The sequence below is a fragment of the Copadichromis virginalis genome, linkage group LG9, assembly GCF_057382275.1.
Source record: "Copadichromis virginalis isolate Kocher_CV1m ecotype Utaka linkage group LG9, C_Virginalis_male_GT1.1, whole genome shotgun sequence".
In the NCBI taxonomy this organism is placed as follows: domain Eukaryota; kingdom Metazoa; phylum Chordata; class Actinopteri; order Cichliformes; family Cichlidae; genus Copadichromis; species Copadichromis virginalis.
The window spans coordinates 11888261-11960349 of NC_140626.1; the positions used below are offsets into that span (position 1 = coordinate 11888261).

The 72089-nt window shown below is 40.0% G+C and overlaps 1 protein-coding gene across 1 annotated transcript; it reads left to right on the forward strand.

Annotated features, from left to right (window-relative positions):
- Positions 1-13518: 13518 nt before the first annotated feature.
- Positions 13519-41118, forward strand: olfm3a (olfactomedin 3a). The gene is made up of 6 exons (XM_085467758.1): positions 13519-13778; positions 32456-32599; positions 32994-33149; positions 33971-34190; positions 39482-39588; positions 39853-41118. The coding sequence occupies exons 1-6, from the start codon at positions 13659-13661 to the stop codon at positions 40528-40530; spliced, it is 1425 nt and encodes a 474-aa protein (XP_085323884.1). The 5' UTR covers positions 13519-13658; the 3' UTR covers positions 40531-41118.
- The last annotated feature ends 30971 nt before the right edge of the window (positions 41119-72089 follow it).

The window sequence follows — 72089 nt, forward strand, 5'->3', positions numbered from 1 at the left end:
CTGGGTCGCTCGTGATTAAAACAGTGTAGGAGTTCTCTTAGATAATGATGTTTAAGATGAACCTGGAGCTTTCTGGATTTCCACAAATGCTCCACTTTTTGTCAGCTACACTTGAAACAGTCAATACTTTCATTCATCCAGGGTAAGGATTTAGCAGAAGGGCCATTTCTGGTTTTAAAAGGAGCTGCTTCGTTTAAAACAGATAACCTGTAATCATTAAATGACTGGACCATGAAATTTGCATAATTGTTCAGGAAAACAAAAAAGGATAATTGAGGTTAAATACAGCAGAAAATGTATCTACTTAAAGATGATGCGAGAGATAAATAGATGGTAGGATGAGTCAGATCTGAGGAGGAATTAAAAAGAATACATGTGTGTTCAGATATAAAAATAGTCTGTGTTCAGGCCCAGAGAAAAACATGCTCTAAAACATGTTCCTTGTTATGAGTGTGGCCTGCTGCTTGCTGAGTCAGATTAAAAGATTCCATCGAATTAACGATTTTTGCTGTAGATTTATCTGTAGCATCAAATATGTGGGAACTGAGGAGGTCAGGACAGAGGTAAAGCAATGAGTGTTTATAGGTGCCTGTAAGACACAGTGGTGGTGTTGGGGATTTTGTCAAAATGGACTGGGAATGCATAAAAAAGTGTGGTCAGATTTTAGTCCAGCATGCAGTGTTATCTGGAACGTCTTTTTCTGTATGTCAATTATCCCAAACACACTGCCAATGCAGTAAAATCACACCTGGTTAGAAAAACACAATATGGATCAGTAACAGGCATGGACTGACATCCCCAGACCCCGCACCTCAACATTATCAAAGAAGTGTTGATTACCTCGACAGAGAACCGAACCAAAGGCAGTCAACATCCAAAGCAAATCTCTGGATGTATTTGAAGAAGCTGGGAAAAACTATTCCTGAAGACTGCTTAAAGAAATACAAGAAAGCTTGACTAAGAGAGTTCAGGCTGTGTTGAAGAATAAAGATGACTTGGTTTTTTCCCTATATGCTGCATTTACATTTTTGTTTGTGCATGTTTGAATAAATCAATAAAGAAATGAGAGACACAGCAAAACTGAATAACTTACTGTCTGTGTCATAATGAGCAAAGTGCTTACTCTAATTTTATTGTGCATTACTACTCTATAAGTACCACACAGTATACCTTTCTATAATGTCAAATGCGTACATAGTAACCTTTAACCTCAGCATCTGTGGGAAATCCAGACAGAGAATCCTGCATTTCTTTCCCTAAATGCACAGCTATTGGTAAATTAGCTTTAAGTATAATGGAGAAATATATATTCCCTAATAAAATTGGTTTTCAGCTAATCGAACTAATCCTTTGGCTAAATTAGCATAATCTTGTAAATACCAGATACAGGGGCAGAATGCATTACACTCTTAAGTTTGATCTTAACTGTCTTAAATATCAAATCTGACTAACAAGCGAAAACCTATTTTATTATCGTGAGTAATAAAGAGATCTTTATTTGGCTCAAACAAAGGAGGAGTCATACTCAAGAGGCCACTCAACTTCCAGCATTCAAGAGCCAATTATCCAAGTATAAGCTAATTGGCACACTATACATTGTAATTAGCTATGCGCAGTAGGATCAGTGTGTTACTGAAGGTTCTTGAGCTTCATTTGAATAGAAAACACCATTTCAATGAGTCTATTTTATCTCTCACCATGAGAATTTATCAAAACTTCCTTTCATAAAGCCAAGAATGCTAATCAGAGCAGAGAAGAGGTCAAATAAAACATGTTTGAACTTTATTCTCACATAGTGGGTTAACATTAATCTGCAAAATAATGAGCTTTTGATTTTCAAAAAAATAATAAATAAAATATGACAACTATTTCCTATTAATGACATCATCTGAAGCAAAATTAATGACTCACAGTGATAAGGTACACTAATACAGTCCTAGCTTTGCAGCTAAATGCTATTCACTGAGCAGTTATTTCTGCAAATGGACTTTTTTCAGCCTGACATATGAAAGTGGAAGTTTTGTTAATAAAGTCAAACTGCATTAACAAGTAAAAGACTAGCATAGCTATAGCAATGCCACACATCTGTTTTTGATTTGATTTTGATTACAGGAGTGGATTTATTTTTAAGACTGTATGCACGCACAGTGTATGACAGAGCAGTCTACAGGATACACCTTGCTATCCAAGCTAGGCAGCATTTTCGGCTGACGTTGCACTCTTGTCCAAGTATCATCACCTCTTGCTGCTATAAAACAATAGTTTCATACTGTTGTTTTCAAATGATGTCACATAATTAAGGGAAAATACAGCTGAAAGGCAAAATGAGCTCCTATTTGTGCTTTCTAGCTTTTTTATCAGGACTGTCTAGCCAAAATGCTAACAACTGACCACTCAGTCTTTGCACAACAGCTAGGAAAACATAGGGTAAGCCTCTAAATGTGAACACACTGCTAATGCTGTCATGCAAATGCTGTGGCCAAATTCCACAATCCCTCCTCCATAGTATAACAGCCAAGGCTGTTAGTATGTCATTTATTCGTGTTTTGACTAGGTTCATGTCATACAGGGAGTGCAGAATTATTAGGCAAATGAGTATTTTGTCCACATCATCCTCTTCATGCATGTTGTCTTACTCCAAGCTGTATAGGCTCGAAAGCCTACTACCAATTAAGCATATTAGGTGATGTGCATCTCTGTAATGAGAAGGGGTGTGGTCTAATGACATCAACACCCTATATCAGGTGTGCATAATTATTAGGCAACGTCCTTCCCTTTGTCAAAATGGGTCAAAAGAAGGACTTGACAGGCTCAGAAAAGTCAAAAATAGTGAGATATCTTGCAGAGGGATGCAGCAGTCTCAAAATTGCAAAGCTTCTGAAGCGTGATCATCGAACAATCAAGCGTTTCATTCAAAATAGTCAACAGGGTCGCAAGAAGCGGGTGGAAAAACCAAGGCGCAAAATAACTGCCCATGAACTGAGAAAAGTCAAGCGTGCAGCTGACTTTTCTCAGTTGATGCCACTTGCCACCACTTTGGCCATATTTCAGAGCTGCAACATCACTGGAGTGCCCAAAAGCACAAGGAGTGCAATACTCAGAGACATGGCCAAGGTAAGAAAGGCTGAAAGACGACCACCACTGAACAAGACACACAAGCTGAAACGTCAAGACTGGGCCAAGAAATATCTCAAGACTGGTTTTTCTAAGGTTTTATGGACTGATGAAATGAGAGTGAGTCTTGATGGGCCAGATGGATGGGCCCGTGGCTGGATTGGTAAAGGGCAGAGAGCTCCAGTCCGACTCAGACGCCAGCAAGGTGGAGGTGGAGTACTGGTTTGGGCTGGTATCATCAAAGATGAGCTTGTGGGGCCTTTTCGGGTTGAGGATGGAGTCAAGCTCAACTCCCAGTCCTACTGCCAGTTTCTGGAAGACACCTTCTTCAAGCAGTGGTACAGGAAGAAGTCTGCATCCTTCAAGAAAAACATGATTTTCATGCAGGACAATGCTCCATCACACGCGTCCAAGTACTCCACAGCGTGGCTGGCAAGAAAGGGTATAAAAGAAGAAAAACTAATGACATGGCCACCTTGTTCACCTGATCTGAACCCCATTGAGAACCTGTGGTCCATCATCAAATGTGAGATTTACAAGGAGGGAAAACAGTACACCTCTCTGAACAGTGTCTGGGAGGCTGTGGTTGCTGCTGCACGCAATGTTGATGGTGAACAGATCAAAACACTGACAGAATCCATGGATGGCAGGCTTTTGAGTGTCCTTGCAAAGAAAGGTGGCTATATTGGTCGCTGATTTGTTTTTGTTTTGTTTTTGAATGTCAGAAATGTATATTTGTGAATGTGGAGATGTTATATTGGTTTCACTGGTAAAAATAAATAATTGAAATGGGTATACATTTGTTTTTTGTTAAGTTGCCTAATAATTATGCACAGTAATAGTCACCTGCACACACAGATATCCCCCTAAAATAGCTAAAACTAAAAACAAACTAAAAACTACTTCCAAAAACATTCAGCTTTGATATTAATGAGTTTTTTGGGTTCATTGAGAACATGGTTGTTGTTCAATAATAAAATTATTCCTCACAAATACAACTTGCCTAATAATTCTGCACTCCCTGTATAACCTTCTCATTTGTCATTATTGCCCCAGAATTCTGAGTAATTTTGATGTTAGTCCTGAGAACTAATCCTGATAATGCTGAACTGTTTATTAACTTACATTAGCTAGTTAACTGGCAACTTTGGCCTGAAAATGAAGAAATTCCTCATCCACGTTACTGACACATCCTGATGTGATACATATAACTGCATATACTTTTGTACACTTTGATGACAGAGTAACCGGAGAGACTTTAAAAGATGTGGCATATATAAACATCGCCAAAGTGGAAATCTGGCAGGCATGTCACTGTTTTTAGTGGTTAAAATACTGCAACAGTCCCAGAGGTGAATTTACAAGTGAATATTGTCAGTGTGCAATTAATAAACTCTATAAAGAATTTGCAGTTTGTTCTCACATATGTGTTGGAACAGTGGATTGCCCACCAGGGCTCCGCACTGGAACTGCAGTTGTGACTTTAAAATAACCTTGTATGATGTCACAGTGGCTTCATCCACCACTTTAATACTATACTCATATTCACAGCCTTCACTGTATCCATTGTATATGTATACATATATTGGCAGATCACTGGTAAAGTTATTGTCTCATCAAGAATGTGGTTTTGGCATCATCCCATAAAACCCAGTATTGTACGGTGGATAACTGCCACAAACTGGTGCTGTAGTAATGTGCACTCCTGTATTAACAGTGTGCTTGTCACTCATTGCACATCAGAAGAAAGGTTATACTTAAATGTACACATCAAATAAATAAATTCAATATTTATTTCATTTTCTAAGTTTTGAAATAATAACTAGCAAAATGTTTAATCGCTAAAAGACAGCCTCGGTATAACTCCACTCAAAGTTATTTGCTTTTTGGACCCTGCAGCTCTGCAAAATGAAAAAAGACCCCTCACAATGAACTGCTGTTTCTGCCTCACTATTTTTTCCTGTACCAACAAATACCACTTGATGTTGCTGAGCAACTAATGCCAGAAAAGAGGAAGCAAGCATATGAAAAAGGAATAGCACAGCAGAGGGAATGACAGTAAAAGGATAGCAAAGCAATGGCATATAAGGTTTTTAGATGAGCACAGCAAAAGGAATGCAATTCCTGCAAAATGGTAGGGTGAGAACAGAAGAAAGGGGAAATAGAGGAAGGAGTAAAAGAACAATTTGGGGAAAAAAAGGATATTGGTCTATTAAGCTTTGGCATGAAAAACACAATTCACATGCATACTCACTTTTTGTAGCTTTCAGAGCTATGGATGGTGCACTAATGTCTGCCTGTGTGATGTTTCTGGTAAGAAAAGAAGAGAGTCTTGACAAACTGAAGAGGATGTAAGAAGCATTGTAAGTTTTAATGCTTTTCTCAATTAGGGTATAGAGCACCAAATGCTAAACATGCAGTGCTGAGCAAGTCTTGAGCTAACCTATTTTCTTTATATTTTTATAGAGTTTGCATGTTTTATAATGAGCTTGAAAGTCAACTTTCTTCTTCAACACATCCTGGATTCTCCTAGGCAAGCTTTCTTGTACTCTCTTTAAGTAGTCTTCAGGAATAGCTCTCCAACATAGAAGGACAACCGAACCTCTTTTGTGCCTTTTGTTCTATTCTCTGTCGAGATTATCCCACATTGCTTCAACAATTACAAGATCCAGGCTCAAGTTTTCAGGTTATGGGTCTTCAGGAATTACCTTGTTGGCGAAAAACTGCTATTTTATGCCTGTTAACTGTGTTAGTTTTGATATATTTCATATATATCTAACATATATTAGTATTAACTGTACACACACTTAAGTAGCATCTTTATTGTGGAAAGTTATTTAAAGAAAATCAGTTTATTCCTTATTTCCTCTGATTGGAGATAAACACCTTTAATCAGCTTACAGTGTTTATGCTTGTGTGACATCAATCATGTTACAGAAAAGAACTTCAGCAATTCAAGTGTAAAACTAAAACTAAAGTGTAAAACAGAGTGCCCCCTGGTGACTCAGATGTCCCCCTGATTTGCACAAGTGCTGCTCTTGTGTTACCTTTCACTAAAAGAACACAAGACCCCTATAGATAGAGTTGGATGTCTCGAGACCGGTCTTGGTCTCGGTCTTGGTCTCGTCTCGACTTGGTCTTGGTGTTGTCTTGGTCTCGATACCCTCTGGTCTTGGTCTTGTCTTGGTCTCGATACCCTCTGGTCTTGGTCTTGTCTTGGTCTCGGATTAGGCGGTCTTGACTACAAGTCTACCTATAGCTCTATGAGATATCTCGAAACATTTTTATTTTTCATTAATGTGAACAAACACTTTTTTCTGACAGACACTTGTCATGGACAGGCTGTCTACGTCTTTTAAACCAGACTGGAGAAATCCATGGAGGCACATTGTTTTTATGGTATAAATTGGATGCAAAGCACTTTTTTTCAAATATTATGTCACTGTTGCCACTATGATGACAACAAGTTAAAATGTTGCATTGCACAGTGGAACTCTATAACTCCTTTGCATGAAGCAGCACATCATGCTTCGTGGTATGCTTCATCTCTCATGGGTGACTCAGTTTAACAACCACTCATTGATTTCTTGAAAACACATTCACAGGTTCACAGGTGATGAATCCTACAGCCTTTACTGCTCTGCTGACCTTTCCTTTGGCTTCACCATGAGCTTTATGTTATCAGTGGATTAAAGTTACTTATTTCAATTATTAGTCATGTTCATATGGAATCCACACATCGCTTTTGGTGCTTTTTTCAAACTTTTTGTATAAACTGTAATGAAACTTGCCTTGATGAGTAACGAACCTATCTCAAACATATCTTTCACAATTCTTTCACTACAGTAGAGATCTGGTGCCATGAAATATCAGACACAAAGGATCTATAAAACTGCGGCTCTTATTGTCTGTGTACCATTATATACTTTACATGCCCCGATCATACCGCTGTGCCCTGCTTTGGAGTGTCTGATTTTTGGAAGTGAGACTGGCAGCTTCAGCTTGAACAAGGTAAGTACTAAACAGTTAAAAACACCGTCGACATCAGTGTTTATCTAACAGCCATGCTGCTACTTCAAATATCTGGAGGCTTTACAGATACCTAGTACCTCAGAAAAAACAGTCCATACTGGAGTGAAAACGTGCCCATACTAAGATGTGTCCATGTGAAGTGCTCACACTTCCTTTGGACTTGGTGTGTTCTTATCATCCACGGCTTAACTATCTTTAAAAGTCGGCCCTTCCATGCTGAGCTAAAGCTCAAGAGTCCCCTTCTGAACAAAACCACTGGGAAAACAAAACAAAAAAACCCACTGTGGCTGCTGGTAAATCTTGTTTACTGAGACTCTGACTGGCCAGCTCCCCAGACTACTTATTAGATGCCCTACAAAGAAAACTAATGTAGATGAACATACACACACACACACACACACGCATTCACACACAAACATTTATCCCTCAGTGATGCATTAACCTTTAACCTCAGCTTACATCTGGTAAGCACACAGACATATGTGCAAACATTTCAGCTAATGTGAAATAACACTAATGGTGTCTCATACACCAGCTAAACGGCTGATACATTATGGACGTCTGTACTTCTGTGTTTTGCTGATGACCTTTGATAAGTCCAAAATAGAACTGAAGACCACAGGGAGATGAGAAGCAAAGAGAGTGTGAGACTGAGCTGTTTCAAGGTGTAAAAAACAGCGATCGGATGGAAGCTTTAAATTAGCAAAACAAATAGCACTATTCAGAGATGGAGCAATGAATGACGCAAAAGCATTGTACATAGATGTGTGTTAACAGCTTTGCACATGACAAACAGCAGAGCCTGGAGTTCCCAAACACAATCTTCTTAAAGAATATAGAAATAAGCCCATTGCTCTCCGAGCAGTAGCAGGTCTGTTTAATTTTAATTACTCGAACTTAACCGTCTGAACCGGCTCTGTTCTTGCTCCATTAAGACTCCATTATACTGGTGGGAACAGGCATCGCATCACTTCTGGTATTTCTTTTCTGTTCAACTACAGATTTAATTCCTTTAATTGTCCCAGGAAAAAAAAACTAGAGGTCGCATTTAATTAAGATGCAAACACGGATGCAAGCTGCTTTTCCTTTCACTGTCAGTGTTTCTTCATTTAAAAAAGAAGGGCTGAGAAAGTCTTTGTGGGGCTCATTGGTAAGCAGTGTTTATGGTGGTGTAGAGAAAACTGCTTCACTCCCCATTGCTGTAAAACTATGACCAACATTTCTGTCTGCTACTGAAGAAACACTGTGCTGCAGTCTGAATACAGCAAACCACCGGGAACAGCAGACTGCTGAAAAACATCCTTTAAGGAACTCTAAGGAATTAGAAGTAAAATATGAGGGGGTGAATAAGCAAAGGCCACAAAGCACAATGCTAATCTGATCTCACCTGGTGTAATCTAATTGGTTTGGTGGGGAAAACATGATCCAGACTTGTTCATGGTAAAGGTTTTACACATTTATTCTAAGAGCATTTGGGGGCATCACGAGTGAACCAGACACAAGCTTAGTGTCCACCTATGGTGTGTCCTAACTGTTTTGTTTTAAAAGCTTTATAAAGAGTCAATTAATATTTAACCTTTCATATTCCCGATGTTTGCACTTGATGAAGGTGGTTTCAGTTAGTATGGACTTCTCACTTCTTTGAACTACCTTCAAACTACCCTCAAATTACTATATTCCCCTGGAGATCTCAATGCTTTATTGCCTTTTTACCTTTTTTGGGTGCTATCTGTTTAAGTTGTCCTGTTGCTTTTGTCTGCTCAGTGTGTTTTATAAAGGTTTTTCTTTCTTTCTTTCTTTCAGGTAAAACTTCTGAAAACTAGAGTTTAATTTTAATGACACTGCCTCAGAGTATAAAAATGTAATATTTACAGCTTAAAATTAGATTTTTTGTTTTGTCTTGTCTTTTAAGCACGTTTAATAATATAATTCAGAAGTAAAACTATTTTTTCTGGTATTTTTGAAATCTCACTTTGGCATGAGGATAAGGAAACTAAAGTGTGTCTTATTCAGAGAGCTCAAGATTTTGCTTGAATGTTACTGTTGACTAAATCTGGGGGTGTTTTTTCCAGGTGAAAATAACAATAATAACTTTTTTAAGGCTTAGAGCTTGGGAAGTGAATGAAGAATGTTTTCTTCTTTTTATAGACCTCCTTCTATATATGTAAATACATATTAAGATGGGTGAAAGAAAGATAAGGTTGAATTGCATGTCTGTTTGATCTGTGTAGCAAATGAATCAAAATGACCTTATTTTAATCATCATGTACATTAGCCATAATCCTCTGCACAATTCTACTTAGCTACCCCGTAATTTGTAGCAGCATGAATAATAATAACACGATATTGGATGTGGCTTATTTGAATGAATTTCAGAATTAAACATTTCATCAGCTACACCAGCATCTACTGAACTGCATTCTGAGTAGGACAAACTGGAGATTTAAGTTAATTTTTTAAGGATTGACTGACCTTGTACGGATGAAGAGGAAAGGTGACCAATCAAAGTTGGCTGGGATCAACATTTCTAGCACAGAAATAATGTTGAGGCATCAACCAATCATAAGTCCCTGTGTTTACACAGTGTAACACTGCGCATCATTGCACAGTGGCAACAGTGTCACTGGTGACACTTTGTCTTTACTGTATGTCACTTTTTCTATTGTGCTTTCATCCTGGCGGCTCTTTGATGCTCAAAGCGAGCATGTCAGCATGCTTATGTTACATCATCTCTAATTTATATAGATAGCTATAAGATTATATCCCATTATATTTATCATCCCACTTTCGAGTGTTAGCACACCAAGAGGAGTCAATTACCTCTAATTACATAGTGATGTGAATGCCATTTTTATGCCATAAAACTGTGATGCTGCTAATAATTATACATGGCTGAAGTTATTACAATTTTTCTAGAGGCAATATGCAAATTCTGTGTGAATGCAATGTAATGCTTTTCTAGTCTTACTCTCTACTCAAATTGTTTTAGATCACAAGTCTAGACGCTATACACTAGGACTTTATCCACCTCTCATCCATTACCTAACAGGAGTCACTGTTTACCCTTTCCGTGTCTTTGGACTGTAGGAGGAAACCCATATAAACAACTAGAAACAGGTAGAAAATGCTGACTACACACAGAGAGGACAATTGAAACTGGAAGCTCATTGCTATGAGGTCAAAGTGCTAACCACTGCACCACCGTTACAATGCCCAGAAGTCTGTAATACTTTGTCTAATCTAAAGATAACATGGACGTGAAGGTTAAACCAAAGCAAACGCCAGGCTATCACTAAAGTATTTAGCATTCATCACATGTGGACCATGAATGTTTGTGCAAGATTTCATGGAAATCCATCCACGAAATACGTATTAAGATCGGTCTAAGAAAGATAAGGTTGAATTGCATGTCTGTTTGATCTGTGTTGCAGCTGAATCAAAATAACCTTATTTTAATCATCATGTGCATGTACATTAGCCATAATCCTCCTTATTTAAAGGTTAAAGTTTGTACAAGTTCAAGTACAAATGTATTAAAGCATCGAACTGATGACCCTGTGAAGAACATTTTACTGATTTATGCTTTTAGTTTGCTTCAAAGTATGCTTCGGCATTCTCACCATGATCTCCAATTCATAAAATAGCAAGGATGAACTTTTCACTTTTAGTGCTTTGCTTTTTGAAATATTTATCTTAACGTGGGGAGCTGCAAACGTAGAAAGTGAGTGTGTGTAGCTGCTTCAATAAAAAAATAAGAAATTTAGAAATTTGAGAACAGAGCTCAAAAGCTTTCAAACATCCTGAAGAATAAAGGATGCTCGTAACAACCGGCTTGTTGTCTAGAAACATAGATCAGTGTAAGACAGTGAAGAGCGAGAGAAGCAGTCTGGATAGACTGAGACTGACAGAACTCAACGAGAACCCCCAACACAGTGTCACAAACCAGATGACCAGATCATCAACAGCCCTGCTGACTACCACTGCCAGCATGGCATTATATTGCTGCTTTCCTCTCATCACTGTACCCTGCACCAGCATCTCATCTCCCTACTGCTGCTTCAGTTATGAATATCTCAGACATGATATATTCGTGAAACTATATGAATGTAACCACAGAGCTGTGCAGTAACCAACTTTGTAAATAAAAATCTCTCAGCCCAGGTTTTAAATAAGAGTCATAAAGAAACAGAGGCCCTCATCTTCTCAAGAAAATGTAAGGAACCACAGTCTATTCTCAATGATGGCTTTTTATTATTACAAAGCCTGTTTTGCATCTGCTATTTCCTCCCCTAAAGTTTAGTATATCATATAAATGCATGAGGTGGGAGAAAAACACCTTCTTAGGCCGGAAAAGCTATTTTGCATCAAGTAGATATACTCTTTTAGCAAAGTCTGAGCCACAGTCTTACAGCCAACACAATACATATCTATTCCAGCATGATTTTTTATACATATATTTTAAGTGTGTGAGTCCCAGCTCTCAAGTATGATACCTGAACCAAAAGAACAGAAGTAGACAGTATGGACCAATACTAAGCTTCTCTTTATATATAAAAATAATTTGCATTATTATTTGTCCTGATGGCATTTAGGTAACCAGTATGGAGACATACTGGTGATACTGGTTAGTACTCATAAACAAATTCTCTGATGTTAGGTAAAATGAGTGTTTCAAAAAACTGTTTCTCTTTCTTTTTTTTTTCTTTTTTTCTCAAAAAAAAAACTGTTTCTCTTAAAACACTGTTTCAAGTCAAATTAAATGGGTATTTTCTCATTGAAATCGCTCTTGCTCAAGAGCTATTTTCTAGTAAATCTCCCATTTTACTTTTCTAGTAAAGTGGGAATTTGTTATTTGAACATACAGTTATGTGAAAAAGAAAGTTTTCACAGGAGTTTTATGCATTATTGTGAAAAAGTAAATGCACCCTTGCTCTTTCCATAGTAATTAAAAGTCGCATCAAGTTGCAACCAGGTTCTGTTAATTAAATGCATTTGATTATTTGATCATCAGCAAGTGTGAGCACCTTTTGTTCGTTGGTCTGGAGCATGGAGTGTGTTAAAACAACACCACAATGTTCCCAGGAGTGGACATGCCAACAATTCTAGCCCAAAGTCAGACCGTGTAGTGTTCTAAATTCAAGAGCTACAGCTCAGATGCTACAGGTATCAGTTAGCATGTTAAACATTAAAGATCATGACAAAAATATTAGAAAAAGACTGAATGGCTTGCTTAGGAGGGTTTCCATGTGAAAGCTTCTTCTTTCTAACAAGAGGATTGTAGGTTTGCAAAGTTACATCTGAACAACCCACAAAAGAATGACCTTTGGACAGACCAGACCAAAGCAGAGATGTTTAGCCGTAATGCATAGCACCATAATTACATATTACACAAACACCCAGCACCAAGTGCCACACACCAGGTAAAGGGTTGATCATTTGGGTGTGTTTTTGCAGCTGCAGGACCCAGGTACTCTGCAGCCATTGAGTTGACCAGAAACTTATTTTTATGTCAAAGTATTCTAGTGTCAAATGTGAAGCCATCTGTCCAACAGCTAAAGCTTAGCCCAAATTGGGTCATGCTACAGGAAAATGATTCCAAGCACAGTATCTACACAAAAATGGCTGCAAAGGAGAACTGAGGTGCTGCAATGTCCCAATGCTCAATAATGTTGTAAAGAACAGTGGACCAAAATTCCCCCACAATGATGATATAGACAATGATTACTTAAAGCTGTTGTTACTATGAGTGATTCTAAATCATGGGGTGTACTTAGATTCTCACAGGACTTCACGGAGTCCAGTAAAAACTTTCTTTTTCACTCATAATCCTCCATCCACTATATCCACAGATCTCTAGCTGAACCACATGTGTACAGATTCAGTGCACTGTACCTGAAATATTTAGATATTCAACATGGACAGATTTCTCCATTTACTGTTAAAGCTTCTCTCTCTGTCTCATCAGTTCAGTCGTGCATCTGCACTGCTTTCCTCAGCTTTTTATTTTTATTTAATTTCGCGTTTTTCCTTTCAACAAGTGCGCTGTGCACCACAACTGCATTTCCATATATATTTCCTACTGAACAATCATTCCCCCATCATTACTAAACTGATAAACCATTACCTCTTCAGCATTCGGATAATGATGTCACACCTGAAGCCCCCTGTCCCATAATGGCCTCATTAGCCATTTAAGACATTATCTGCGTGAAGGTTGTGTAAATGAAAAATGTGGTCGCTTTTCACAAGGCATTCAGCACAGGCAGATAGATAGAAGTGCAGTCACATGGTTGGAGCGCCTCCCCTGCAGCTTGCTGGAACTGAAATATTTGAATATTTCCCCCTGTCTCAAAACTTTTTTTTCCTCGGCACTGCCCTCAGTCGGAGCGCTGTGTGTGATGCCGCTGAACGCGTGGTTGCAGTGCCGCGGTCGGAGCGCTCTCTCTGCGGTTCCACAGCAATAAAAAAAAAGAAAGAAAAACGCGTGAGGTGAACAAAAGGACAGGAGCTCCATGATAAAGGACTGTATCTTGGAGAAAAGTGGCTGGCCGGAGCCCGTCAGCATGCGGGTCCTGTTGAGCGTCCTGTACCCGGTCCTTTCCCTCACCATCTTCGGATTGTATCCCTCTATGGTGAGTTTGATTTTTTGACACTTGTTCCGTTACAGAGCGAGGATGTCGTTTTCCGCGCACTAGCCTGCTAAGGGGTGAGGATGCACAACCTGTAGTTTCTCCACAGTAACCCTCGCACTGATAGATGCCACAGTTTGTTCTACGATGGTATGCCCAACTTCGCTCTAAAGTCGCAGTGCTTTAACGGGATTTAATGAGGTTCACGAATGTGCAGGAAGTACAGCACGTCGGTTTGGGTTTGGTGCGCATAGCTGCCCTTATTTCCATGAAAACTTTGAATAAATATAATGCCTGGAGCCATTCTCTAAAATGTAAACTGAAGCCGTCCCACATTTTTTCTAAATGCAGTGCTAGTTAGTAGAAAATGCGTATGGCTTATTACCAAATACACCGTGCGTTCTTTTCTTTCTTTTTTTAAATTCACCTGGGTCTGTTTTCCCAATAAGCCAAAAAACGGCCACGTAGTTAATTTGTTCAATTTCTTTATGAAAATAAAAGGAAATCATTCTTTTGTGAATAATACATTTTGGTTCGTCACCCATCTTGGCCACTTGTGGATGTCATTTCGTTTGAAAGCTGAACAGGTTGTAATGCAGTTGTGAGAGAAGGTGCACAGCATTTCACCGTAAGCTATGGGCTGTTTCCTGTCTAATAGATGTGAAGCTTCAGCCCTAAGCCACCATCCGTGCCCTATATGGTGAATACTTCAGCAGCAAAATCTTCCACAAAGGAGCGTCTCGCTCTTTTGTCAGTGACGCTGTTTCTGTCAGGATTTGTTGGTTTGTCTTTGCGTTTAACCTTCAGAAAATTGGAGGAAAGTAGAATTTCAAGTGTAGTTTTTTTGCTCAAAAATTCAAGTCTGAAGCTCAGTTTATCGAGCTCAAGGTTTTCTGTGGAGCTGTCCACTCTGTGGTGCTGAAACTGTGGTTCTTCCCAACTGGAAAACCAGAAAATCGACTTCATCCAACATTTGTATGCAGTTTCCAAAAGCGCAATAAGAACACTCTATGCTTTATTCATAGGGGTGAGTTCCTTGATCCTTTACTAGTCTTGGAACAATTAGGTGATTAATCAATTAGCGCACAGACAGAAAATGAATAGGTGGCAGTTTTTTTAATGAGTTCATTCTTTATGTCATCAAGATGACAGTGTCTCCTGCATATACGTCCTCAAAATACTGCCTCATTTTTCTCCTTCACATGATTTCATGATTCCTCTGTTCTTCATCTCTAACTTTTATCTGTATACTTTATAAGTTAATCAGTTGATTAGCTCATCCCTGCTATATACTGCATATGTTTTCATTATTTCATCACTAGTGAACTCTGTAAATCTGCTCGTTGGTATTCTCTCTATATTTTAGATGTTTTTTCTGCAAAGGCAGTTGTGGTTTCCTCTGACTATCATTCAGTTCGCTCTCTATCTTTTATCTCTTTGTGATTAAATCGATGAATACACCGTTGCCATTGAGGAGATATTGTGCTTGATCAAGAGCTGCATGCAAATTGCTTGCATGGCCCCAAAGGCCTTTCAGCTTCAGTGTTTAAAAATGATCTGGAAAGGGAAACCTTTTATGGTATTACACTAAGCTGGAAATTATTAAGCTGTCACTCACATGCTTTCAGACCTTATACATAATGCTTTCTTCAGTGTAGTAAGTGGTGGCAGCTGTTACTTCTTGGCATTTAAGTTTATTTGTTCATTCTGCCTTCATTACCCCTCAAATGTTCAGTTGGGCAACTTGAAAATAACCTTTTACAAACCAGACCTTGGACAAAGAGGCTAGAACTAAGGCTAATGGTATGAATTTTCCTTTGTTGCGGAGTGGCACAATCTGGTTTGGCAGATATTACCTCTGCAGTGTAGACAATGGATCCCTAAAGAGCTTTTGTGAGAAAATGAAATATTTGCATAGTGTAGTTTTCCCTTATGGTCTGTGCCAGCCGGGTAATTACACAGTGGCTGCTAACGGCACAGTGTTACTCTCATTATGATCAAAATGATGACTGGGATTTGTGTTTTATGATTACACGTGATAGTCTGCACCCAGAGGACGTATCGATTGAAGAAGAACGAGAGACGTAATTGACCTGAAGAGTCTGACATCAGTCCTGATGCCAAAAATTAAACTGCCCACTTCAAATTCAACACCCATATCTTTCCTCATAGTCCAAGCTAATAGCAGCAATTTTGTCTATAAATAATCACACAGTGCTTTTATGTAAGGTGTTACGTGTTAACATGTTTTAGCGAGTGCTTAACACGATAGGCTTTTTTTTTTCATGGCGAGGCTTAAAGTAATCAATGACTGACATGTCTTTTGCGACAAAAGGGGCAATGCTGTTTCCTGTGGAAAGTTTTTTCTTGGTGAGACAAAAACAGCAAATCCCTGTCAGTTTCCTTAGAATAATTAATTCTTCTTTGGATATAAATGACAAATGATGTGCACGACTGCACAAAACATAACTGGTGTGAATAATGTGAATTTTTCTGGGGATTTTGTTACAACACCAGTGGGATGGAGCTTTGTGTAGGCACTTGCCCTCTCTGGTAGCCATTGTGAGTAGGTGGCAGGCAGGAGTACACAACCTGCAGGAACACACACACACACACACACACACACACACACACACACACACACACACACACACACACACACACACACACACACAGAGTCCAAATAGTCCCTTTTATTAATATAAATGCCAGGTTTGTCAGTTTACAGAGATGCTGTTTTCAGCCTCAGTTTTGGCTGAAATGTTTCAGGTCACTTAATCAGGTTTTGATCACATATGAATAATATGAAATGAAAAATGATCATGGGTGCATGGGAGAGCATACTGTGACTGATCCAACACTGATCATTAATCATCTTAAACACAGAAAGGCATTTATGTAGCTATTGTTTTGCGGGGCTGAAGGAGGCTATCTGTCAGGAACTGATGTTGTCTCTTGCTTGTTTGAAATCAGTTTTTCAGCTTGGATTAGCATTTATATGGATGATACACTCCGGGAAATTTGTTGAGCACAGATGCCATATCAAAAGATGAGAGGTGCCATAGGCACACACCTACTCATATCCACACAGTGGTTAAACAATGGAGGTTTTACACTTCACATGACTATTTCCACCAGGAGCTAAATTAAAAATGACATCTTCTAACTATGTGTCAACATAAACCAACCAAACTGTTAGCCACAAGTCGGCACGCAAAGTCATTAGTCTGATGCTGCTTGTTTCATGATGGAAGCAGGAAGGAGGTTGTCAGGGCTCTTGGACTGGAAATAAAGAAAGCAAGTCACCGATGATGGATGGGGACAGTTTGTGCAAACAGCAGGATAAATATGAGGCACTTTTTGGACTAAGAGATGTTAGACCTTTCGAGTCACTGAGAGGTTGTAATGACTTTTCTGTCAGTTTTTAAAAAAAAAAAAAATAGTTTTGTACCTGTCTGTTGAGAAGTATGTGGCAGGCTGACGGAAGAATTCAGTTGACCTTGTGTTTGTAGCGGTTGAATTCATCCTTTTGTTTAGCAGCACGGTGTCTAAATACAGACAACTATAGACACCCACAAACAAGCCCTGAAGAAGTTTTTACTTTTGCACCTTTGCTTCTCCCTTTTCTGGCGACTGGCCATCATATTCACTCAAAAACAGATACTTACCAAGAGATTGCAGTTATGTGGGCAATTATCAATCGCTTAAAGTTTCCATCTTTTTTTATATAGGTGATGATTATAACTCTTGAAGTGACATTTCCTCGTTTTATTTTACTTGTAGTTTTTTTCCCCTCTCATCTGAGTGACTGCAGCTTAGTTAATAATAAGTCTAAGCATAATTACAGGAGTTGAAACATGATGTTGAAACTACCAGGGGCATAGTTACAGCCCTCTCCCTGTTCCCCTTTTGATTACTATAATTACAGCCCAAGCGGTCTGTATATCAGCTGCATATTACTGGATAAGAGCTGAAAGGCTTAACATGAGAGGACTGGAAGACCTTTTTAGCCTGGAAAAATGGATCTTATACTTTCAGAGGTATTTAGAGCCAGATAAAGACAATAATTCCTGATGTCTTACTTAGATGCAGACAAACTGGAGCAGAGTTGAGTTTTTAGACTGATGTCAATAATTTAAATAGTCATTAGAGTCAAAGTAAACATGCATCAGAATGCATGAATTTCTTTCTAAGCGGTGTTTACCAGATGTGTTTCTAAAATGGGCCAATAATAGGATTGTTCTTAGTAGAGATAGGCATGTCTCCAAAAAGAACATTTTTGAAAGAGCAGGTTTGAAAGGTTGCCTCTGAACAAACCACAAGATATTTCAAAAGACATTTGGAACAACATCCTTGGGCAGAAAAGAGCAAAGTGGAGATGTTTTAATGTGCACCACCTCATACCAGCTGTCAAGCACCGTGGTGGAGGCGTAATGATTTGATGAGAATCTGGGCATATTGCAGTCGGTGACTAAGCCTTGAACTCCTCTGTATACCAGAATACCAATGCTACAGCCAACTGTGAGGCCATCTGTGACAGTTAAGGTGTGATCTAGAGTGGGTCTTGGAGGAAGACAGTGATCCCAAGCACAGCAGCAAAAATCCAACAGCATGGCTGAAAAAGAGAAGAATCAAAGTGTTGCAATGACCCAGTCAAAGTCCAAACCTCAACCAAACTGAAATGCTATGGTGGGACCTCGAGAGAGCTATGTGCAAACAAAAGCCCTTAAACCTCAATGAACTCAAGCATCCATCCATTCGCTTCCGCTTATCCTTTTCAGGATCGCAGAGGATGCTGGAGCCTATCCCAGCTGTCATAGGGCGAGAGGTGGGGTACACCCTGGACAGGTCGCCAGTCTGTCGCAGGGCCAACACACAGAGACAGACAACCATTCGCTCTCACATTCACTTCCACTTTCACACCTATGGGCAATTTAGGTTGATCAATTAACCTAACCCCACTAATTGCATGTCTTTGGACTGTGGGAGGAAGCCAGACTCAAGCACTCAAGCAATGCTGTAAAAAAAAAAACAGTCACAACAATCACTTTTAGTTTTTGCTGTTACGTTTAACAGGGTTCTACTAGCTTTTGAGTCAGGGCTTTATTTGGCTTAATATGTTTTCATATGACTGTTGCCTGCTACAACACAGCTGAAACTTTCATGGACCTCAAATGTGCATCATTATAAAGCCACTCATGTGCTTTACTGTCAGTGTTTATTTAATACACTTGTTCACAAGCGTTTTGCCCAGTACATAGGCACTGGAGCAGGAGGAATAAATGTGCCGTGAAATTGGTCTTTATATTTTTGGAACTTGAACTTGAACGGGTGCTAATGTTGGAATCCAACTGGGGACCTTTTGCTTTTTAGGTAGAGATGTAAACTACCTTACAGCCTTTTGTTCAAAGTGCAAAAGAGCTGCAAGATCAGTAACATTACAACAATGAATCTGTACATTCTTTAGTACTGAACAGAAAAGATAACAATCGTTTAAAAGGTATTTCCCCATTCATCAGGTATACGAGTTTGCTCTTGGTGCAGATGCTGTAACATCTAGAATCCAGAATGATGACTCCTTATGCACGAATGGGTCACACAGCAGGTTTCTGTAGTTGCTGTGGTGGTTTGAGTGCAGTTCCAGCTCCAGCATCAAAGATGGAGAAGTGAGGGTCACCGTTGAAGCCTCTAGGTGCCACCTTGTCTTCTGTGTATCAGAGGATTCCTTTCATGGGTTCCTCAGCAGCAGCCTCAGCAGCATTCTTAATGTTGCTGTACTTAGCGGGCTTTTCCAGATAGTGTGGTTGATGACAGACCCTTTGGGAAAAGATACATGGGAATTCATATCAGTCAGTTAACATTCAGCTTGTAGATAACCTTGCCAACAGCTTTGGTGGCTTCAGTGGAGGTGGGAATGATTTTATCGGAGACCGTCTCTCTGTATTTTACCAGATGAAGTTAAATTCCAAGCCTGATTAAGCATGTTTGTTATAGTCTGCAACCAATGTTGTGCATGTAACTGATAACAGATGTTGTAGAGCGCATTACAGCAGACAGGCACACAATCAGTGTTACATGCTTGCTCTTATAATATAATTCCAGAAACTCTTCAATATCAGTGACTGATCTTAGTACAGTTCAGTGTACTCATTTTTAACATGCAACAAAATACAGAGTTTAACAGGTTACGCTATAATAGGACAAAGATTGTTTAGGGTTAAGGTTAAGCAAAGAGTCATTTGAATTAATTGTGTACAAAATAGATCAGTACAAGTCCAAAGTCTGAAGTTTAACCATCAGGTATTGCTTTTTTTCTTCAAAATCATTTCTTTCTTCTTCCACTCGTCAGCACACACACCCAGCTTTCATAAGAGAGAATCTCACCAATTCCTTCATTGGCAGTGGCCTCAGACAACCTTAAAGAGTTTAAAAAGTATTTACCAACCTACATACTGCTATACACTGGCAGTACTGTCCATATCTATATATGCTGCTTTATTGGAGCCAACTAGTATAAGCATATTCCCAAAAAGTTGTTAAGAGACATTTTAAGGAACTCATTAACTGAAGTAGAAATGTTGGAGTTCAGTTTAAGGAAAGTAGTTAGAGCAAATAAATTGCAACACAACTTCAAAGAACCGCCTGAAATGCACTGAACATACTAATATGATGGTTTTTGTGGGTAAAAGGCAGTTTTTAGACTTCGTGCTCTCTTGCTTTTACATCAGGATTTGGACCAGAGGCGGACATTTCTCTTCCCAAGGGGTCACATGAGAAACTGGGAGTGTTATGATGGGCTGCATCAATAAGCTGAACTCAGTTCTGCTCAATGTTAATTTTATCTCTTTATAAACAGTTACTGGTGAGAGTAGATGTTACAATAAGCAAATAAAAATATGAACTAAGCAAAATGTTCAAAATTTTGAAGACTTTTAACTTTATCCAGTGTGCTATTGCTATAGTTCTTGTAGTTTAATTACTTCATCTGCTGTTTTTCAGTTCCCTTTCCTTTGTTACTGAGTAAAATACAGTCTTTTTTGGGACTGAAAAGTTCATTGTCTGAACAATATCTGCCTTCCATTCTGCATCTGAGAGCTCTGGAAATCCATAATTTCTTTCTCACAAAACTGAGGTCCTATGCTCTTTTTAGTACTTTGCCCATCCTGAGCTACCTGACAGATATGTGGTGGCCTATGTTACCATGTTCAATCTCGTAGTGCAACAAAGTATTTGTGATTCTCTTGCCCTGATTAAGTTAATTTGTTAACATCAGCGACATGCACGACACATCCTGGTGTATAATAGAATTAAACAATACCAATTTCAGGGTTCACTTCAGTCCTTTTATCTTCTATTGTATCTGCTTCAAAAGTCCTACATTTTCCAGTCAGATTCAGACACCCAGCAGTTGTAAAACCTACTAGTTTGTCCCATTTCAGCCCAAGCCTGTCCATGCATGCAGTTGAACAAATTACTCCCTGTCCTATTCTCTTTCACTGATCACACTGCTGCTAGCTCTTCCTAAAATCAAATGTTTTATTCTCCTATGTACGAAGATGAGTAACTGGGTTGTGTAATGGACACTACATCACAGCTTTCATCCAGAGACGAGAAGAAAAAGACAACATTTTCAGCTAAAGCTCCTTGGACCACCTTGTTACGCTTTGCCTGGAGAGGCAAATACATTAGAAATTCTTCTTTTTTTTCTATTAGCACATCAGAGTCCACCAAATACTCTTTGATAAATTGACCGCTACATCCCTGCAGTGCAAAGCTTGGTAAAAAAAAAAAAAATAGTGCTTGCTGCTTTTACAGTTTTGCTAGCAAAGATTCAGATCTCTATTTTTGCTCTACATTATTGGTCAACTTATTCTGCTTCTCTGTCTTTAGTCTTGTAATGGAGATCCAGATTGTAAAATCCTTAAACACACAATCACACAGCGTTACCTCTTGCTTCTTTGAGTGAGTACTTAGGCCAGTGTTTCTCAACCACTATCACATAGGTGTGCCATAAGAAATGATCAGGTGTGCCGATGAAGATTGTCTGGTTCCAGCGGTTAGTACTCTAAGCGACCAGTGTGGGTAGCGGGAGAACAATTACATTCTCTACCACTAGAGGGCAGTACAACTACCTGCTCTAATTCAAGGGGATGCCAACTGCCACTAAAACAGAAGAAGAAGAAGAAGACGATATTACATAATTGTCATCCTGTGAGTGAGAAAATACATTATAGCAATAGATAAATATTTGAGAAGAAAAATTAGTCAATATGACCTGGATGACCTGGAAGAAAATTCCGACCCAGATGAAGGCCCGAGCTTGAGTAGTGGTCAGCAGAAAGCAAAAAAGGTACACTGGGGACAAACCGAGCCAATTCCGCTATGCCTGGTGCACGTGGTTTATCAGTATGCTTTTTGTGACATTTTTGTTTGGTGGTGTGTTTTACAAAAAAAGCAGAAAAAAATAGTAAAGCATGTTATTGTTTTGATAAATATGCAAAATTACAGTTATTTGCTTGCATTCCTGATCAGAACCATTTGGGTTAGTGGTTGAATATTAAGCTTGATTAATTTCTGACTTTTTACAGGAATCCAGTGTGGCTGCTCAAATGTTGGTATGAAAACGTAGTTCAGTGAATTCACTTTTTTGTACGTTTTAAATATATTTCAAAATGATTTGAAATCATATAAATTTCTAAAGCACAGTATGGCGAGCTCTCACCTTCAAAATAAAAGCAACATAACCATATTGTGATTGGGATTTTCCACAAAACTGCAAATAACAGTATAGGCATTCTCTGATGGGGAGTTTTTAAAAGAGTGTTTGTTGACTGAAATGGGACAAACTGCTTGATGTATACTTATTTACATTTTAATCCTAATTTTCCTGACTACACACCGACTGGTTATGGAGAATCAGAAGACCAGATGTGGTCTAGGGGCTGCACAGCACCCAGGTCTAAATTTGTACTAGAAGAATCTGCGTTGTAGCTTCAGCATCCTACCCATCCTACTGACACCACCACCACCGTAGAGCATAATTAGGAGGCGAGAATTCAAAGGGTACTAAAGAGCAAGAATTCGTAAAATGTGACCATCTACAGATTCTGTGACATTAATATGGCAGCAGTGTCCTTTTTCAAAGATTCAACCTTCTTATGTAATACTAATGAGCATGCTCTCATTTTTACCCTTAGAAGCTGCCAAGACATGTAATTGCTAATGACACAGATTTGATTTGAACATCAATTAAATGGAGATTCTTTTGTGGCAGACTGCTTTACAAGATTTACTATACATTAACTTTAAAATAATCCTCGTTGGGTCCTGAGACTGGATGTGAGTGGCATTTCAAAAAGGCTCCATAGCTTTAGCTCTTATGAATCAGCTGAATGTGGACACTCCTGACAAAGACCGAAAGAACAAAGATTCTAGTCTTGGCACCCAGCATCCGCATGCTTTTCTCAGCGTATCCCAAAATAAATTTACATGGGAGATCTCCTTAGTATTCTGCTTGTGTATGCATGTGCCATTCACAGTGGCCTGAAGCTGTCCACTGGCCTTACTTCACTGATAATGTTTGATGACCGTTTCATTATCATCCTCCGTGGTGCCTATGACTGACATGTCATCATATTCAGTAAGAAGACTCATCGAAGTACCCCCCCGGAGAAGAAGCACAGGCGTGTGAACAAGATAATGCTGTGGTTCATTCAGAGACTGTCTAGGGCAAAATGTGCAGAGCGCCTGCAAAATTATCTATTCAATCGTCTCTTCACTGGGGTCAGAAAAGGCAAGAAGGTAGCACGCCTCTAGAAAAAATAATCTCGCTGCCTTTCACTATAGTCACATCTGAGAGAAAAGATGGCTTTTGCTTTTTGCTGCGTCTTCTTTTCCTCCCTTTTTTACTCCACAGTATGCGGCATCTCTTTGTCACTATCTTTCCGAAACCCTTTTTTGGTTTTAGGATTATTGCTGCTCTTTCTCCTGTGTTTTGGGGCGTCACCATTTGTCAGCGCTGTTTTGGATGTCTGCATTAGACTGCTTACAGACTGCACATGCAAGTTCATCTTCCCGTGCCATTAGAGTTAAAATGTTAAGTCATTTAAGCCGTATGATCATCAGTTACAGCACCGACATGCGCATTCCACTCCACTTGCCTCCAATACCCTGGTGGCTTTTTGTTTGGACAGGCTGATAGATGACTGGAGAGATAGCATCTGTTTAGGTCTCTGTCTTGTCGCAGGCAGAACGGCAGCCTTATTGTGATATGAGATTTAGCTTTGCCGGTATCACTGGCAGCTAGATTTGTTTCTATACATATTTACGGGTCTTTTAATGTCACACAATGCCAGCTTTAATCTGAGTTTAAAGACAGGAAATGCAAAGAATATGGGAAACTTTTCAAACATGTATGTTTGCCGTAACTTCGTGGAATTCAAATGTTCGACAACATAATGGACAAAGACGAGCTGTAGTGACAACTAGTAAAGTTAAGGTGTGTGACAGTGAAGGGATTTCCAGTCTGTCACCTTCTTCTGTCAAGACTTCACACTGTGGAGATGGAAGTGCCACTTCAGACATTACCATCTGAGAATGAACCTCATATAGTCATAACTCCATATTTTACAGTACTGTGACAAACAAGTGATGACAGCTTATCAGAATTAGACTATTTGTGGCTTTTCTGCAGCTCTGACTGATACTGTTGAGGGAGTCAGTTACCTTGCTATTAATCTGTATTTATAACGCATTGATTTCTGCTGCTGTCAATGACAAGCTTTTAATTTTTTCAGCCCCAGCATCTCACCTGGTTTATTCCTCTGAGGGGTTGCTCACAGACTCATACTGCTAGAGCGTAGCAAATAGAATAAGCCATCATGAAAATGGCTAAAGAAATTATATCAAGAGACCAAAGCGATACACAGCAGGGGGAAGGGGGGTTCATTTAGTGCAGACAGTCAGCTATGGTATATAGACTTGCTGTGAATCTTGGCAGCGGCTAATACAGATCTAATCCCCTGAACGGCTACCCTGAGGTACCCTTGAGCAAGGTACCATCCCCACACGCTGCTCCCCGGGCGCTGCACTGGTGGCTGCCCACTGCTTCACTGAGTGAATGGGTTAAATGCAGAGAAGAATTTCCCCACGGGGATCAATAAAAGTGTACATTATTAGATCTACTCAGCACTGAACAAAATCATTCCGCTGCTAGAGCCCAGCTAGTTTTGCACACAAGGGTGCACTTGAAAAAGAGCTACAGTATCCTCTATCAAGTTATACCTGCTGTGACTTTATAGAAATGCTTGCAAAGAAAAAAAAAGTCCAGAATTCAACGTGCAAATTTATCCGGATAAACTGATCACAACTCACAAACAAGGGGAAAAAAATTTTAAATGCAAAAGAAAAGTGCAAGAGGGCAGAGACCAGATCAGGACAGAAATGCAATCATTAATGGAAGTGATTGAAATCTAATGACTCTAGCTAAGTCTCCCAAATCTTTTGAATTAAAAAGGTTAATGAAGAAACAGTTAAAGGCAAATGAGTAGTAGCCAAGGTGGAGGTTCAGTTAGGTGTGAAGCTGGCAGAATGTATGATTACACTATTCATGGTTATACCAACTAAACTCAAGATGAACTCTGTTAAGATGGAATCAGTTTTGCTCAAAATTATTTGATCTCTTTTTAAGTTTATTGGTCCAACCACAACAGTCCCAGTTTCCCATATGGCACTTGTTCATCCATGACTTGATATATTTACAGCACAAAGGGAGCAAGACAGAAACATTCACAGACAATGCAGAAAATACTTCAAGTAAGACAGGACTATCTACACTGAAGGCTAAATTGAGAAGAGGATATGGGGAATGCAATCAATAAAGTCCAACAGGGAGGTGTGTGGATCTGTCAGTTAGCCATATACAGGGGTTAAGGTTAGAGGGTTAGGGAAAAGTGTGGACTGGCTCTCTATTTAAAGGGAATTTCTGATTCCAAGGGGTGTTCTTCCTTGGCAGGCCATGCAGAAACTGGTTTAAGCCAGTGCTAAGGTGAGTCTACCTCTGACAGTCTACCTCTGGATGCTGACCCCGCTAATCTTTTGGCGAAACTCTCCCAGAGTAGCCTTGCTGGTGAAGTCCAATGCATCAGTTCCTCTCCATGGCTGCAGCTCAGGAGGTAGAGCAGCTCTTTCACTATTTGACAGGTTGATAGTTCAATCCCTGGCTGCTCCAGTCTGCATCCTAGATCCTTGCACAATACTGAACTTCTACTGCTCTCTGTTATGTGTATCAGGGTATGAATGTTAGGAAGCAAGTACTTGGGCATTGAAAAAACTGCTTGCATAAATGGGGGGCAATGAAGTATGTTGTATTGAGTGCTTTTTGTAGGATAGAAACGCACAATACTATATGAGAACCAGTGTATTTGGCTAGCTTATTACTTTAGTGGCCAGGAAAAGAATAAGCCCCAGGGATCTGTTTCTTTTTAAAGGGAATCTATAAAGACCATTGAAGATATGTCATAATTATTTGGAATCATTTAACCTTAAAGGGTATCCAAAAGCAAAATGCAAGAGAATACTAAATATTAAAGGAAAACAGGGAGCATTAAACTAGTACTCAAGCAAAAAGTCACAAATGCTAAAAATGAATGGGGAACTCATTATAAAGACAAAACAGAAGAGAAGCACGTAAAACCAGTCTAACGTAACCTTCGTAATCATAAAGTAATCAAGCAGGAAATAAACAAAAGATAACTGACACCAGAGGCTAACCTAAGAGTGATAACAGACAGTGTCGCACAGAAGACACAAACAGACAAACGAGGCCGAGGAAACACAAATAGGGAGATCTCACAAGGCTCGAATGACAACAAGAAGCCAAACAAACATCAGAACTCAATAATTTCACAAGAACTAAGACTCAGAATCACTAAAGTCAAAAATCATCATTAGAATGACAAACTAAAGCAAGAATCAAAATTCTAAAACTATTTGAAACACTAAATCCACAACTGAGAACCAAACAGAAACCCAAAACTCGAATGCAGTGTATTAACCAAGAATCCAACAGCAAAGCCCTTGGACCATGAAAGGACAATACAATTACGCATTTCAACATACAAACTTGATTCTGGTGGTGCAAGGCAACAAACAGGCAATTACTTTTTTTCTCTTTGTGATTTCTCGTGAATTCCCCATGAGGTGTAGAACAAACTGTATGCACTAATGTGAGATGTGACTGGAGGTTTGTGTTGAATCATCTCCTTGTTTACTCACTCACTGTTCTGTATATAATGGACACACATTGGTTCACTCAGCAGTGACAAGTAAATTGAGATGTATTAACCATGATTAGTTTATATCATTACTGTTTGCAATTTGGTGGTCGCGTTGAGCTTTTGTAAAGCACAGTGTATTGTACTGAGGTATTTTAGGCAGATGACACTGACCTGCTTTTTCTGTGTATACATTAACCAATTACTATAAATATAAAGAATCATATTAGAAGGTTGTTGACCAGCATATGTTCAGCCTTTACTGAAAGCCTTGTTTTTCTCAAACTCACAAATGTCAGTCCCACAGTAAGAAAAGGGCAGGGGATCATTAACGTAATAACTAAGATTCATAATCTACATTACATTTTAAGAAATCCCACCATTCTTCCATGAGATTGTGAGATGTTTTGTGCTGAAATTATCAAACCATTGTAATTTCACAGCCCCTTGCATGAGCAGCAAGCTTTGTTTCAGCAGAAGATGCAGCTGTTCAGGACCGCTGGGCAAAAATAAATATTGGTAGCAATATAAGTGATAAACAAGCAGTTACAGTAAACTAGTCAATAAACCATAAAAACAACAGACAAAACAATCAACATGAAGCTAGTGAAATGACATCAGTATTGCATGTCATATTATGTGAGGGGTGCCTCCATTCTTTTCCTGTCATCGGCTTATTGCTTGTTGGCCTGATGACGGATCCAGTACTGTAAATGTCACTCTGGAATTCACTAAGACATAAAAGGTTTAGGGGCAAATTCACTGTTCATTCAGGCAGCCTGACACAAGTCCAACAATAAAGAGGACCAGAAGTGAGACTGATTTTGTGGGCGGCAATAAAAGCAACGAAAACAATTCATTCATTACTTAGGTGTTGTGTAATCTTTGAGTCAATAAATCAAGACCAGCAAACATTGTTTACATCTATGTTGAATGAACACATTTGTAATAAAAGTTAAAATATTACGAGTTTTGATGATTGCTGATCTGACTTGGAGACAGGTACATAGTTGTTAAATGGGTCCAGTAAAGGTTTGTTCTTTCATTTCACTGTGTTATTATGTCATGATGTGTTTTCTGCATTGAAACACTCTTCTACATGTTGTGTTTTAGTGCAGAAACTTCCAAATCTCCCAGGAAGCAGGAAGCTGTAGTAAACAGTCTAAATCTGTCAGTAGACACAATAAAATGTCAAAAGGGGCTTTCTTTCAAATGACATGAACCGAGATTTGCTATTTATTAAGGACTTTCTTTGGATTTGTGAGGTCACTCAGAGAGTAGGAGGCTATAGAGACAGTTTCATATTGAAACATATTATTTAAAAGCTCAGATATTATTGAAAATCCTCAATCTTAGTCACATAGAAAAATAAATGTTTATAACAGGTTTGTTAAAAATTGAGTGCTTTCACAAAATCGTCTGTGCCTATGTTAGCATGTGTCATAGGTTTTTACTCCGGTTTGTTATAAATCATGGGGAAATAACAAACTCTGGGCTTGCTTGCTGGTTTCGACTGTAAACATATTGAAAGCTGGCACAAAATAGTGTCTGTTGGCAACCTAACTCCAGAAATATTGATGACTGCTGTAAATCATCCTTTCAAAAATCCATGAGTCAAACCTTGGCAAAGACACATAGGGAGATCAAGTATGAGAACAACTGCAGGAAACAGTTGTTCTCATACTGTGTCTTGTGTGCGTGTTAAATACTGCATGTGACCACTCATGCAATTCTGCGCTCATGTCTATGATTCCTGCAAGGAGAGCGATACCTCGCTGGATGAGCGGGCAGAGCTTTCGGCTGCTGGACGCTGTTTTGTAAGGATGATAAATGACTGAGCTTTGGTGTGCAGAGCTGTGAAACCCCATGTAGCCTTGGAGCAAGATCTTCTTGTATTTAGTGTTTTGGAGGAAGAATATATCGGAAAATTAGTGTTTGCCTCATCGGCTACACGGCAGCACAAGTAAAACACAATGTCACTGTGCTGAACAAGCTAAAAACATCGTCCCTTATTAATGATACGGCACCCCTGGTGTCGTTGCCCACCTCTCAATTTTAAATACACGTAGACGTTGAGGCCTATCAGGAGGGGCTATGCGCTTACCTGCTGCTCTCTGGCAGGTAGCTCCATGCGCTCCTGGGTTTTAAATGCACCTTAGAACACACATGCATCAACAATACAATGAGCGGGTGGAGGGAGGTTTGGAGTCTTCACACACCCCCATTCTCTGCGGCCTGCTGGAGCGGGGGGGCTGGGAGGAGGAGTTGGCCATCCAACTGGGATCTGGAGTGTGGGGCCTCCCTGCTGCTGCGGAGTCGGGGCGGTCTGCCTCTCCCCACTGCAGGGAAAAGGGTAACACCACCTGGGTCTGGGTGCAGTTCCCCCTCCAGGGGCAAGGGTACCTAGACCCGGTTTGTAGAGTACGCTTGGGGAGTGTGATCGTGTGTACAGCGTCTCTTTATGTCTGTCTCCACGTTGGTTGAGTGTGGAGTAAGTGCATATGAGAGCATGAGGGTGGGAATGGATGTTTGTATCTGTGTGTGCCTGTATGTCTGTGTCTATATGTCAGGTTGGGTATCAGACGCCACCTCTCTGGGGACACCTCAGGCCCTCCAAGGTATGGAGGCCTATCTCCCCCCACCACCACTTCCCCTGCCGGTGGCAGACGCCCTCAGACATCAGTGCGTTGGTGGTTCTTGGTGTCCGGGGATGGGCGTCCAGGCTCACTCCTTGGTGGCTGCTTGTCGGGGCCTGGAGCCTGGGGCTTGCTCGGGCCACTTCGGGGATGGGGTGTCCTCGGCCTCTCGGCCTGGGGCTCGGTCACTCTGGTGCAGCTGGCTGCCGGCGGAGCTCACGGGCGCGTCACTGCAACTCCCCCTGGCTTCTGCTCCGCGGCTGCTGAGTGACCCCTCATCTGAGACTCTCCTCAGCTCTTTCTGGGACAGTGGCGCGGCTGCCCCTCTGTTGGTCTTCCTTGGTCTCTTGAGTTCTGGGGGCCTCTGGATGTCTGGAGTTTTGATCTCCTCCATACCTGCTTCATGCCCTGGAGGACGGGGCTGTGGCTCCTCACACCCTCTAGCAGATCATTACATGAAGGAACCTTTTAAATACAAGCGCGCTCACGCTCACAGGTGTACACACGTGGACTCACACACACATACACCCTTTTGGGCTTCTTCCTCAAAGCACACTGTGCACTGTCGATCTTACGTGCTGCACAATAATGTTTAATATTTAGTATTTACTGTTATATTCCCATAAATCATCATGATGTTGTTTATTGTATTGCTCTCGTTTTCTTCTGCTTGTTTTCTTTTTTCTTTCTCAACAGGTGATCCAGGTGATTGATATATGTATTTTTTTCTCAGCTTATTCTGTTGGTTTTTGTTTTTTGCCCTTTATCCCCGTCCCTCTTCTCCGCAGTTTTTCCCCCTCTTCCTTTCTCCCCTTTCTTTTCCTCATTCAAGTCTGTCCCGTATCTAGCAAGTGAAAATAAAAAAATAAATAAAATAAACAAATCAAATAGAATCAAATAGACCATCCCAGGCTGGGATGGTCAATTTGGTAAAGTAAATAAAGTAAATCCGTTGGGCATCTTTCTTTGCCTTTAGACAATAATTCTGATGGCAAAAGAACCAAACGGGACAGGCAAAAAAAACCCAACATTTTAATGATACGGCAGTAGCTCGCCATGTTTAGATATGTACATCGTGTTGGACGTTACTGTAAAAGATTTGTTACACTTCTTTATAGCTGTGCTGTCTTGCATTAGTAGGCAGCTTTAATAAATCAATATTTAGCAATCAATAGTTAAGCATCAGTGAGATGGACTGCACTGCCCTAGTTTTTTAATGTTTTTGCTTTTGCAACTTTTTGCAATTTTCTTTCATTTTTCCTCAGTACATTTTGAATGCCTACCTGTTTATTCCTCATCTCAGCATTTTGTGCTTACTGTACAAAGTACTTCTTTGTCAGCAATGTTCTGTTTTCTTTCCCTTTTTCAGATGTTGTTTACCTACATAACCACCTCTTCAACTCTTCTGTCTATTCATATCCCTCCTCTTCCCATTTTTTTTTCTTCAGATGTCAGATTACAGTGAATGAGAAGGTTTACAAGCACATAAATATTTATATCATTACAAATGCATCTAATGGCTCCTCTGTCTGTTTGCTTTACTGGAGAGTCAGCTAAATCTCTATAGCTAGAGAGTGCATGGCCCCGAGTCCTATGAATAATTGAAAAAAGGTACTTGAAGCTACGTAAGTTACACACAGTTCAAAGCTGTCAGAGTTTCATAGATGACTTTTAGATCTGTTGTGTTACTTTATTAAGAGTATTTGATTCTGGTCATATATTATGCATTATACTGAGATATTCCCATAGTTTAAACATGATAACATAACAGTTCAGTAAAAACTTACTTAAAAGTTGGGGAATAGTGTCAAAAAATGTATCCACGCAGAGATTAAACAAGAAAAGACCGAAGGGATTGCTGACAAATCGATGTGTTAGAAGCTATTCTGACAGATGTGGTGAAAAGTATTGCACTCAACACAGGTTAATTGACATCCTTGAATTGCCTTATCCAATCATGGCAAGCATGACAGCAGGCTAGTAAGGGCTTAAGTTTCTCCACACATTGATGTTGGCGTGTGCACAGGCGCAGGAGCAATACTCTGAATACTGTACTGTGTGTATAGGAACCTTGCAGAATAGAGGCCTTTCTTGACCTTTCCAAAAAAACAGAGTTGCTATGTGTGCTCTAAATGTAAGTTACTAATGTTTAGCAGTTTTATTTACTAGCTTACTGCTACCAATAGTGACCAAACCCAGTATCAAGATTAATTCCAAAGCTAAACAGCATTTCTTTTTGATTTTCAGGTGTTATTAAATTCAGAGTGGATTACTATACTACACACCAGCGTAGCCAACACAAGCTTTAGGTGTGCGACACCTGCTCAGACTGGCCAGACAAACTGCACATCCCCAAAAAATAAAAGTCACAAATCTGATTACTGATATTGGTCCATAAAATCACAGAAAGTGCAAAAGACTGATTTAGCAGCTTTAGTTGATGAAGCAATGGACACATGCCTCTTAAACTACCTCTTGTAAAATTATAAAGTAATATTTAATATTTTTAGGCTTTCTCTCATTCCCTTTCATTCTACAACTACCTGCACTTGATTACAAACTTACATTTCTATAAATGTTCGTAAAAATCAAGCTGAGCGTCACTTCAGGCAAGTCATGTAGTCATGTATCATATACTGCATGGGACATAGGTAGTTACAACAAGTGAAGGATGTCAGACCTTAGTCTATACATATTCCATATATATACTAGAGTATATGTAATATATTATCCATCCTTAGACTCTACATATATTTGTTGGGTCTTACAGACTATCGGTCCAAAGGAGGGCTGGCAGGTGTACAGCTCAGCCCAGGATGCTGATGGGCGCTGCATCTGCACAGTGGTGGCACCAGAACAAAGCCTGTGCTCTAGAGACGCCAAGAGCAGACAGCTCCGCCAGCTACTAGAGAAGGTAAACACACGATTTTACCACACACCTGCACACACACGTTGTTTTATAAAGGATAGGAATAAAGACGTAACAAGTCTCTATAAGCTTTATTTTCCTTTCATCTCCCGATACAAGGTATTTTATTGTGAAATTTAACTGAAGTGGGGTGCTGCTAGGCCTTTCCAGGATTTTTTTTTCTCTTTTCAACAATAGCCCATTACAAATTTCAGGCACACACAGGCTCACCAGGGAAACCCATCAAAGTGCCTTTCAGTTAGCTGCGCTGGCTGGAAAGAAGGAAAGAACAGAAGACGTCATATATTTACTTTACAACCATATCATGGACTGTAGCTAGTGTCTCAGTGTGTGCATTGGAACCCCCGTTCCAGTTTTAACGTGGCTTCTTTTATTCTAGGTGCAGAACATGTCTCAGTCCATTGAGGTGCTGAACCTGCGCACTCAGAGGGATTTCCAGTATGTCATGAAGATGGAAAACCAGATGAAGGGTCTGAGAACCAAGTTCAGACAGATTGAGGATGACAGGAAATCCATCATAGCCAGAAATTTCCAGGTGTTTTATTTTTACCTGGTTAATGTTCAGTGGATCTTTGTGTTTTGTTTTCATTTATGTGAATTAGTTGTTTTTATGCCTTTCTGTACCATGAATCTGTTAAAGTGTAAACAGGCTCAGTATCTTTTCTCATGCAAGTCTTTACATAAGTTCAATCTAACAGTTCTTTTAACTTAATATATTTCAAAGAAGAGAAAACCAAGAAATACTAAGTCATGAAAGGGTTTACTAGTTGAGTTAATTGACACTGTGAATAGAAAGCCACTGTTGTCCGAGGCTTAATTTAGTGCAGTTGGCTAATAACTACCCTACAGATTCCCTTGAATTTTCACCATAATAATAAAAATGTATAGCATATTTACCACAAACCCTTCAGAAATCATTCAGAAAGGGTTCAAATCTTAGATTTCTTTTCGCTGCTGTCACTGCCCTGTGTGGATTGTACTGGACAGCTGGTAGGGGAGTAGGATTATTTCTGGTGTGGCAAATTGTCTGACACCAAATGAACTGAAAGATTCGCAACAAGCAGCTGGAAAATCAGAAATTGAGCTGTTGGTTGACCACCAACAAATTCCAATGTCATTGTATCATTGCAAATAGGAAATTGGTCCATTTCCTTGTGTTTAATAGTACTAGATGTCAGTGCTAGCATTACTTTATTCTTTCATGTAAGGCTGACTGTTCTACTACAGTACAATAAAACTCTACCATGGACATTTCCTGACATACAGTAATTTCGTTTCTTCCTAACTTTTGCACCTATCCGCGATCTCCCACCTCTTCCCCTTTGTTTCTCATCTCTGCTGCTGTCATTTCTGTAGGAGCTTAAGGACAAGATGGACGAGCTGAAGCCGTTGATCCCTGTGTTGGAGCAGTATAAGATGGATGCTGCACTCATCTCTCAGTTCAAGGATGAGATCAGAAACCTGTCTGCGGTGTTGACAGGCATACAGGAGGAACTTGGGGCGTATGACTACGATGAGCTTTATCAGCGAGTCCTGCGACTAGACAGTCGGCTCCGCAGCTGTATGGGCAAGCTGAGTGAGTAGTGTGCACTGCATTTTGCTGATAGTACAAAAAGTTTGAATTCTTCTTGTTATCACAATAAACTAAAATAAGAAGCCACATGTGTACTGAGAAAACTGTGCTCATCTAAAAATAATACTACTGTGTGTGGTAAAAACAATGGCATTAGTATGTTGTAACAAGTTCACATAGGAGTATTAATGTTATAGGTGCTGCCACAAACGATTATTTTGATAGTCGACTAGTCACCGATTATTTTTGCGATTAGTCGACTAATCAGATCATCATCCATTGGACGTACAGCGTACAGCTTATTGCACCAGCAGCATCTGGTCTTATATAACTATCATTAGCTTACAGCTTGAAGTGTTTGAGGTGCTAACTAAAAATAAAGACAAGATGGTAGTTTATTAATTTTTAATGAAATTTGCAGATTGTTTCGGTGAAGTTTAATAAACTCCTTGCTTTCTAAAATATAACAGGACACCAGAGTATATTCTCCAGCGTCTCACACTTCTGATAATCAGCTGTCTGCTTGACAGTTTTAGCTGTGCAAAAACTATAACTTTAATCTCAGCCAAACCGATTTACTCAGGAACAAATAAAATACTAAAAGCCAAACAATAACATTTTTAAGTTATCTAAGTGACTTATATATATGTTTAACCTGACTAGCGAAAGACGGCGGTGGGTTTGAAAACGATTTGCCGGGAGTCCGGTGTTCTCACGGCTCTAGTTAGCCTTGCCCCCGCCTAGCTAACGAGCTAGTGGGTAACAGACGTCTCCGAAAACGTCGGAGCGCTTTTGAAAATATGTGGTGTCTTGATAAACTGGGCAGATATTTGAGGTTTACACAGCTACATTCAAGCCTGAAAATATGTTAAACGTTTATTTTGTGACCCAGAAAGAATAATAAGAGTAAAGTTAAAACTAACTAGCTGCCGCCATTGTTGACAACTGCGCTGGGCTGCGCTATGAATTCTGGGACACAGCTTCTTCTTCTTCGGGGTTTAACGGCAGCTGGCATACTTGTACATGCAGTGCTGCCATCTTCTGTTTCAGTCCGTTATTACACTCTTAAATCCTACTACCGGTACTCATTCCTGCGTCCTTTGTGATCTTACAAAGCTTCAAACGATGCGTCGACTATTAAATTAGTCGTCGACGATTTTAATAGTCGACATAATCGTGACTAGTCGACTAATCGTGGCAGCCCTAGTTGCCATCATGGTGTACTTGTGAGTAATCCTGCTAAAGAAATTAACCACCTAGGGAAATGCACAGTGCTGTGCTTAAGTCTAGAGCCATCGCTCATTTCTGTGTATGTTGCTAGGACAACAGGAAAATAGTGCAGCAACTTATTCAAACATGTGGAAAACAAAAGTAACTAGTTCTATTTGGTATGACCACCTTCATTTTTCATCACAGTCTGAACTGTCTTAGACAAGTTTTATTGTAACTTCTTTAAGTAGTCTTCTTGAACTAATACTGTTACTGTTTATGAGAAAGACCCGAGATGCAAGCACAGGCTGTGATGCGAGTGAACTTTATTCCAAAAGGTGAAAATGCAAGCAGAAGCAGAGAATGTCCAGGACAGAACTAAGAGCACAGCCCATTCTCACTCCTGACGCATAATATACCAACGATTTGTCACATTCCAAGGCGTTCCATGGAAATGCGAAAGGTGACCTTCTGTGTTCCTATGCTACGCGCTGGATTGTGGATGAAATCGAACAGAATGACACTCCCGCAGTAAAACACGTTCCAGCCGTGTAACCCTAACCATAACCTTATCCCTAATCTTAACCACCACATTAATCGTGTTAGATAGTGTTTTCCAAAGTGATTTAAGTAACAGAAACGTAAATGTGTAGATTCATTTCTCTCATGTTTCCTCATTTTTCCGAACTCGTAAAATAGGGACCTGTTGGGTGACCGTAAGCGCAATATACCGATGATTTGTCACCTAGCGTAAAATGTTACGCTTTGGGAGTGAGAACGTGTTGACAGACTGACAGAAATCAGAGACAAGATACTGACAGGGAACAGAGGGAACATACGGGCAGGGATGACTAGACTAGACTAAAGAGAAGAAGCTCAGAACCAAAACCGAAGAACTAGGAAAATTTTACCAGAATACATAACCAGAATAAACAAGAACATAAGATAATGTTAATTAATACAAAACACACAGTTACATTGTGTGTTTTCTTATGCAGACATGCTTTTACAGCAGTTTTAGAATCACTGTCATGTTGAAAAATGAAGCCTTTACCATTTAGATGTTTTCCAGATGGATCAAAATCCAGCATCACTTGCCTGCATCAATGATTGCATCAGTTCTGAAAAAATCCCCAAGACCACTGAAATGCAGCCCAAATGACAGAGCCCCCACGGTGTTTTACAGATAGCTGTACCTCTCTTCTGATCTCCTCCATATATATTGACAACATATTGAACCAAAAATGTGGATTCATCACTCCATCACCTGTTGCGTGAGATTTTCAGTCCAGTTTTTGTGTAACGTGGCATACTGCGTTTTCCTTCATTAAGAAAGGCAGCCACTCTTCCACTGAGACCATTGGTGATGAGGCTTCACCAAACAGTAGATGGATCAGCTGAACTGCCAGACGCAACTTGAGGGTTGTATCCTGAAACCCTAGAAAATCAGTGAGGTGCAGGAAATGGACTGAAAATGAGTGAAAAAAAAACAGCCAATGTCCAAAGAAAACCTCCAGAAGGCTTTAAGAGAATCTGGATTAAATTGTTCAAGATCACTTAAAAATGACACAAACATCTGGCTCTTTGGAAGCAAAATATATAAAAAATGAGCAGGGGCTTTACACTTGCACACAGTTTCACAAAGTACTTTAATATAATATAATTAATATAACCAAAGCTTCAAAATCTTTGAATGTCCAACTTCAGATACTTTTACTATTCTTTGCTTATTTCTTGTTACATCTCAGAGTGACAAATGTTGCTCTGAGATATAACAACTGTGAGAAATAAAAAACCTTGTGAATGTCAGTGTGTTTCATCTAGAATTCATGCTGGTGAAAGACATTTTTTAAGGACTGCTGTAATGTTTGGCCTTTAACATTAAATGTTCTAAAATCTCTAACTGAGGGAAGTGAGAGTAATGTGCCATGCCTAATTTCTTCCTAATGGGCCAAAAAGCAAGCACTTTGTGCCTTTAATATCTACAAGCACAGTTTCTCCCGGGAAGTTAAGCTATTAATTAGTACAGTAGGCAACATTCAAATTACATGGTGACTTTCAGGGATCTGTTTTCTTATGCTTTGAGTGGGGGGCAAAGTGAACAAGCAGAAGATGGATTTCTTAATATGATGGCAATTTTAATGACACTTGTTCCGTACTTGAAGATCAACCATCCATTACTAATTGTGCTTAAATCAAGCCTGTTATAACTTACCAAAATAACAGGTGGAGGAGGTCTGCATAGAGAAAGAGATGTGTACATTTTTAATCTTCAGATACTCTAAAGAACTGTGCACTAGACATAAGTTGAGTTTCCTTTAGCTACAAACCTCTTCAACCTGAGCCTGAGGTTGGGAAGAGTCCCACAGCTCTGGAAAACCTCCTGTGTTGTACCAGTGCCAAAGACTTCACGCCCCAAGGACCTCAACAGCTACAGGCCGGTGGCTCTGACATCCCACCTGATGAAGACCCTGGAGCGGTTGGTCCTGGCTCAGCTTCGGCGCCTAACAAGCTCATCACTGGACCCACTTCAGTTTGCCTACCAGCCTGGCATTGGAGCGGATGATGCCGTCATTCACCTCCTACATCGTTCCCTCGCTCACCTGGAGACCGCTGGAAGCACTGTGAGAATCATGTTCTTTGATTTCTCCAGTGCCTTCAACACTATTCTTCCCTCGGTTCTAAAGGACAAGCTGGTGAACTCTGGAGTGGACCATCACCTCACTACCTGGATCCTGGACTACCTCACCGACCGACCACAGTATGTGAGGGCTCAGGGCTGTGTGTCGGACAGGGTCGTCTGCAGTACGGGGGCCCCACAGGGAACGGTTCTGGCTCCGTTCCTCTTCACCATCTACACTGCAGACTTCTCCCACAATTCCACCCAGTGCTTCCTGCAGAAGTTCTCTGATGACTCTGCAATAGTCGGCCTCATCACTGATGGGGACGACAAGGAGTACAGAGGACTGACTCAAGACTTTGTGGACTGGTGCCAGCTGAACTACCTCCAGATCAACGCCAGTAAAACCAAGGAACTGGTGGTAGACTTCCGCAGGCACAAGCATTCTCCACTACAACCACTGAACATCCAGGGTATGGACATTGAGGCTGTGGACAGCTACAGGTACCTTGGTGTTCATCTGAACAACAGACTGGACTGGACTCATAACTCAGACGCCCTCTACAGGAAAGGGCAGAGCAGGCTGTACCTGCTGCGGAGACTCAGGTCGTTTGGGGTGGAGGGCCCACTCCTGAAGACCTTCTATGACTCTGTGGTGGCTTCTGCTATCTTTTATGGTGTGGTCTGCTGGGGCGGCAGCATCTCTGCTGGGGACAGGAAGAGACTGAACAGGGTGATCCGAAGGGCCAGCTCTGTTCTAGGATGCCCTCTGGACCCAGTGGAGGTGGTGAGTGACAGGAGAATGGCGGCTAAGCTGTCATCCCTGTTGGACAACGTCTCCCACCCCATGCAGCAGACTGTGACAGCACTGAGCAGCTCCTTCAGTGGGAGACTCCGGCACCCACGGTGTGGGACGGAGAGATTTCGCAGGTCTTTCCTCCCCACTGCTGTCAGACTCCATAATAAAGACTTTAACTGAACAAACACACACATCCACACGTGTGCAATAACACTAAGTGCAATAATCTTTTCTGGCATCGTTGTATTTTTACTCAGTTGTATATAGCATTCGTATTCTATTTTTATCTTATTGTATATTTTTATTCTATTTTATTCTACTGTATATAGTATATTATTTTATTCTATTCTGTACAGCTGTGTACTGTATTTATTCTTATTGTATTCTAATTTTTGCGTCATAACTTTTGCACTGTCCACTTCCTGCTGTGACAAAACAAATTTCCCACGTGTGGGACTAATAAAGGTTATCTTATCTTATCTTATCTTAAAACATCAGTTGTGTAATTCTGTTTTAAGTTAAATTAAGCATCTTGCTTCTGCTGCTACCTTAGTATGCACGGAGGGCACACTCTGTGGTGGAACAGGCATGAAATTGGCTTCAGAAATCTAGTTAGAGACAAAAAGCACCACAGCACATCTTATCGCTGCATTTCTTTATTAACAGCGTGTGGGAAATTAATGAAAATCACTGGACCTGTTACAATAAAGACATCTGGAACCCGGTTTGGGGCATGGATGACTGATCCTCTCGCATCAACCAGAAACAACAGGGTGAGTTATGAGAGCATGAGGGTGCGATGCATTTAATATCAGCGATGTGCTCTGTTGTTAAAGTGGGCAGAATATCACAGCAATTTAAGAAGAGGCTTGCATTTATAGATGGGGTTTTGATTTATTTATTTATTTTTGGGAGGGGTGATTTTAAAAAGATGTACGATGTGGGGTTTTTTCATAATATCAAGAATGATTCAGATTTGATTTTGTATTGCTGATGGCTGATTCTAACCATCTGTCCTCTCCATCATCTCTTGTTAGGTTTGGTATATGGACAGCTACAGCAATAGCAAGATTGTACGTGAATACAAGACAATGGAAGACTTTGTAGCAGGGGTGGTTTCTCGAACCTACAGCCTCCCCTTTAAATGGGAGGGAACAAATCACATGGTCTACAATGGATCGCTTTATTACAACAAGTACCAGAGCAACATCATTGTCAAGTATAACTTCGAGACGGGCAGCGTGCTGGCCCAGCGAGCTTTGGAATTTGCCGGCTTCTACAACATGTACCCATATACGTGGGGGGGATACTCTGACATCGACGTCATGGCTGATGAACTGGGAATGTGGGTTGTGTACGCAACCAATCAAAATGCTGGAAATGTTGTCATCTCTCAGATCGACCCTGACACTCTGCAGGTCCTAAAGACTTGGACCACCGAATATTCCAAAAGGAACGCAGGTGAATCTTTCATGATCTGCGGGACACTTTATATTACTAATTCTCACCTGTCGGGAGCAAAGGTTTACTACGCTTACTCTACCAAGACTTCAACCTATGAATACATAGACATTCCTTTCCACAACCAGTACTTTCACATCTCCATGCTCGACTACAATGCCAGAGAGAGGGCGCTGTACGCTTGGAATAATGGGCATCAGGTAATATTTAATGTGACCCTTTTTCATGTCATAAAAACTGATGATGATTCTTAAGTGTGATACTTTTCAACTACAACTACAGCACCATCGTTTGTGATACAAGGACCTCCTTATTGACCATGTTTTCTTCTATTTGAAATGGACTGTGGTTTCTTTACTTCGCATTACTTGAACTTTTCTAATTTTTGCCTCTGGATTCTTGGCTGACTTGAGCATGGACTTTAATGCTTTACTGAAAAACATGCTATACAGTTTATACACATTTCCGTTGCTGCTGATCAGACTAGTATGCCTTATTTGCTAAGTGTCAGGTCTGCCAGCACAAGACGCTTTTGCATGAATGTTAACATTTTGTCCACAGTGATTTGCTATGACATGACTGTGTTTTGTTGCAAAATTGTTACTTGCTTTACATACAGTGTTTGCTTTCTTTGTCTTATTAAAATTCTATTTAAAAGTATTTAAACCTTGAAAGTAACGTATTAATGATTGTAAAATGTAGTTGCCATTCTTTTAAAGATGGCCCTGTAAGATATTATTGTTATGTATGTCTCTGTGGAAGAACATTTGTATTTTTTATAAAACCAAAACCATGAGACTATATCGGCGCATTTTCATTAAAACGAATTATTGTACATTTCATTCAAATTATTTTGTCTGCTAAAAATGAATATCGCCCCTGATCTGATGAAGAAGCAGTCAGCACCCTAGTCTAGTCATTCGGCTTATTCCAATCAGGAAACGATGCATCCCACAGTGGAAGCCATTTGCCTTGTTTGGTTTGTGTCCATCATAGGCATGCAGTATTCATATTAGCATATGAGCACTCATCTAAAAGAGTTTGAGGTATGCTGCAGATGACTCTCCCTTTTGAAACCCAACCTGTATCATCTTAAACAGGACAATTTGATCAAATGACTTCTCCTAAAAGGTGATGGAAAAATAGAAGTATAGTACTGCACACAAGTCTTAAGCCGTACCTCATTTCTTTATACTGTATTTTTTAAATATACATGGAAATACAGAGTATAAGGCAAAAACAGTTTGTACAATTCTTAAAACCTTGAAATTCAACGACCATCTTTATTCTTTATATTCTGAACTTTCTTAGTCTGCTTTCTTGTTATTTCTTTAAGTAGTCTTCAGAAACAGTTCTCCAAGCTTCTTGAAGGACATTCAAAGCTTTCCTTTGGATGTTGGTTCCCTTCTGTTCCTTTCTATGTCAAAATGATCCCACACTACTTCAATAAAGTTGAGATCCAGGCTATGGGGAGGCCAATCCATGACTCTATTGTGTGTTTTTCTAACCAGGTATGTTTTGTTATCAGCAGTGTGTTTGGGATCATTGTCATGACTAGAAGAGTAGAATTTTCAAGTATCTGCGCTTTATTTGAGTAGTTTTTCTCTGACAACTTTTTACTTTCACTCCCTAAATTTTTAAACAAATATCTGTACTTTCTACTCCTTATATTTTCAAAATGAGCTAGTTACTTTTGGTTTAACAAATTTGCAGGGAGTTATTGTTTCACATCACTGAGAGCCTTCAAACATGAAACCGATTTGAGCCTAAACAGAAACACATGAAAGGTAGTCCTGTTTGTATATTAATCACCAGGGTATGTCACATAAAGACAAATGACGTGTTGATAAACTGGAAATGTAAAGCTTACATGTAAGTCCTCATGGTTTTAACTCAGATATTGAGTCTGTAAATTTGAACCTAGTTTTTCATATTGTGAAACATGCTGCAAAGCAAACTGAGGTAGATCAACTGTGTGCAGGTTAGTGCAGGATAAACAGGGTAGTTTGCTGTACTGTGATGGATTTAAAGTAAAGAACAGTGTGTGACTGAACAGCTGCCTCTTCTTCTCTCATTCTCCCCCCTCCCTCTCCTGTTGCTACTTCAATCATGAAACTGATCAATGATCAGCTGATCAGCTTTTCTCTCTTGTTTGTTTATCGCCTACTTTGCGCCAGAAAGAGGAAACCAGCGGATGTCGCGCTAAACAACAGCAGCATGTTTAAGCTTGATCAGCTGTTGTTAGAATTTATTTAATCTTACTTTCTAGTATCAGCTGATGTTTGTTGGAGCCACAGCTGTAAAAGCTGCTGGTCATGATGTCGGTTTGGTTATCTGGTGAGAGGGAAACATGAAGATGAAACCAGGAGATGTCCTTACTGAATCAGAGCTGTGATGGAGAAACAGGTTTACCTTTTGGGTGACATGAATGAGTTGAAGGGAAGTTATGAACTGTTTCTGAGAGACAAATAACACCAGGATCCTTTTTCTATGTAGCTGACAGCTTGTAACTGTGCAGGGGCGGGTCTAGCAAAGTGTTGCCAGGGGGGCAGGTAGGGCATTAACAGGGAGAGGGGGGCACAAAGTACTTTTCTTTCTTATTCTCATTTAAAATGTCTCGCTTTTAAAAAATAATTGAATCTTACAACAAACGATTGATAGATTGATACATATATACCATCAAAACAGTGTACATCACTGTCACAACAGCGTTTGTTTTCATTCAAAGGCTTTATGATTTTTCCTATAATGGTGGGCCAGTCTCTAGTAAAAATGCCTGGGCCAACTTTTTGTCCCACTCCAGCCATGTAAGCAGCTCATCTGCAGTCTGGTGTTACCTACATCTTCCTATTCAGAAGGCAGAATTTTTGAGTTCCGAGTACAATCGAAAGCACCACGACTGCAGTTTTCGTGTTGGATGTAAAAAGCGCACATGACGCTATGACGTAGGCTAGAATCATGGCGGCGGTCAATGGCGGTCTAGGCGTGGGATTTCTCTTGTGGAAATATGCAGATTATTTTTTCCTTTCTATTGGTAGGTGGCACAGTGCACTTGTGGCAAGTAAGCAAGCTAGAAGACTGGCAATCTTGCTGGGTATCCAGTTAAAGAAGCAACACATTAACAAGAGAAGTCTGAGTAAAACCAAAGTTACTTTCAAAGTAACTAGTTACTTTGAAAGTAACAAGTAACTTGAAGTAACTGAGTTACTTTTGATAGAACTAGTAATGTAACTAAGTTACTAATTTAAAAGTAACTTACCCAACACTAACTGTTTTACTTCTCTCCTAACCTCCCTCCATATATATTGAAGTCTAATAAGGGTTTGGCAAACACTAAATGGATCAGCTGACAGGCTGCATGCATCTCTTAGCTCCTGTATCAGGCCTTTGCTGGATTTCTTTTCAATTTCTTAAGGACTTGACTTTCAGATTGTCAGGGGGCCGAGTGGCCTGTACTGAACAGGACTTAGGTGCAGAAACCCAGAGCAGAGACAGCAGATGATGTAACAATTTATTAGGCTTAAGTGCAAAAAAAGAAAACGTAGCAAAGACAAAAAAACAATAAGACGTGGAGTTTGACGAGGCGTGGCCTTGGGAACGTGGCTAGGGCGAGGGAATGAGGCCTGAGATGCAGAGTGGAGCTGAGCAGGGAACAGTCACGCTTAAGAGAGAAGATAGAGGAGTTAGGGAGGTAGTGGAGGCAGCTCTGAAGTGGCCAGTTGTAAGAGTAGCAATTCTTACTTGCAGTAGGGGACATGGAGTGTTGAGAGGGGGGTGATGAGAATCCAGGGGAAGCGGAGTGGCGTGGAAAGGCTGGCCTGAGATCCAGGGCTTCAGATGGAGTGTGATGGCAGGAGGGCAAGCAGGTGAGGCACAGAGAGATTTTCAAAATGATTGCTTGGTATCCTGAGTCCAGAGGTGGAGCATGAGCCAAGGTGAATACAGCAACTGCAGCACAAGAGAGTCTTGTTAACAAGATAGAGCACAGCAAGAACTTGAAGTATAAGGCCTGTTACCAACATGTGTTGATGACGAACTGGCAGTGAATGAACATAAATGTGTGGTTTAAATCCCTCTGGCTTGATTGCCTGCAATAGGCTCCAGGTGTGCAGGAGCTGGAGTTGGCCCTGCCCAGGGGCGGATCCCAGGTCAGTTCAGGAGCCTTATGGAAATTCCAGCCACCCACCGCAGACCATGACACAGATACTGTTCAGTTGCTGTAGATAGTTTTTTAAGCCTGCCACTTCTTCTTTTTTTTTTTTTTGACCTTTTACAGTTTTTTATTGACAGATACTGTAAAGAAACAACAAGAAAGCAGAGGGAGAAAGAGAGAAGGGAAGATATGCGGCAAAGGGCCATGTGTTGGACTCAAACCCAGGTTGGCCACTCCCAGCCATATGGCATGTAGTTGAATTCAACCAGCGCCCCCTGCCACTTCTACTTTTGTCCTCGTTTCAGTTTCCTCAAATATTTTTAGAACACACTGTACACCATGTTGAGATACTATATGACAAGTTTTCAGCTAATAACTAACTACTACTTTATGCCTGTCAGACTTCATTATCTTTGCCATTTGTATTACTTAACTATAGAAATAGGAATAAATTAAGTAATTTTGCAACAGAACACCAGCAACAACCTGCCTGAAGAGGCAATTTAAAATTTGCTCTTTGCTAAGTTGTCTGTTACATGTGGAAACAAGACTGGTTTATTGCTTGTGTTTGTTGCCTTTTTGTGCGATTCATAAGTCAGTATTAAATGGCTTAACAAGCAAAAATAACTAAATAAAACAAACATTCCTCTGAAAATGGTCCGGTACAAGAGCTGGACTGACAATGAGTGACAAGCAGCCAAACCTACAAAAGACCTTCAGAATGCCTGGAGAAGTATTGCTGAATACTTCTCCAACAAATGAAAAGAAAATCTGGCTCCTTGGAAGCAAAATATGAAGAAATGAGGAGTGGGTCGAGACTTTAGCACAATACTTTGGATTTTAGTAGCGAGGGAAGGAATTGTTTGCACTTGAAGATAACCTAAACTAGAGTATTTCAGATTGTGTTATAGCTTAAGTGCTTCTAATAGAATATATAAAGTAGCTAAATATGCTTAGCTATTTTACAGAGACACTTGCAGCATACCATTAACTCGTGTGGATCCCACTTCAGGAAAGGAATTGATGGAAGCTGCAAGGTATTGTGGGGCTTAACGTAACATAAAAAGACTCCTTCTTTTCATTCATTATAATGAGGGGTAAAGATGAATAGATATGATGATGCTGGTAATGACAGCATCTCTCAGTAAGAGGGAAGAGGATATTCATGCACTCAACATTAGACTTTCTAATGGCTTAAGAGTTATCCTTTGGCATTTCAAGCAGCATAAAAAGGCAATGAGCTGCTGGGATGTTCACTATCATTTCCTTCTCCTTACCACTGTGTCTCTATCTTCAGTAACAAAGAATATGTTTACTTTACAGTCCCCAATGGTGAGTTTTGAATATGTCACAGTGTGGTCTATCTCTTTTTAATGGGTAAACAAACAGTCATGTTTTCATGCACACATAATGAAACAAGCCTGAGGCAAAATACATTTGCACTGGCACACATAAACAAACACAGACACATGCTTGGGGGTGGACTGCAATCAGTTAATTTCATCAGCAGCCATCAGAAATCACAGGCATCACTGTCATCTGCCTGACACGACCTACAAGAGCCACTGTGTAAGCAGTATGTTTGGACACTACAGGTAATCCATTGTCGCTGTATTGTACAGCTCTGCAATTCACTTCTTGGGTTTTAAAGTGCTGCAATTTAGCTCGAACGTGAGACACAAGAGTCACTCTATATATTACAGCTGGGTCATTAAGGTCTTGAACAATGAAACATGTTTTGTAATTTCACCCCTGTACACCACCAGAGTTAAATCAAACATCAAGATCTGCTTCAAGTGCAGACTTTCACATTTAATTCAAGTGATTTAACACTTTCCCACACCAGAGTAATATTTTGAGCTTATCAGTGACTCATAAATCATCATTGATGGTATATATTCAAAGAGCAGAAAGTTAGATTTCTAACACTACATCACCACCTGAAAACACTGATTGCTGGACTATTTCATCATTGCCCGGGATAGTGTTAAAAAAGCATTGCTTGAAGTCTTTTAGAATTACATTACACATTGTTATCAATGGTCTCCCATATTCAAAGCCTCACAATGAACTGAAAAAATGAACATTGTTATAAGTAAGAAGATTGATTTCAATATTTGGATGAAAATCTGTTGCTCTCTATAACTGTCTAAAGTCTAGAATTCATGGACATCACTGAATGCTATGTTTCTCTCCCAGAGATGCTCTGCTATCCCTTCACTTGAGCCACTTTCAGTTGTTGCTGTTTGAGGTGCTCACTGCATTCAGTTTTATCTCTAGTAACTAGAAACTCTGCTCTGTTAGGCTGAGATCAAGTGACTGAGTTGGCCATTGAAGAATATCCCATTTCTTTGCCTTGAGAAATTGGATATTCAAAAGCAACCCATGGCTAGTATATTGGGTTGCTTTTGCAGTGCATTATCCCTTTTCACAGTGAAGCAGCATCTAATCATTTTTGCAGGATTAATCTGAATCCAAACAGGGAGGATAGACCTATACACTTCAGATTTCATTCTGCTACTTGAATCAGCAGTGAACTGAATCAGTTGGCAGGAATACACACCCATGCCATTACACACTCAGCACTGCGCTGTTTGGCTGATGATGTGATGCGCTTTGGATTATGAGCATTTCTTTTCCTTCCTCAAACTTTCTTCTTCATTTTGGTTTCATCTCTCCAAAGAAAAGGTTGGTTTTTTTGCTGGAGGCAGTGGGGGGGCTGACTCTTTAGGAATTTGACTGTTTGTAGAAAAACATTAGCAGTGTGGTTGATTAATCGTTTCATGCTTTCATGTTCGGAAACATTAATCATCAATAATCACATACAGAGCAAGCACTACTTTCTGCCTTCTATCTTGCCTGTTCTGTGTGCACAACCTCTAGTTGCTGCATGTAAATATCCATATAAGTATTTTGCAGAAAGCTTTATGATTCTGCGATAATTGTAGAAACCCTGAGCAAATTTAAAAAGCATGAATATTCAGTTTAACAATCATTAAATGAAGCTTTCTTTGTCACTACTCCTTCTGGTGCATACACAAGGCATTACCACCAGTTTTCCTAAATGCTGTTTGGGGTGTTGCTATTCGAGGTGATAATGACCACATCACAGGCAGGGGATCTCGTTACGGTCAAGGACCGTCCAAGGATCAGCCAGGGATTAGGTGACTGGATTGGTGTAGTGAGGCAAATTTACAATATACAGTGGGGCAAAAAAGTATTTAGTCAGCCACCGATTGTGCAAGTTCCCCCACTTAAAATGATGACAGAGGTCAGTAATTTGCACCAGAGGTACACTTCAACTGTGAGAGACAGAATGTGAAAAAAAAATCCATGAATTCACATGGTAGGATTTGTAAAGAATTTATTTGTAAATCAGGGTGGAAAATAAGTATTTGGTCACCTCAAACAGGGAAAATCTCTGGCTCTCACAGACCTGTAACGTCTTCTGTAAGAAGCTTTTCTGTCCCCCACTCGTTACCTGTATGAATGGCACCTGTTTGAACTCATCATCTGTATAAAAGACACCTGTCCACAGCCTCAAACAGTCAGACTCCAAACTCCGCCATGGCCAAGACCAAAGAGCTTTCGAAGGACACCAGGAAAAGTATTGTAGACCTGCACCAGACTGGGAAGAGTGAATCTACAATAGGCAAGCAGCTTGGTGTGAAAAAATCAACTGTGGGAGCAATCATCAGAAAATGGAAGACATACAAGACCACTGATAATCTCCCTCGATCTGGGGCTCCACGCAAGATCTCATCCCGTGGGGTCAAAATGATCATGAGAACGGTGAGCAAAGATCCCAGAACCACACGGGGGGACCTGGTGAATGACCTGCAGAGAGCTGGGACCAAAGTAACAAAGGTCACCATCAGTAACACACTACAACGGCAGGGAATCAAATCCCGCAGTGCCAGACGTGTTCCGCTGCTGAAGCCAGTGCATGTCCAGGCCCGTCTGAAGTTTGCCAGAGAGCACATGGATGATACAGCAGAGGATTGGGAGAATGTCATGTGGTCAGATGAAACCAAAGTAGAACTTTTTGGTATAAACTCAACTCGTCGTGTTTGGAGGAAGAAGAATACTGAGTTGCATCCCAAGAACACCATACCTACTGTGAAGCATGGGGGTGGAAACATCATGCTATGGGGCTGTTTTTCTGCCAAGGGGACAGGACGACTGATCCGTGTTAAGGACAGAATGAATGGGGCCATATATCGTGAGATTTTGAGCCAAAACCTCCTTCCATCAGTGAGAACTTTGGAGATGAAACGAGGCTGGGTCTTCCAATATGACAATGATCCAAAACACACCGCCCGGGCAACAAAGGAGTGGCTCCGTAAGAAGCATTTGAAAGTCCTGGAGTGGCCTAGCCAGTCTCCAGACCTCAACCCCATAGAAAATCTGTGGCGGGAGTTGAAAGTCCGTGTTGCTCGGCGACAGCCCCAAAACATCACTGCTCTCGAGAAGATCTGCATGGAGGAATGGGCCAAAATACCAGCTACTGTGTGTGCAAACCTGGTAAAGACCTATAGTAAACGTTTGACCTCTGTTATTGCCAACAAAGGTTATGTTACAAAGTATTGAGTTGTATTTTTGTTATTGACCAAATACTTATTTTCCACCCTGATTTACGAATAAATTCTTTACAAATCCTACCATGTGGATTCATGGATTTTTTTTTCACATTCTGTCTTTCACAGTTGAAGTGTACCTCTGGTGCAAATTACTGACCTCTGTCATCATTTTAAGTGGGGGAACTTGCACAATCGGTGGCTGACTAAATACTTTTTTGCCCCACTGTATGTCATGGATGGATATAACTGTATATGTACCTTGCAATATGTAACTCACAGTGTATGTATTTAACTACATTACAGAACTATGTGATTGGGTTTTTAATAGCTCTCACCACTGCCTTTCCTCATTTATTGACTGCCCGTCAGGGGTTTGAGGCGAGTGCCACTTAAAAAGAGTGAATGAATCATCATTGTCTACTCAAGTTTACCAATAACAGCAAAGAAAAAAAAGACCAAAAACTTCCCATCAGCGTTTTTTAATTGAATCAAAAATGGCTCATGCAGAGAACTCAATTAGTATTGATCTTCCCACTCTTCCTCGCTGTATACACCATGTGACTGCTTGGACAGCTAGCTGCTTATTCAGAGAGGTACAAACATCAGATCCAAATCTGTATGTTTTACCACACACATCTTTTTCTGTGCTCAGCGGCTGTTACAGGGTACAGGGCACAGAAAGGTCCAGAGGCTGTCATATCAAAGTATATCACAACAAGTCTTCTTTAGCTTCAGACTAGCAGACTGACCGGCGGCGTGTTTTTGATTCTTTTATGGTAAGTAAGTAAGTAAGTAAGTAAGTAAGAAAGAAAGATTTGATTTTTAAAAACACATTTATTCACTCAATAGTGAACCATACAAACAGTCAGCTCAAACCAACACATTGCTAAATACAAGTTCAGAGTTATTTAAATTTATTATTTATTTATTTAAAGACTACCTTTACAATCCCAAAGATTTTGAAAAACATCCAGTCCATTCATATTGAAACAATATTTATACTCTAACATCACTCTTGCTCTCGACATACTTTTGAAGAGCTCAACATAATCAGTATTTCGTCCATTATCAATCTTGTACTTTCTACTCAAGTAGTTGTAGAAAGTAGTCCCTTTTTCTTCTTCCCTTAGTCATATGAAAAACCAAAAATAAAACACTGTTGTGTAAAACAATGAAAAATAGTTTCTCTCATTGAACAAAAAGGACATGCATCTGAAGACCCAGGCTTAATGATGGACACAAAAGCATTTACCGCAATGATACCATGTAAAATCCGCCACTGTAAATCACCAGCTTTCTTGGTCAATGGTGGCTTGTACAGCGACCCCCATACAGGGCCCACATCAAAACCAACCTTAAAATGTTCTCTCCAAGGCGTATCAGTTTTACCATTTAACTTTGTTTTGTTTATTGCCTTAACACAGCTTTTATACAACACCTTCCCAGTCACCGAATCCAGTGGTGTCCAGCGGTACTTCTCCTTCTCCAAATAAGGACCAGGGCTGTCAAAGTCCTTGAGCTGCTGTCTATAGCACAGGCCAAAGAAACTGTCCGTTTTATCAGGAATCAAGTCTTTTATCATCGTCTGAGAGTGCCTGCTTGAATCTTGTCAACATCAAGCCCACAATTCGGAGAGAGCGAACCTCAAGTTTTCTTGCCAAGGACACAGCATCTTCCATTTTGGCTCCAGCAAGTTCAAGCAAAAGCCTTACCGTTGTAACTCCCCTTCTCTTCAGTAGCTCTGACATCATTGCTGCATCATCCCAGGATGAACCCAAACGAGACCCTTTGAGAATAGGTTCCATTAAAGCCAATGCAAAGATGTAGACTTCCACCGTCGTTCTGTTTCCATCAGCCCCCAAGCCTTTAGCACACTAACATAGAAAGGTGACAAACACTTTACACCATACCTTGAGTGATCGCAAACAAAGTCTTACCAAACCCCAAATTGCCAACTTTAGAAAATAAGTGTTCTGTAACCTGCCTCCACAAAACATTTTGATCCCCATACAAAAAACTCTGTAAAAACTGTAACCTAAAAGCTGCTTTCCGACTTTCGAGATGAATCAAACCCTGCCCTCCTTCCTCCTTTGACAGGAACAAAACGCTTTGAGGTATCCAATGAAGCCTGTCCCGAAAAAAGTTCAAAATAATAGTTTGTAATTTGGCCAACAGGTTAGGTGGAGGTTCCAAAATTGATAGATGGTGCCGATAGATAGATTATTAATAATAAGTACGCGACCCCTGTAAGACATTCGTGGTAAAAGCCAATGCCATTTCTGTAACCTACCCTCTACCAGTTCAACAAACCCTTCCCCATTTTTCATGACCTCCATGTTATCCCCTAAATAAACGCCCAAATATTTTAAACCAGTTTTTGTCCATTGTAGGTCATCAGGTAAATTGGGTCCTGCTCTTGTCCATTTACCTACTAACAAAGCTTTACTCTTACTCCAATTAACTTTAGAGGATGAAATTTTACCAAAACATTCAATGAGTCGTGTTAAAGCAAGTACATCTGACTCTCCCGTTATAGCCACAATAATATCATCCGCATATGCAGAAAGTTGAAAAGGTAAAGAAATGCCATTCAGTTTTATCCCATGCAGGTTATAATAAAGGTTCAATGCTTAAAGAGTACAACATACACAGACATTGCACAACCTTGTCGAACACCTCTCTTTACATTAAAGGGAGCACTTAAACTACCATTGACCTTCAAAACACTTTCAATGTCACAATAGAGGGTCTTAATCATGGCAATGAAACCAGAGGAGAAACCAAAAGCCTTCAAAACATTCCAAAGATATTGGAGCTCCACCCGATCAAAAGTCTTTTCTTGGTCGAGGGAAATCAGACCAAAGTTCAAGCCCGATAAATTAGAGACATCCAAATAATCCCGAATTAGTGCTACATTGTTTCCTATTGATCTGCCAGGAATACAATAGGATTGATCCGCATGCACAACTTGATCAATCACTTTCTATAACCTGCATGCCAGTGCTTTTGAGATGATCTTATAGTCAGCACACAAGAGGCTGACTGGTCTCCAGTTCTTTATTTCATAAAGATCCCCCTTCTTGGGAAGAAGAGTGAGCACAGCTCTGCGACAGCTTAAGGGGAGCTTTCACCTAGCCACACTGTCATTAAGAACCTCCAACAAATCACCAGCCAACACAGACCAGTATGATTTATAAAATTCCACAGGCAAGCCATCTATTCCTGGATCTTTACCATTTTCCATACTTGACAATGCATCCTGCAGTTTTTGCAGAGTTAAGGCAAGCTCCAAGATGATATTGTCTTGCTCTGAGACCTCTGGCAAGTTACTGAGAAACTCAGCACCTGCCACGAAGTCTTCTCTAAACTCGCTGACATACAGCTTTGAAAAGTAGTCAACAGCCCTTTTTCGTTTATGCAGTGGGTTCAGTCAGCTCCTTCCCATCCTCAGATCAAATACAATGAATAAGGCGATTCTGTCCATTCTTTTTCTCCAAGCTAAAGAAGAATTTCGAGGGAGCATCCATTTCAGCAAAATTTTGAAAACGTGAACGGACCAGGGCTCCCTGTGCTCTGAGCCCTAGCAGATCAGCCAAAACAGTGTTTTTAGTTTTAAGGGCCTGCAAATGGCCTCGGTCTCCTGTGGACTCACTCAACCGTTGAAGATCCACTATATCAGTCTAATTCTTCAATAGATTTCACCATCTCTCTTGTGACATTACATGTGTATTGAATACAGAAATGCTAAATCTTTATTTTACCAATGTCCCGCCATTGCTGTAAGGAAGCAAACTGACATTTCATAGTTCTCCATTGATTCCAAAAAAAGAAAAAACCTTTTCTAAAACACCCATCATTCAGCAAAAGGTGGCAAATTAGACAGAATGATCTTCTTCGCCAGGTTCATTAGAGGAAAGTACGTGGTATACGTACTTCTCAAAACAACTCCCTTCTCAACTACGCTATTCACTTTGTCAACAGAATCCACAAACATAACAACCGCATGAATCATCCTAGAAGCTGCCTTTATACTTTCATACCCAACAACTTCCCCTACAGCCAAACCAAACTCCTCTACCGGTATTTTAATACCATGCCGCTGGGAGAGCCCTCCGTCGCATGATTTCTTCCGGCCATCGCACCGAGCTAAGCGCTGCCGAAAAGAACACCAAACAAAAAACAAGGGGAAAAGGATTTTGCAACAGGACGAAAAAGTGAATTACCACTGTGAAAAAAGCAAAGTTCAAACGCTCACACTCATTCTCCGTCCCCCACCTGCACCAGACGCTCACACATGAGCACCTAACAGAGAGAGAGAAAGAAAGAAAGACAGACAGATGTTTTATGTTGCTCCTTTTCATCGATTCAAATGTAGCTTAGCAATCCTGCTGCATGCTGTTTTATTTAAGCTAAATTAATGGAAGTTGCCTGAGAAAAGTCATTTTGTTCACATAGTTAAATGAATATATAGGTGGTGTCTGTCAATAACCCCACTGAGCTAATAATTAATTTTAAATTCACCTCATCATGGAGTACGCCTACAAACCCGGGTGCTTTGACATTTCCTCTATGATTGTCCTGTAATGGTTCTGTGAAGGTGTCTATTCACATGTTTCAGTTTTGTGCTTCGCTTTGTATTCTGTGTCATCTGCCCACATTCGATTGCTCCGGGCTGTTTGATTTATGCCAATTCCCTTAGAAGCCAGGATATAAAAGTTGGTGTGAGCCACAGTTTTGCCTGACTATAGTTTCCATGAAGTCAAGGAATGATGGTGGGCCTCCTGCCAGGAATAGTTTATGTTCACATAACAGGATGCAACCTCTATGTAGGCTGGCACATCAACAGGAGAGGCTAAACCATCTTAGATAAATTCTAATTGCATCGCAAAATCCCACCTGTTATCTTCTCAAAGCCCAGAAGTAATATAGATTTTATGAGAGACATACACAACTACTTCAGCCAAGTGAGTTTAGTCACAGTGCCGTGGAAATCGCATGCTAATTTTTGTCTCGTGGATTCTTTCTCTGTCTTGGCATGCCTTGAGATGGAGTGATGATACCATTCCCCAAAGGTGGCAGAAAGTAAATAGGTAAAACAGCTAAAAAATGCTTATTACACTGGTTTCAAAAACAAGCTGTTTAATCACTGATAGCCTGGAGGTGTTTGAAACAGGATTTTGAGTCACAATTGTTTAATATTTAAGAGGAAAAAGAAGTTGAAGACTGATTTATATTTCCCCGGCTGAACCTACAAATCCATTGTGAATTTCCATAAATGTAACATTCCCCCTCGCTCTCTAAAATTCATTCTTATCAACAGCAGGAACATTCATTCATGTACAAGACAAGAAGGTGACAAATTCAAGGAAATGTGAACCTGACTGTTACAGCGAGACTGATGGGAGTGGTACCTTCCAGGATGACATCACCCTAAATCTCACACAGATACACATAATGTTGTAATGTTGTGATTTTTATACAGTAAATAAAACTGAATTGAATTGAACAATCTATCTAAGAGTAGTTTCTCAAGCCAACAAAGGAAAAGAAAGAGTAAAGCTCATACTCGTGGATAATATAAAACATGGAAGGTTGAAAAAATGAAAACACTGTAGATAAATCTGTGGTCTTGGACAGGAGACACACAGGAAATCAACATGCTAACCACACGGCCGTTGGCTCTACTTTCACAGCTAACATCTGCGTCTTCATCTTTCTCTCTTTTTTAGAACTGTCCAAAGAAGAAAACTCCATTAAACACTGTCAACAACCCCTTCAACAGGATGCATTACATTGTAACTGTCTTCTAATATTGTGTGATTGCATTGGGTCAGTCAAACACAGGTGATTTGTATAATAATGCTTCTTACGACTGTCTTTTCTTTCCTTTAATTTGTCACTCAGCCTCAGCTGACCTCAGCTGTGACACAAGCTTTTATCAAGAATCCTTTGGTCTTGTAAATTGGCTTTCTGAAAGCATTCATCAGAATCCCCTAATGATCTAATGCATCGAGTCCTTTGGGAATGAAGCAGTGTGTCTCAAAGGATGCATCAAAGTTTATGTTGGCCTTGAAACTACAGCCACAAGGTTGAAGAAGATACGTCAGCTGACTCCTAGTTTATTACCGTTCGCTCTGAAGATTAAATAAACAAGCTTGTTTTGAAACCCACAATAGCCAAGTTTAACTGAGCGCCATTAATCTCGCTGGCACATTTGGATCTGGATGCCAAATGAGTTTTAAAAAGCTCATTCAGTGGAAGAAAAAAATACAATGTTTCTTCTTTATTCTTTAGACAGCAAACTCTTTGAAAGCAGTTAACACTAAAATAAAAGAGGCAACATTTGTTTGAAAGGCAGCATGCTGCTCTATTAGCACCCTTTGCAAAAACACGGCTGGTGAAATGAATAAAACAAGGTGGGAGATATTTCTACCTTTCATGATTTCTCTCGTCCCAACACTAGAAAGGGAAAGTGTGATTGAGCCCTACCTAACAAAAACAAAGTAATTGAAATCTCATATCAGCACCGAGATTCCATTTTTGTTGCATAGTCTAGGTCTTGTGCTGATTTCCATATAAATCATAGAGAAACTTGGTTATCTTGCTCTTGCGGTTGGCCTGTGCAGACATCTGCTGGTCTTAGTGCAGTATCTCTGTTTGCACACATTGTGGACTTTGGGGATTGAACTTGTCCATATTAAAGGATGCTGTGTGTGTACACTGTAAGGGCAAGGAACACATTTGTTGGAAAAATATGAAGAGTTCGAGTAACCCATACAAACATCTTGAAGGAAGCCTTGTCCCTGGGGAGCAGTCGGATCACTGTCATAGACTGATTTTTAATTAGGCTCTGGAACATTAAGCTGTCTGTGATTCTGTTGCAGCATCCTAAGTGGTGTAAACAAGTTTCTGAGTAGGTGCCAAATGAAGGGCTAGTAAAAAGACAGGGGAAAAGACACAGCTATGTGTTAAATTACTGATGAACAGGTTTAAGCTCAAAGTTGTAGGTAACATTTACAAAGGTAACATGGTTTGGCACTTCATTTTACCTGTCAGAGTATGTTTCTAGCTGTTATTCACAAAGGTAGGATGGTTCGCCACTGAATTTTAGCTGTGAAAATATGCTTCTAGCTCAGATTAACAAAGGTAGAATGATTTGCCACTAAATTTTAGCTGTTAGCATGCTTGTATGTCACATTCACAAAGGTAGTAGGGTTCGCCACTTAATTTCGTGTTGTGCGCATGCGCAGAAACAATGGATAGGATGGATTCCCAGAACACCGGCGTTACGTATTTAAAATACAAAATATGAGTAACTGTATTCTGTTATAGTTACCATTTTAAAAGGTGGTATTCAGAATACAGTTACTTTGTTGAAATAAATGGATTACAAGGCGGTCTTTTCCTGTTTCATATGTTAGGCTATGCCCTCTATTTTTGGTAATTCCACGCTGGTGGAAACCCAAACAAAACACGCATTAAGAGGCTCCAATGCCTGTGTTTCAACCTCTAACCTATTTGTGGCCCGCATAATGACGTGAAGGAATCGTTTTTCAAATTATTGTTCAAAAAATTATTTAATATAAAGGCAATAGGCAGAGTGTTACAGGCATAGACCTAAAGAATGTAGCTTCACAGGCAGTGTAGCCCAGTTGTAAGTAAGCTATTAAGACTCGACTGTACACGGTGTTCGTGTTTTCCTCCGAAACAAGAAGTTCAGTTGGAGCAGCCTTTCAACGCCTCTCTCTTTCTCTCGCTAGCAAAGTTGACCCACACAACAACAAAGTAAAGCTAGTTTTCGGCTATAAGCCCGACACAGAACCCGACGTATTAGCCAGAGGTCCCTTTACTACGGTTTGGAGCCGCGGACCTGTTTTATATACGTGCAGAATAGTTTTGTGCAGCCTTACCTAATGTCCACCTTGTTACTCATTTTATATTAAGATTTAAACATCTAGTTGGTATTGGTAGGGCGAGTAACCTTCAGTAATAGTAATAAATCACACAGCAATAGTACATTCATGTAGTTGTAAAAAGCATGATAATACATTAAGTAATCCAAAGTATTCAGAATACATTACTCTCATTGAGTAATGTAATGGAATACGTTACAAAATACATTTTGGGGCATGTATTCTGTAATCTGTAGTGGAATACATTTTAAAAGTAACCTTCCCAACACTGATAAAGAGTAAAGAGTGGACCATTCCGAATGCCATTTCAGTGGTGTGATTGTGCAGAGTGAGTACTTGCATTCATTAAAGTGCCTGTGAGCTGGTCATACTGGTAAATAAGAGTTCAAGTGCTCTGAAAGACTATCCATGTCAATAAACCCTTCAGCATGGAGAATAAGTGTGTTTACTTCCGTTTTTGTCAACATGTCCTTTTAGGACACTGAACCAGTGTAGCTGATTCAATTTTTCCCCAATATTAGTAAACTAGTAAAACTGTAAAGGTTTACACTCTCACTTCCAAGACCAAGACAGACAGCATAAACCTACTGTAACTGTGTGTGAACATCTACACATCCGTTTTCAGGGCCTACAGCCTAACCCAGCCGACACTGGGCAAAACACACAGCTAGTCCATCACAGGGATTTATCACATCTATGGCAAAAGTACGTTTAATCACCTGTTAACTTAACACAGCTATCTTCAGAAGGTAAGAGAAAATCGGATCACCCCAGGAAAATCCACGCAGGCACATAGAGAACATGTTAATGCATTATCCATACTTGTCCTGGACACAGGTACACCACGGGGATATGTGCTCAGCCCAGCCCTCTTCACTCTATTCACACATGGCTCTACTGCCTTCTACTCTTCTAATACCCTTTAGGTATTCAGACTTAGTGGGTCTCATATCACTACAGGGAAGAGATCCAGCACCGGACCCAATGGTGTTCAGAAAACAGCCTGATCCTGAACAGCAGTACGACCGAGAAGGTCGATATGGACCACAGAAGTCCGGGGAAAAGACGACATGGAGGAGATACAAAGCCCAGAAAAGGCTCTTTTTCCACAGGAAGCCTTAAAGGGCTGGGCTCTCCTCTGCAAACATCTACAGAACTGCAATTGAAAGCATCATCTGTCTCAACATGACAGCTTGGGATGGCAGCTGTATGAAACAGGACAGAAAGGACTCGGTGCAGTTAAAACAGGAGAGGGGATTTTGGGAAGTCCTCTCCCAAATCTGTATGCTGACTGTTTTTCCCCAGAGCTATTAACTCTATCACCTCACTCCATAGACAACAGTCTTTTAAGGCATGACATGTGTATGCGTGTGTGTTTGAGGCATGCACAGGACAGCTGCACTTTACAAAAATATACTTAATACTACTTTTTAAATTGTCTCCCTATTGTGTATATTTTCCTGTCTTTGTTTTAAATACTTTCTGGTTTTCAGCTGAAAACTACCACTCAGTTTCATTATCTGACTGTATAATTACATGTTTTAATATGTAAACAGCTGAAACATGTCAGGGTTTTTTTAGCGTTAGCATTAATCAATGGATTTTCTAGTTACTGAACTTTGAACAAAGCCGTTACTAATTTCTCATCAGAAGCCGAAAAGTTAAAATTTACTACTCAAATCCAAAGAGCCTCCTTAGCAGGTGCAAGTTGTCACTCTAAAACCACAGGCATGTGACTTGAACATAGCATTAAGACGATATTGAAATGATATTGGACAGTTTAATGATTCAGTCACACTGAGGAAATTAATCTTTCACAGGCTTTGTAATCATCAGTTTCTTGTGATTCTCAGAAAATGACTTTATGCTCTCCCATAATTCATTTCGCAAGGGTAACTCCAGATATTTCACCTTCATTGCATCAGCAGCTCAATCTTTGTTCCTCGATGTTTTCCTGGAATACCGATTGACAAATATTAATATAACTGTCCCAAGTAATAACTTTAATCCACAATTCCACTGTTTCATGTACTGCTGTCTTTCCAATCCACATTGCTTGTGGTGCTTTTATTATTAGCTTATCCAACCTCACCTGTTGTTGCCTGGATCAGGTGATAAATGGCTTTCATATGGTTAGTAGCACAGCAAGATATACAGCGAGTAATAAGATGTGCCTCTCTCTGGAGCAAAAGGAGGGAAATTAATTAGCAAAAACAACCATGGACACAAATCACTCTACCAGCAGCCGTGGAATTATTTTTCTACATTTCAGTTCCATAAAAAATAAGCAGCTGTCATTGCAAACATTGATTTATTCCCACAGGTGTGCATTAGTTTCAGAGCCAGTACTTCTTCATGGCAAGCTGCCAGAGATTAACCACAGCACATCAATATCCTTCGTATAGAGACATGCTCATTGGATTTCTTCTTACTTTGCTGTCTCAGCTACGGCTCTGCTTTCGTTATGTTCATTTCTACTGGCTTTGTGGAAGGGTAAGCCTGCAGTCAATGTCACTGTCACTTACTGTAGCTTAACTTTGTCAGTCACAGAGTTGGAAATTAATCTGTAAACCTAAATCCAGACGGAATTACATGGAAACATGGATGATAACGTTTTGGAAGAGTTAGTTTTTTCTGTGTTACTCACTGGTGCAGATCCACTGAGTGTGTGCTTTCTGTGAGCAATAAAGTCACTTATAATTACTCGTTTTAGTAAAATGTCAAACTCAGCCATCCACCATTTTAATCAAATCACTTAAATTTAATCTCTATTTTTTAAATATCTTAACATAGAAATTTAGTCATAGCTGAAAAGGGTTAAGACAACAAAACAGTGCATTTTAAAGACAGCACTTTGGTTATTTTGTAAAATAATGAAGGCCCAAACAGAAAATCCAAAAATGTCCTGCATGTCCTGTGTCACAGTCAGTCGAAGTAGACTATGTGGAGTGAGGAGGGGGACCCAAATGCAGACATGCAAAACTAAAACTTGATTCTTAACTGAAAGCGAGCCGTTTATTGGGTTTATAACAATTCAACGCTGCGCAAAAACCTAAACTGGGTAGACTAGAAAGAAAACATGAAAGATCCTAAACATGAAAACCTGGTATGGAACATGAAAACTTGACGAGAACATAACAGACAGCCAGACACTGAACAGAGGGAGACAGAGGAGGAGGGAGCAGAGCTCATGAGCATGTCACTATAGCCCACTGTGGCTTCTGCACCGTGGCTGCTGGGTGACCCCACGTCTGGGGCTTTCCTCAGTTCTTTCCAGGAGGGTGGCATGGTTGCCCCTCCGATGGTGCTCCTTGGGCTCTCGCACTCTGGGGGCCTCTGGATTTTCTGGGGCCAGGATCTCCTCCATGCCTGCCTCATGCCCTGGGGGACAGGCCTATGGCTCTCCACACCCTCTAGCAGATCATTACATGGAGAAACCTTTTGAATACAAGCACACTCATCCACACAGGTGTTCGCAGATACAGACTACACCTTTCTTGACTGCTACCTCAAAGCACGTTGTGTGCTGTCGGTCTTGCGTGCTGCATATTTACTGTTACTTACATTTATTTAGGTTATTGCAATGATGTTGTGTGTGTTGTGTTGCTCTCTTTTTGCTTGTTTTCTATTTTTTTCCCCTCTCAACAGGTGATCCAGGTAATTTTTTTTAAGTGTCCTCTCTCCCTCTTTCACTCTATTTTTCTTTCCCTCCCTCTCGTTCTTTCTTTCTCTCTTCCCTATCCCCCAGTCATGTCTGTCCCGTCTGTAATAACTTAAAATCAAATCAAATAAACTCTCATAGATGAGCTGCTCGTTACTAGTCAGGATATTTTGCAGTATGATTGACATCATATCATCTGCAAATGAAATGAAACCCAGCGGAGCCTCTGTGGTAGGAATCAGGTTTTGGACCACCTTCAAGGGCAGAAAGCAACAACAGGGAATTGGGCATGAAATTAATAACGCTTCTGAGAGAGGAAAAAACCCCAAGACGGTTGCCTGGGATGTGATTAAAAATAACAAATAGCTTAATAACTATGACAGTTATGCTAATTAAATGTTTTCTTGAACCTGTCTTAACACAGACACGTCTGGCTGCACGCAACATTTAAAGTCTGATGTCGTGTGACCCAGTGTTTGATTTTCATTGTGTTTTGTTTTCTATTCGTGTTCTGGTTTGAGTTTAGTTTACCTTATTAAGTGCTACAATGCCTAGATTGCTGCGTTAGTCATTTGCTTTGCAGATCCTTTTGCGTCTTGTCCCCTGTTCTAAGTCTCCCAGCTTCATGTCTACCCGTCATGCTTTATGTCTCTGTGGTGCTGGTTAAATTTATGTCACGTCTGTGTCTCGTAATGTTTCCTGCTTATTAAGTCTTGTTTCCATGTTCTATGTACTTAGCTTTCGCTTCCACTGTGGCGCCATTATGTTCATTCCAGTCAGCTGTTTTCCTCATGTTTTCCCCTGATCACCTCACCCTCAGTCTTCCTGTGTTCAGTGTGGTTTCGTCTGTGTTCCCTTCCCCATGTCTGGTTTAGACTTCATAGTGTCCCTTCATGGTTTATAGTATTTTCAGCGTTCATAGCTTTCACAGTCTCTCTAGTCTTGTAATAGTTTATACATGTTTTTTTTAATCTGGTCTCAACCAGTTTGTTTAATTTTTGTATGCTCTCTTATCAGCCACAAATAAAGGCTTGTTTTTCAACAATACACAGCATAGCATTTTCAATTTTACAAGCTGTAAATTATGAGCTGGCTACATTTCTTAGGAGTTTGTATAGAAACAGACCCATCTTTATGAGTTAACCCTTGTATGGTGTTCGGGTCTGTGAGACCCGTTTTCACTTTTTTTCAAAAGAAAAATGAAACAATTAATTATTTTTTCAACCTGAAATTCATTGGCTTTGGCTTATTTTCTGTGAAGAACATAAATCCGAACTAATTTTCAATGACCTCATACTGTACCTCCCCCCACGCATTTACATTACATACAAGGTGTTCGGGTCCACTGGACCCAGGTCTAATAAAAGTGTTGAAAGTGAAGGTCCTGTGTTCCCACACTCTGTCTTCCTCCTTTCTGGTGCTGCTGATAGTGTTTTCTTCCCCTCCTGCTCTCGCACAAAGTTGCAACATTGTTGAAAATTCAACTATCAACACCGTCTGCTCTTACATTCCCGCACATTTTACCCTCTTTCTTGAGGGATCCAAATTTTATTTTCTCATTCCCTGTCCCTCCTGCTAATTAAGGGCATAATACTATAAATAAGACTTTGCCAGTGTGGTTCTTTATCACAACTGATCAAGATGGCAAAAGATTATCTGCTGCGAGGGCCATCCAATTGATTTTGGAAGAGAGAGGAGCTTCGGATGTTGACAAAGAGGTTTCAGAATATTTCACATTTCTGAAAATTCAGAGTCTGACAGTGACTTTGAAGAAGAGGATGAGGTTGAGCACCATTTAGTAACAAAACGAAGACGAGTACCCCATCTGCAGCCAGCTCCAGGACCAGAACAAGCCCACCAGTCAGCAAGTGAAGAAATATGGATGTCAATAAGATAAGATAAGATAAGATAACCTTTATTAGTCCCACACGTGGGAAATTTGTTTTGTCACAGCAGGAAGTGGACAGTGCAAAAGTTATGAGGCAAAATTTAGAATACAATAAGAATAAATACAGTACACAACTGTACAGAATAGAATAAAATACTATATACAGTAGAATAAAATAAAATAAATATACAATAAGATAAAAATAGAATACAAATACAAATACTATATACAACTGAGTAAAAATACAATGATGACAGAAAGGATTATTGCACTTAGTATTATTGCATATGTATGGATGTGTGTGCTTGATCAGTTAAAGTCTTTATTATGGAGTCTGACAGCAGAATTTTGAGAAAAGTAACTCAAAATTTTGAGTTATATTTCTCGAAATTTCGAGTTATGGATACTAGCTTTTTTGTTTTTATTTAGTGGCGGAAACGGGCTTCCATAGGGAACACACTCTTTAGCCTCATTTGGAAATTCTCTGCCAGTGTACTAGAAAGAAGAGTCCATCTATTAGTCATCCCCATTGTTGTGGACAATTTAAACCCTGTGCAGTTGCACTGAAAGTTTGGGTCACATGGGTGTGGGTAACTCTGCTAGAGTTGGCCTTTGTCACTGATTCTAGTTATATTTTTATAAGCAGAATTTCTAGGCCTACCCAAGCAGTAGAGGGTTTTTGTTATGGTGGGCTCAAACACTCATCTCTGCTTTTTGCAAATGATGTGGTACTGTTGGTACAGTTACTAACCTCCAGCTTGCACTGGAGTGGTTCACAGCTTATTTGAAGTGGCAGGAATGAAAATCAACACTGATGGATTGACTGGTGTGTCGTCCCCAGTGGTGCAGATGCTGTACTGGTCTGCTGTGGTGAACAGAATGAAAAAGATGAAAGAAAAGTTGTCAGTTTACTAGTCGATCAATATCCCCACCCTTAGCTATAACCACAAGAGATGACCTAAGAATGAGATTATAAATACAAGCAGCAGACATCAGTTTTCCTCATAGGTAAGGTGAGGAGCTCGTCATTCAGATTTAAAGTCACCACTGCGCTACTCCTCTACAGTTAATGTGCACCAGGCATAAATACTTTTTTAAAACTCCTGCCCTCATTTTGTCAGTGTTTTTATAGTTACACAGTGCAATTGCCCACACTAATGTAATTTAGCCATCTGATTACAAAGCATGGCATTGCAGAAGAGCACTGGATGAGTTCAGCAACCTTGTGGCTGGTCTTTATCGCACTATAATAACAGAGGAGAGAGTAATTCCACTGATAATGAAAAGTGACTCAATATATTCACCATGCTACTTGCCATTCTGTGCACACTCTGCTCCGTGTGTCACTTTTTGGAGTAAATTAATCATTCCAGCTGTTATTTACATCCAGTGTGTCCACTTTTGTATCAGCCAAATTATTGTCATAAATCTCACTAATTCTGGAAACTCTCCAGCTTGGAGAAGTCATGGGTCTGCATGAGCCCAACCTCATCAAAACTTCCAAGTCTAGAGATGTTTTCTCTTCCTGTTTGCCTTGATAAAAGCCAACAGTATTGATATAAGGCTTTACATGAGTTTAATGAGCCCTTTATTCCTGTGAAATATCCCTGATGATTAAGCACACAACTAAATAAGCTTACAGAAACACTATAAATGCAAATTTGGGTGGCAACAATGCAAATAGTGTTCATTTCCTCGTGTAGAAAGCCATATCCTAACTTGTTTCTTTCTTAATTAGAAGAGAAGCTTGATATTTTTCTTTTCTAATTGATAGAAGCAAACAAAAGTTGCGAGTTGAGAACACAGGAAAGGCTCCCTGACAAACATGTCTTACATTAGACACATGGCCTACTTGCTTACTGCATATACCAGGCTGGGGCAGGTAGTACAGGTCTCCAGCTTCTATTCTTCTGAGCAAACCTTAATATTTTGTACACGTTAAAGAAATATTTAGTACCAGATTTAAATGCATCCAACCTACTGCTGCAATCTGCATGTAATTAGTATAAAATTTACTCAGGCAGCAGCCAAATTCACAGTCGGCCACTGGGACTGCCCTCTAGATGCATTCTTAGTGAAGGAGAGCTCAAATGATGCCGATTAGTGCTGGGATTTGACTGAGATCAACAATGTCAGAAAAAATGATAATGGTGGTGATTCACAGTGATAGTGATGAAATGAAATTAACAAGTTTTCAAATTCTTTAAAAACGTGACCTTTTTCCTTCTGTGTTGTGTTTATAGAAGGATACTTTAAAAAGCATTAAAAAAGTCAATAAGCATCAAGTTTTAAATAGATTTCGTTTAAACTGTTTTGATGTCAAAGCTGATCCAAGCAGCTAAAATATATCTTTAAAATGTAAGAAGAATCTTTGGATTCTAGAAATCTTAATTTCACAGTCATCTAATGCCCAATAAAAAGACATTGATGTAGCTTTGAGCTAATGTTAACACCCCCCATATGAATAAGAAACAGGGAAAAAAAAGGTTTTAAAGTTGATATTATGATGCATTTTATAGTAATGGTAAAAAAAAATGCATCATCTGTCAGTTTCAAGGATTTACAATTCATGACATAATAACAACAACACTTAACATATTGCACTGTGTCATTATTTATTTAACAAAAATTAAGCCAAAAGGCAAAAGCTGTGTGTGAAAAATACATTACATGCCATTGTGCAGTAGTTTGTAGAACCACTTTTAACAGCAATAACTCAAAGTAATTATTTATCAGCTTCTCTCTTCATTGTGGAGGAATCCTGACCCTTCTTCTTTACAGAATTGCTTTAGTTCACCGAGGTTTGCAGTCCACAGCTCACAAGGTCCCTCCACAGGATTTAAGCAGATTTGAGGTCTGGACTTTTCCTTTTCAGGCTTTCTGTTGTAGATTTGTTGCTGTGCTTGGGATCACTGTCCTGTTGCATGACCCCAGTGTCAGCCACACTTTAGCTGGCAGACAGACAGTCTCACATTAGAGTCTAGAATATTTTGATATACAGAGGAGTTCATTGTTGAATCAATAACTGCAAAATATCCAGATCCTGTAACTGCAAAACATATACAAGTCATCTGTCATTTACCACCATGCTTATCAGGTGTTTACAAAGATATCCTGTGTTGGGTATTCAACAAACATGGTGTTGTGCATTATGGCAACACATCTCTACTGTAGCCTGTCCAAAGGGCATTGTTCCAGAAGTCTTGTGGTCTGTTCAGATCCAACTTGTCACGGTCTGGAGGGCAGACCGTGGGGGATGTAGGAGAAAGGACCCAAAACGCAGACTTAATGGAATGAACCGTGGGTTTATTTACAGTGAGGTAATTGTACACCACACATTAAATCTCCAAAAGTGCTCCCTCGACTCCCGTGACGTGTCTTCTCCCAAGTGCTGGTATCCCGTGCTCTCTGCCCCTGTGCCTTCACACACCCCGTGTGTCTTGCAGTCCTGTGTTCCGCTGTCCTCATGGAGTCTAACTCAACGATCCTGCGCCGGAGGAAGCTCCATCGCTCTGTTAAGTAGCTCCCCCGACGATCCTGATCAGAAGCAGGTGTGTGGTAAGCTAGGCGTGACCAGCAGCTGGCAGGGCCACACCCATCAGGCCTGCAGGTGGCTGTCCTTCATCCTCCAGCCTCACACACACACACACACACACCAGCATGGAACACAAGAGCACAGTGCAGCAAACATACATCCAATACACTAATAACAATAAAGGTCCACACTGTTCACGAACCCCGAGTCCCCGGCACCGGGTCCGTGACACAACTTTGCAAATCTAAGACGTGCTGCCATCTTTCTTTTAGAGAAAATAGGCTTTCTCTTGGTAACCCTTCAATTCAATTTTATTTTATTATTATAGCACCAAATCACAACAATGTGCTTTGTATTGTAAGGTAAAGAACCTGCAATAACAGAGTAACAACAGAGGAGAAAACTCCGATAATCAGATGACCTCCTATGAACAAGCATTTCGTGACAGTTTGAAGGAAAAACTTACATTTAACAAGAAGAAACCTTCGGCAGAATCACGGCCAGTATTCAGTCACCTGATCCAGCCTTAACTATAAGCTTTATCTAAGAGGAAAGTTTTAACCCTAATTTTAAAAGTAGAGAGGGTGTCTTTGTCCTGAATCCCAACTGGGAGTTGGTTCCAAAGAAGATGGCCCAGTAAGCTGAAGACACTGCCTCTAATAGTACTGACTTACTTTTACCTGAGGAACCAGAAGTAGGTGAAGAGGTGACACGACACTAAATGAGCCATTTTCCAAATAAGCCATACTTTTCAATGTCTTTTTCTAATTGTACTGGCAAGAATTTTAACATTCTAACTGAGGTTTGTAAAGTTTGAGATTTAAATCTTTTTGGTTCTTTCCAGTTTGTCATTGCATGGTCTACCCTGAGGGTGAATTGTTCTCCGATCTTTGCTAATGTCAGTCATCACTGACATTGTGTTAACACGCACCTGAATGCTCCAGAAGAAGAAACTGCAAACTTTTATTGTTGGTACCTTTGATCAACTTTAAAGACCTGCAAAGCCCAAGTTAGGAGGTTTGATGGGTATCAAGAGTCAGTCAAGAGACCATGGTTTGTCCCATGCTCTGTTTTACATTGAGATTTTGCTCGGTTCTGCTCCCTGATTCATTTTATTTCCACTTACTCTTGATTTTGCTTCTACCAGCTACTTTGGTTTAAGCACTAAAGAGTACCTGGTTAGAGTGTGAGAGAGAGAGAGAAAGATTTGATTTGAATTCACACTAGAAACCTTTTAGCATATCTCTCTCTATAGATATAGATATAGATAGAGAGAGGGGGAGAGAGAGATTAAAAACACTCACACACACAATACTTTTTTCCCTGAAAACTTTTCTGCATGCATCAACTCAAAATGGTATACAATATTGCTGGACTACCTAACATGCTGAAGCATTACATCTCCCTATAGGCTGTAATGCTGTCATTGTGAATTTAATCCAATGATCCAATAAATGTGAATTCAAAGTCCATAACTGTATTTATTTGTGGAAATCAACTTGAAACTTTGTATGCATGCGTGTAACTTTCCTGTATCAGTACTGGACTTGGACACCATGGCCCAATGGCATCCTGTGCTAATTCTTTAAAGTCCTTATATGCCGAGAGGCTCGTTAAATGCTTTGACTTTTCACCTGAGAAGCCTGTTGAAGGCATTTTTCTACACCAGCCCCACAATCTGTCAGGAGCATGTAGGGAAACACTCTATCTTCCCGTGTCCTCTGTCTCCCACAAAAAGCACTTGTCCACAGTTAGAACCACAGTAGAACAAAGTGCACATCGAGGCTATTTGAGTTATTCTTACACATCTTACCCACTACCCCTGATAAATACTAGAGTTTAACATTCAGTGCATGACTAAGTCACGGTGTTGTGAATCCTCTTTATTCAGAAACCTATCTCATTTATTCTGCCAGCACCACACATCAGCCAGAGCTTGATGATAACAATTTCAGTGACAAAGCCCCATTATTAAGATCCCCACAGGTATGCAAATAAGACAGAACAATAGCACATGTGAAACAAAGAATAAAGTTCAAAAGGCAACATGCTGCACTGGACATAACATTCTGCATGGTCCAAAAAGCAATCATAGCTTCTTCAGCTGAAACCACTATTGTATTAAGTCACTGTCATCACGATTTTGGCAAAAGAAAGTAAAGGAGATTCATTTTGTGGTTTGAGTTCAGGGGCTAATGTGCAATGAGCTCACTGAATCAGATCAAATCAACAGAGTGACCCAGTGTAAGTTTCTGAAATGCAAAAACTGTCGTAATGAAAAAGCATAAAAGATTTTTGCCACAGTCACATTTTTGCTGTTATTTAGAAAAATGCCAAAATCTGGGTGTACAAATAGTCGTGCAAAATTGCATCATATAATGAAGATAGCTGCTAGCCTTTCTATGATCAATGTTTAAAGTTGCAATGGTTTTGATTGGAGACTTGGGGAAGCTGTAGCACAAGCACTAATAAAACATCCACAGTTCCAGCTGTATGTTTTGTTCTTGTGGCATGTTTCTCATGTATATTCTGGGTTTTTAAGATCAAAATCACTTGGCTTTGGGTCCCTGTATTGTAGCATTTCTTTTTCTTCAGCCTGCTCCTCCCACATACAGTACAGAAATAGTGAAGGGTTCTAGAAATCACTTGCTCACCTGCTCCGATTTGTTTAGAGCAAGGCTTCCTCCCAAACCGCAACCACTTCGATTACACTAACCTCTGATTTAGCAGCTTTGACCTCAGTAAATGTTATGACAGGTAGGGTTGCTGTATTCAGTACGAGCAGGCAAAGTTGGAAAGCTTTGCCCACAATGTGAAAATACTAAACTGAACCTCTGTGCAGAGACGATGGCAACAAAGAAACATCGTCCAAGTATTTGGACTTGATCTGTGTCGTATTAAAAGAGATAAATAGGCTCAAAACATACAGATTCTGACACTAGAGGGTTTTTTAATAATTAAATAATAAATGCGATGCGTCTTTACAGTTTGTGCTGCAGATATTAGAAAAAAGCTGCAAATGAATAAGCTGTGGAAACATAGAAACGCAAAGAAGACTGTCCGTGAAAACATGGAAAAGGGTGAGTTTGTCCATTTTTAATAGGTCTGTTCATTCGCTTACTAGTATACAACATGATGCGGTGGGCTGTATAATTTTCTTGTTGCAAACGCCTGTGTTTTCAGCGAGCTCATTTGCATTCATGTGTGCTACAGCAACAAGCTATGGTTTACCAAAGAGCTCAGACAAGAGAAGACACACTGAGGGAGCTCACGAGGCAGAAAATTGAGAGGAATATAGAGCAGCAAGCATCCAGTTCAACAAGGAAATAAGAATACAAGGACTCTTCTCTACCCAAATCAAACCACAGACGCTATCTGCAGGATGCACTTTAAGGGGCCGATTAATGCTGTTTTGTTTTCATAATAATATTTCCATCCCGTGCCGTCAATGCTTGTCAGTATTTGCACTCTGAATTCAAAGTACCTGAGTTTCTGTGACAAATATGTGTTGTTACCACTGAACACATATTTGTCACAGAAACTCAGGTACTTTGCAAAGGATTAGAAGGGTGCAACGCTGCGGTGTGAGGTCCTAAGCTGTGTCCGGATGTCACTCTTACTATACTCTGCAGGCTCAGAAACAATAAAGGATTCATGACAATGTAGGAAACATAAAACAACATCACAGATTGTTAACGGTTTGATCTTTTAGTCATGCTCATGCCCATTCTAGACATTTTGGCATGGACATAATTGCCATTATACAAGCCTTACGTCTGTCAAATCTTACTGGATCCATAAAAGTTTGGGTTTTTTTTAAACTGCAGTAAAAAGCCAGTGTACACCCTTAGCCACTCTTTTGAGCTCTGGTCCTTTTTTAACAGCCTCAGATCTTCTATTTTCATTTTTTGCATTTTATGTATTGAATTTACTCATTAAGCTCACAGGGTATAGCAACTCAAGTTTGGTATTAGAGGATTGCATTGTATGTCAGTAAGCAGTGATAGGGATGGTCTCAAAGATGGCTATGGGTGTCAGAGCAGCAGTTTTGTGTCACTATTCTGCTGCAACACGACCAGGTTAGTGTGTGACTTTGGGTATAGAAAAGTTATGAAATGAATCTAACTGAGACGTATCAGAGAATCTGAAATTTAACTGTACGAACCCACTGTGTGCATCGTTCTGCGTCCTCACTGTTCTGTGGAAAACATGACAACAAGGATCAAAAAGAGAACAGATGTTTAAAACTGGTTGAAATTATCCCAAGATTCCCATCAGCTTCCAAGCACTCGCGGCCTCAATCTCTAATAAATATAACGAGATCACAGGCTGTCTGTTGGGCAATGGACCTCAGGTTAGGGTTTACGATAGTGAATCCTCTCATTCCTCACTGAATTCCTCAAGCTGCCATATTTCATCAGTCTGGGATCCTCAGTGCATCCCAGAGCTCATTTTGTGATGAAATGTTGTAATTTACTTTCTTGGTCTAGCCACATTTTTACCCCACCTACCTCGTCTACTTCTATTGCAGTTCCTGATTTCCTATATTCTCTCAAATTACTTCTCAGGTCTCCATGATAGAGAGTGATAGCAAGTTCTCCTCTGTGTAGAAGAGAAGTGATAGTGAAAAGAGAAAAAGGACACACAGCTGCAGTAATTTGTTTGAATTACACAGAATGCTGCTGAAGAGTGTTTTGTTTTTCACATGTTGATGATGACAAAGCACAGAAAAAGTTGCTGGGAATGGATTTTAAGATGGCAACAATCACAGTTTCACCCATGTGGGGTGAAAAAGTAGCTTATTGTTAAATCACTGTAAAATGAAATGTGAATAAGTGATTTCTCTGTAACAATATCTTCAATTATTAGCAATAACATAAACCTAAAGGGTTGTTCATTATCCAGGGGAAAAAAATGACTAAATGTGATAAGAATAAAAAAAATAAATTCACAAGAAACCTAAAAACTGAAATGGACCTAGATGAAGAGGCGCAACCATTTTTTTTCATGTAATAAAAATAATTTCATTATTCATTCATTATTTACGTGATATTGGCTAAATTTAAGACCTACTTTATCTTATCTTATCATAAACAATTTAAACCTGTCCTGCCCCCTAACATAAAATAAAGTCCAGTGCGAGTCATTCTATTCATCTGGACTGGAGTGGTGGAGCAGTGCACTTAGAGGAGGTGCCTCTTTAAATACTGATGGATGCTCAAAAGATTCATTGTGTCACCTACCAGTATGATTCAGCTTTCCTCCCAGGTAAGACTGTGGAAGCAGTATTTAGATAGTTTTTATGTTAGTCTGCTCAGAGCTGGCCGTAGTCAAACATGATAATGATGACAGGAAGCCAGAAGTGCCAAACTTTTGTTTGTACTCGAGCATTCCTGGGACCTGTAAACTCAGAGCGTGAGCGTTTCTTGGAGGATGCAAAAATATGCTGATCTGAGGTAACTGAGGAGCAAACTTTCTGAAAAAAAGTGAAATACCTGCAGTTTGCAGAAATTCGCCTGATTATTCTGTTTTCTTCACACTGGAAATTCCATAAAATCTTGCAAGAAATTGCTTTCTGGCCTAATGCTCCTGTCCTTTCAAATGTTCATTACCTTCAAATTCTTACAAGTGCTTACAAGGCACAACCTGCATTTCAAACTTCAAAACTAGAAAAATTTGCATTTCCTGCGAAAATGCTGTGTGAATGCCTTGTAGTAGAATCTGAAAACAGCAGAAGGAGAACAATCTGCTGAAAAGAGCTGAAGTTTGTGCCGAAAACAGCTAAAGAATCTGGAATTTTTGCTGAAAAGAGGTGAAAGTCAAAAATTCTGCTAAAAAGCAGTGAAGAAGCCTAAACTTGCACTGAAAAGATTGAAAAAAAAAAAAAGACCGAAAGACTTAAACTATCTCCTGAAAAGAAGGTTTGCCACAAGCTGGGTTCAAACCCAGGCCTCCTGGCGTCAAGGCAGGAACTCATCTCACTGAGCCAAACTGGTTCACAGTATACAGAGAAGAGAACTGAATATTCTGCTTAAATGAGCAGAAGCAGTAGCGATTTGTGCTGATAAGAGGTGAAAAAGCTG

What these genes read in the sequence shown, in the direction of transcription:
- olfm3a (XM_085467758.1), top strand. Translation starts at nt 13,659, where the DNA reads ATGATAAAGGACTGTATCTTGGAGAAAAGTGGCTGGCCGGAGCCCGTC. An exon ending in TCCGCCAGCTACTAGAGAAG is followed by an intron (nt 32,600 to 32,993) that starts GTAAACACACGA and finishes CTTTTATTCTAG; the next exon opens with GTGCAGAACATGTCTCAGTC. An exon ending in CAGCTGTATGGGCAAGCTGA is followed by an intron (nt 34,191 to 39,481) that starts GTGAGTAGTGTG and finishes CTTTATTAACAG; the next exon opens with CGTGTGGGAAATTAATGAAA.